The sequence below is a fragment of the Camellia sinensis genome, chromosome 2 (genome assembly GCF_055761805.1).
Source record: "Camellia sinensis isolate YWXY chromosome 2, ASM5576180v1, whole genome shotgun sequence".
NCBI lineage: Eukaryota > Viridiplantae > Streptophyta > Magnoliopsida > Ericales > Theaceae > Camellia > Camellia sinensis.
The window spans coordinates 105,692,607-105,764,695 of record NC_138962.1 but is presented as its reverse complement, the minus strand read 5'-3'; the positions used below and the strand labels follow the sequence as shown (position 1 = coordinate 105,764,695).

At 40.9% G+C, this 72,089-nt stretch overlaps 1 protein-coding gene across 1 annotated transcript; it reads right to left on the bottom strand.

The window, feature by feature from the left end:
* Positions 1 to 36,688: 36,688 nt before the first annotated feature.
* LOC145817405 (uncharacterized) lies at positions 36,689 to 65,879 on the bottom strand. The gene is made up of 7 exons (XM_082912736.1): positions 65,479 to 65,879; positions 65,065 to 65,226; positions 64,415 to 64,978; positions 50,503 to 51,168; positions 50,089 to 50,250; positions 49,439 to 50,002; positions 36,689 to 36,808 (listed from the first exon to the last, which is right to left on the bottom strand). The coding sequence occupies exons 1-7, from the start codon at positions 65,848 to 65,850 to the stop codon at positions 36,689 to 36,691; spliced, it is 2,610 nt and encodes an 869-aa protein (XP_082768862.1). The 5' UTR covers positions 65,851 to 65,879.
* Positions 65,880 to 72,089: the final 6,210 nt, after the last annotated feature.

Sequence of the window (72,089 nt, the reverse complement as noted above, 5' to 3'; positions counted from 1 at the left end):
CTCCTCCTGCATCATAATCTCCATATGAGTTGCAGCATCCACCAAACATCTATACTCTCGAATAAAGGACCCTCCAACCCTCAACTTGAGTCCACGCCTCAACTTCCGCTCAAACTCTAAGCAACGGCGTTCCTCAGATGCCACAAGTTCATGTGCGAACCTGGACAAGCTAGTAAAAGTAGCCTCAAACTCGGCCACTGACAAACCCTGTTGTTTAAGCTGGCAAAATTGTTCCCTCAGCTTCTCCCTTGCAGCTGAAGATAAAAATTTCTCCTAGAAAGCATTCACAAACACCTCCCATGCACCACCAACACTGCCCTTCTCGTACTTCCACCATTGACCCGCATCTCCCTTCAGTTGGAAGGATGCCAAGGTCACCTTTAAAGCCCCGTCCTCGATGCCAAGCATCTCGAATGTCTTCTCTATCTGTTCCAACCACTCGTCAGCCTTAAGTGGCTCCTTCGGATCCCCAACAAACTCGTCCGGATTGGACCGGAAGAATTCCCTCTTCAAGAAGGAAGGCCCTGCCTCAGCTGTGTGGGCCTGTTCCTGATTCCCAGCTCTGAGAATACCCAAAGCTCCTGCTATTTCTCAGGCCAAGGCACTCATAGCCTGCTGACCCGCTGGCTCGGCCACATGGGCCTGACCAACTCCCTCCTGCTGTGCCGGAATAACGTCCGGTAAAGGCATCTCCTGCCTACCACGCCTGCCACGCCTACCACGTCCTCGTCCTGACATCCTAATAAAGGTAACCAAGACTATTAGCACATTCACAAATGTGCCGAAGCTATAACACTCACGTCCTAATGCATGGACAACTGTAATTCACTCCACGTAAGCACATAATCACGTAAGCAATTACGAATTTCATTTCCGGATAATGACAGTCCCAAGGCATTACTAGAGTTCCGGTTAGAAACAGCATTGATCAAGTGCCTTTCCAACAAGACTCCCAGAAACCCAAGGATCCAATCAACATCTTAGAAACTACATTCCATACCCACATAGTCACATAAGCATGTTATCAATTAAACACATAGTATATGACACTACATCTAAGTCTCTATCAAGCAAGACAAACCCATTGTGATACTAATCACTTCCCACGTACTCAAAGTATTCGAACCCGGTACGCTCTGATACCAAGTTGTAACGCCCTCAAAAATATACATAATACCCATCATTCAGACATGCAGTAATATAAGAAAATCAATGCCTTTCCATTCATCAAAGTAGTTCTTACAACAGTATTACATGTTAACAACAAAAGGAAGTGCCCTACGGGCTTACAGCTTTCCAAGTCAACACTTGGTTACACAAAAGAAGAGTACTAACTCTATACAAAATAAGCCCTTGGCTTGATATACATGTAATACAAACAAAATTAATCAAAAAGTGTCTTCAACTCCCACAACTATCCAAGTTATGTCCTTGGAGGTGGCATGCTACCTGTACCTGAAAAATAATGTCCCATAAAGGGTGAGCCAACGCCCAGTAGAGATATGCTAAACACAATATGAGCAATGACTAAGACATTAGCAATTGGTAAATGTTTAACTCCCATAAATCAATTCATAAGACCATTTCCATAACATGACCACTATGTCTATGTTTCATTTCATTTTCCATTTCTTATCCAATTCCCAAATTCATACCCATGGCTCAGAACCTGGCCACACACTCTAAACGAAATAATAATTCATTTTAAACGTTTCCCAGTTCGCAATAGATAAGCATACAAGCTGTATCAACATCTTCACAGATAAGCATATGAGCTATATCAACACTTCCATAGATAAGCGTATGAGCTATTCAACACACTAACTGACAAGCATATGAGCTGTATCAGTGGAGTCCATCCCCTATCTCCTCCCAAACAACATCCGGTTTAGAGGTCCATCCCCTATCTTCCCCTAAACTGTGGAGTACATCCCATATCTCCTCCCATACACACAACGTATATACACATGGGTCATATACACAATCAATCAATACATAACGTTAATGTATTCTATCAACCGTCATACTCTATGACACATCCACTTGATTAGTTTTAGTTTTCCTAATCATCACGCATTGTCTACAACAATCAAAACTACCCTCCACCGGTAGCCCAAAGCGATTATTTCTAAACAGATAATAAAAGCTCCAACAGATAAAATATCAATGTTTTCAAGAGTGAGTGATTAATAAATCCAACTCTACCATTCTACAATATAATGAGCCAATTTCATTATTTCCAACTCAATTCCAAATAACAACAATTTTTCCAAATAATTATACCAATTAATTTATACAACCGATTAGGGTTTTCTACCCCATTTCCCAATATAGACCCAAGAGTCCAAATATCAACAACCAACAACAATATCATTATTTTGAAACCCAAAATACACATTTTAGAATCAAAATAACAAACCCCCTTTTATACATTTTGAAACCCTAGATCTCAAAACCAAACCATTTAACAAAGTGCCCAAAAATCTAGGTCAAAACCCATAAGAGTGAGTAGGTATCCCTACCTCAAAAGATGAAACCCAACGAAGGAGATGACGAAAATGAAGATGCTCCAAATCACGAATTTCTCAAATCGAAAGATAGCCCTCGACGATCAACAACCTTTTTGTAAAGGCCAAAGGTGAGGAAACAACTCCTACTAGATCAATACCCAGAGAGAAGTCAAGGTTTTAGAGAGAGAAGCTCTCAAATGACGTTTTTGAAAAGTAAGAGAGAGAGTGAGGATGTAAAAAGTGACTTGAAAATGCCCAACTGCCTTCTGATATACGACAGGTCCGCTCGAGCAGAAAACACAACGCTCGAGCATCAAAAAAACAAAGTACTGAGTTCGCTCGAGCGCAAGAAGTCCCGCTCGAGCTCCAAGACACAAGAATAAAGTACATCCGCTCGAGCATGAAAACCAGTCCGCTCGAGCGTAGATTTTCCCCTCCCAGAACTAACACCACAAAAGTACTACCCGCTCGAGCGCAGGAATTCCGCTCGAGCGTAGAAATCACACCTGCAGAAGTTTTGCAGAGCACGAAAATACTGGGAGTGTGCAAACTCCGCTCGAGCGCTAGACGACCCGCTCGAGCGGAATGACCAAAAACTTGGCGACAAGAAATTAGACCAAGGCTCAACCCACCTGCTCGAAACATGCCCAACACATCCTAAAACTCAATCAAATGGAATTAAAGGACGACAACAAGGTAGACACAACTACCAACTCCATGGAATCGAGTCCAGAATGCAACTGAACAGTAAAGGGAATACCGGAATCGCTATAATTGTCAACATGTAATACCTTTTGTAAGAATACTCTGATGATTATAATATGAAAACTCTTTTATTTATCGTGAATGTATGCTATAATGGGTTTTTTTTTTAGGGCGTTACATGTATTGATTGATTATTGTATGTGATGAAGTGCTGAAATACATTATATATGTATATTTGTTAGGGAGGAGATAGGGGACGTACTCCAGTGTGTTGGAGGAGATAGGGGATGCACTCCACACACATATGTGTTCATATACTTTAACACATTATTTATGTATCTTTGTTTGGGAGGAGATAGGGGATGTACTCTATGTGTGTTCATATACTTTAACACATTATTTATGTATCTTTGTTTGGGAGGAGATAAGGGATGTACTCCATATGTGTTCATATATTTTAACACATTGTTTGTGTATCTTCGTTTGGGAGGAGATGCGGAATTTACTCCATATGTGATTATACGCTTAAATACATTGTATATGTATCCTTGATTGAGGGATAATGAGGGATGGACTCCATAGATAACTAAGCTGGCTAGAATGTCCGGCGTGAAAGTCCCAAAACCTTATAAATTGAAGTGCATGAATAGAGTTGTTAATTGGAGTATTAATGTCACGCCCCCAAACCGCCCCTAGTAGTTTGGTGCCGTGATGGCCAGTAATCCGAGATTACCGAAGGCCGACTTACAAGAATCACACCCAATCAGAGTATAAAATACGGGGCTTACAAGTGCGGAAGCAATACATATACATATATAGAATTTAAATAGTCCGTGAGAGCCGTGCTTAAGTCCAATGAAATGACATACATTTTTACAAAGTCTTACAACTTAGATACAAAAAGGGAATGAGATACAAAACACATCTTGACCAAAAGGCTTCTCAAGCCGACATATACAAGTACACATGAAATATAGACTAAGAAGCATAATCCTCAAGATGGTACAAAATGCTAATCCAAAACACGTCGGCAATGCACCCAAAAACACATCGGCTACACGTCTAGGCCTCATTGCCTTCTTGCTCATCACCTACATATATATAGAGAGGGTGAGCTTGGATACTCAGTGAATGATATTAGAAATAAAGGTTTTGCATGATTGATATCCGAGATTTCTTTCAAAACAATACATAGCATACTTTATAATCATGGGGGGAAATCAAGTTCATTGCCGGCCTTTCAAGTTCCTTGGATGTTATTACATCTACATATTACAAGTGCGATGACATATCAAGACAAGAGTGCAGTTGCATTATAGTCCCCTGCAACTAAGGACTTTCAAGACAAGAGTGCAGTTGCATTATAGTCCCCTGCAGCTAAGGACTTTCAAGACAAGAGTGCAGTTGCATTATAGTCCCCTGCAGCTAAGGACTTTCAAGACAAGAGTGCAGTTGCATTATAGTCCCCTGCAACTAAGGACTTTCAAGACAAGAGTGCAGTTGCATTATAGTCCCCTGCAGCTAAGGACTTTCAAGACATGTCATCAAAACAAAATAGTGTTTGATATTCAAATAGGGATAGGCATCATGCTAAATCAAATACTTTTCATCAAACGAGGCGAAACGAGATTCATCAAAACAAGTATAACATAGCTTTATTAAAAATACCACTCACATAGTTTCTTCACACGTCGGGGTCGAGACAAGCCCAAGTCCTACAAACACAGGGCAAGCCTATTGAATGCACTTCAACAAGTTTCGTATGTATACAAATGATTTCGGAAAACATGCTGGGCACCAACCAGGTCTAGGCCGAGGTTCCACACCTCCTCGCCGAGGTGTGTTCCCGAGGGCCACATGCAAGGAAAAGAGGTCGGGAAACTCTGGGTTTCCCTCTGCTGATGAACACGAAGAACATGAGTGTGAAAACATGAAAAATACGAATGTTCAATCATAATCTGCCATCACAAATCTGGGATTTTCATGCTATGAGTTTGAAAACATGGACCTGGGTACCCATACTTGAAAATCACGCAAGAACAAACACAAAAACATGATTTTCTATGCAAGCTTTCGGATCAAAACAAGACCTTTTCTTGAAGAACACATGAAAACCATTTTCTCTTTCTAAAACTGAATTTCAAGACGTTGCATGGCTTACAAATCATATCTGATCATGCAATGCAATAACAAGAACATAAAGAACATCATGAGCAGATCAAGAATCTAACCTTAGAACACGAATCTAACGGTTTGATCTCAAGGAATCAAGCTTGAAGACTTACTTCTCACTCTAAAACTCCTTCTTCCTCCTAGAGTTTCTCTCTCTACAAGGCAAGGTTAAGATACCAAATGATAAGTGTTCTCACTCGGTTCTGGGCTTAATCCCTTTGCTGGGACACGTGGCGGCGACTGGTTGGGTTCACCCTGAAAAGGTGGCTGACAGACTGGACAAAGCATGGTGAAAGGGTGTTCAACAAGCAAAACGGTATGGGCTTCCTGACGAGGCAACGACATCGGCGAATAACACGGCGTATCTAACAAGCTACACGGAACGGTACTCCGGCAAGGGGTGACATCGGCTAACAAAAGGGCTTCGACAACTAAGGTGACAATGACCTCGGCTAGGAAAGACAACACTTGACTAAGCTGTGCCACATCTTGGCCTAGATGTGCCACACCTCGGTCTAGGTCGTACCACTCCAGGACGAGATCACTAGGGCGCATAGGTGACATCTCGGCTAATGCGCCAAAACAAGGATGGTGGTCAACAAAAAGGGGTTTCCAAGATACTTCTAGGCTGAGGGTGACCTCGGCTAGGAATGGTCTAGGCGCAACGTAACCTAGGCTTGGCATAACGTCGGCTAATCATAACTTAGGCAAGCACATAACACTTAGACAAATCACAAAGGTATCAAATCAAGGCATGGATCTCACTCACCTAAGCAGGACAAGTCACGAACATACACATGCAAGCTTAACATACCATAATCATACAGATGCTCATGAACATGATTAAGATGAAAAATGTGGGTTCTTACAATTAATTACATGAGTTGTAGTCTCATTTTGAATCATAGATAGTGGAAGTATTAATGAGTCGAGCTGTAATCTCACCTAAAGTGTTTGGTTAGATAATGAACCATATTGAGGAATTGAATTGGATAAATAAGGGAAGTGGATGGTGGCATGGATGTATTTGTTGTCGGGAGATGAGAAGGGTATGAATTGGTCTGCACGTGTTAATCACTTGTCGAATGATAATGTTTTAGTTATTTTTCATGTTGGGTTTAGTATATCTCTATTGGGCTTTGGCTCACCCAACTTGGGACACCATGTTCAGGTACCGGAGACGTGCCAAGTTCAAGATATTTGCTTGGGAGGTTTTAGGAGTTGAAGACTCTGCTTTATTATTTGTTTTGTTGATTATATGTAAATGTAAGCTGAGGACTTTACTTGTAAAAGAGTTAGAACTCTTCTTTCGTATAACCAAGTAACAACTTGGAAAGATGTAAGCCCGCAGGGCATTTTATCATTTTTGTAAACATTTGTGACTTGTATGAGATACTCATTTGTAATATTAACTCTGATGTAAGTATGGGAATGTGACTTATCTATCTTGTGTATCTATATAGGACAGTTTGCATGGTGGAATTGTAACGCCCTTAAAATAATAACATTAAACCAACAATTAAGGCATTCATTGACATGCAAAATATCCATATTCTTCTATTAATCAGAGATGTTCTTTACAAAAGTATTACATGTTAACAACAAAAGCAAATGCCCTACGGGCTTACAGCTTTCCAAGTTAACACTTGGTTACAACAAAGGAGTACTAACTCATTTACACTTTAAGCCCTTGGCTTGAAATTACATGCAATACATCAAAAGTAAAACAACACAAAAGTGTCCGCCTCTGGCCTCCCAAGCTATGTCCTTGGAGGTCGCATGCTACCTGTACCTGAAAATGATATTCCCATATAGGGTGAGCCACAGCCCAGTAGAAATACACTAAACCAACCATAACCAATGACTAAAAGATTAGCAATTGATAGATGGTCAACACTGATACATCCATATAAATCACATTATATGCCATACGACTTATGAGTCCAAGTTACTTTTCATTTTCTCTTTTTCAACAGATAAGCATATTAGCTCTATCATCGTCCCAACAGATATGTATAAAACTATATCCCACATTCACAGATAAGCATATAAGCTACATCCACATTTCACAAAGATAAGCATGTTAGCCCTATCTTCACTTCTCTAGACAAGCATATGAGCTATATCTACACTTCTCAAAGATAAGCGTATTAGCTCTATCTTCATTTCTCTAGACAAGCATATAAGCTGTGTCTACGGAGTTCATCCCCCATCTCCTCCCAACACTATCCGGTTTAGAGGTACATCCCCTATCTTCCCCTAAACCGCGGAGTACATCCCCCATCTCCTCCTCTACACACAATGCATATAAACACAAGGGTTCTATATACAATCAATCAATACATAAATTTAATGTATTCAATCCACCGTCATATTCTATGACACATTCAATCGATTAGTTTTAGTTTGCCTAATCATCATGCATTGTCTACAACAGTCACGACTATCCTCCACCGATAGCCCAAAGCAGTTATTTCTAAACAGAAAATAAATGTACAAATGGATATTAAATCAACATTTCAATTCGGTGAGTGATAAATAATTCAACTACACCCTTTAACCCAGTACATTTCCAATCTCAACATTTCCAATCTCTAACGATTAATTATCCTAATTAATCAAACAATGTAATTAGGTCATTTTCCATAATTTACATTTCAACCCTTAGGGTCCCATTTTCATCAATGATTCAGCATCTATCCCATTACTCTATGCCAAACATGCACTTAGGTTTATTATAAATAAAACCCCAACTTTTGTAAAATTACACAAAGGCCCCAAACCTTCACAAAATTACCAAACCGACACCAACATCTCAAAATACCAAAATTTAAAGACAAAATCCATAAAGAGGAATAGGATATCCCTACCTCAAATTCGGAGCCCCAAAGGAGATGAAGACCAAAACCAAAATGCTCCAAATCCTGAAATTTTCAGATTAAAAGGAAGCCCTCGACGATCAACACAACTTTCGTAAAGACAAAAGGTGAGCAAACAACTCCTACTAGATCAAATCTAAGAGAGAAGGGCCGGTTTTAGAGTGAGAAGCTCTGAAAATGACTTTTTGGAAAAGTAAGAGAGAGAAAAGATCTTGAAAAAGTGATCCAAAAGTCGGATCTCGGATTTATATAAAAGTCGCCCCGCTCGAGCGTCCAAACCCCCGCTCGAGCATCACTCACAGACTCCCGCTCGAGCGCCAACAATCCCGCTCGAGCGTCGGATACTCACTCCCAGAACTTTTGCAGAACTAGGTCTCCGCTCGAGCACCAACTCCCCCGCTCAAGCGTCACACACAACACTCCCGCTCGAGCGGCCAATCCCACGCTCGAGCGTCCAACACTGCACAGGAAATACTGGATGGGTGTATTCCCCGCTCGAGCGCCAAAACCCCCGCTCGAGCGGACAGGCCAAAATCTGGGCAACTAGTTTTGGTTTCTAAACTCAACCAACTTGCAACAAACCTGCCCAACACATCCTATAACTCAAATACAAAGTAAGAAAGGATGTAAACAAGATAATAATCAACTACTAACATCCACGGACACATGTCCGGATCATTGTACAACAAGGGTAAACCCGGGATCGCTATAGGAATTATGTATTATTTTGGGGGCGTTACAAAAACACCATTGATCTCCATCGTCAGAGTTGAATGTATGCATCGTTGGCAGAGGGTTTCGTTTGGTCGGTGCATTCTCATCATTTCAGATATCCATTGTTACTGTTGTTGTGTTGTTGGCTTGCCAATGCATTGTTGCTGTTTCAGATCTCCATCTTCGCCGTTGCTTCGTCGGTGCATTGTCAATATTGAAGATTTATCATTCTCACCCTTGATTCACACATTTAATTCTCACATTGATATGTTTTTTCTATCTTCTTTTAACCGATTCAACTTCCATAGCAATTTCTAGTTCGAGTTTGGCTCAACTTTGGTTGTCTGAACATAATATCATCGTAGAAAAAAAAATAAACTTGAACAAATTGAATATGTTCAAAATATTTATGTTGAATAAAATAAATACGTTCAGACTTTATATGCTGAACAATTTCAATTCATTCAGATTTATTATGTTGGACATATATTAAATTTTATATGTTGTTATTATTATTATTATTTTTGTAAGTATTGAATACATCAACTTTTTGTAAAAAAGATAAGAAAGTATACCAAAAATAAATTAAATTTAAGAAATGAAATTCTTAAGGAATTAAAATGTTCAATTTTTTATGTATGAACATTTGTAATCTGGTCAACTTTAATAATTTGAACAAAATCGTTTGGTTCGAATAAAAATAATCAAACATTATGCAAAAGTTCAACTCAGATTATCTGAACATGTAACGAACAAAGTCATATTCCCGACGATTATATGAATGAGATAAACAAAAAATTAAAAACCTAAGTATTAAATTGACATTTTCATTGTTGCATTATTCAAAATCAACAATCTCAGTGTCATCCATGGTGCGCAAATCGTCAAAACTAATTGATTTCAATATTTTTATACCCTAAATGTTCAAAACCAATTGATTTCAATGTTCTTAAACCCTAAAACCAATTGATTTCAATATTCTTAAATTTTAATGTTCTTAAACCTTAAACCAATTGATTTCAATATTCTTAAACACTAAATCTTCAAAACCAATTTATTTTGGATGTTTATATGTCTATATGTGATGATGGTGTGTAAAGAGTATTTTGAGTTTTCATATATGAAATCTTTGAATAGGTGGAATACACCCCTACGTTGTTTTTAGTGGTGTGTAAATAGAATTTTCCAATTTGAGAATATTACAATCATTTCAAATAACATACAAAAAGAAAGAAAGCAAAAGTACTCTTATGGCCTTCATTACCTTCACTAAAAGGAATTAGTGTTCAAGAACATACAGAACATGACAACGAAAATAACACTTAAATCCAATCTCAATTTAAAACCAGCATTTTTAAATCTTCCAGTCTATGTCGCAAGTCCATCTAACAACCTCTACAAAGGAAAATTGTGAAAAACATGTTTCATGGTGTCATTGACACTTTTAATAAACACATCTCCATTACGTTTGTAATTAGCATCACCACCTAAAGATCCAAGTTGGAGGTCCTTTTTTCAAGAATATGTTAGTAAAAATTATGCTCACTCCCAGTCAACATAAATTGAACAACAATTTAAACAAACAATCAAACAAAGAAACCAGACGACTGTGCTTTTGATTTAAATGCCTCAAAAGAATGAGGAGTTCTTTGGAACAAAATTACAATTGACAAAGTAAACAAAATAAACAATAGGTAATTCCAGAATGAAACCACCAAAGTTCATAAAGGTTACAAGTTACAGAGAAAACTACTCCTAAATTAAAAGAACTACTCCTAGATATAAGCTAAATTGTTGTTGTTTTGTTGATGAACTCCTTTCTGCCAAATCCTTCGCTCTTATATCTTATTTCTCTTTTCTTGGCCCACGATTGCATGACTCCTTCTTACCTGCAACTACAATTGCCACCTGCCATAGTAACTGCCTCCTCACTTCTAAGTCTTCAAACTCTACCAAGCCTTCAAATCTTCCTGTCTAACCATCTCTTTTCCATGTTGCCACATGTCCCTTTACACTTTGAGCACCACATCGACAAGGTAAAGCCTTCCATCTCGTACGTATTCCTTTCTGAAAACAACCCACTAAGTTCATGACTTAGACTGATAACTGCTCCATCACTTGAATCATTCTATGCACGTGCTCAACCTTTTCATGCCACCTGTCCCTCTAACTGATGAAGGACTTTCACTTTGACTTTGCCATGTGTCATCATTTGATTGATACACCTGTTGACAAGAATTTCACAAAAATGGGTGCAAACAATGCCCCATTATTTAAGTTAAATAAATAATAATGATTTTTAACTTAAACAAATCCATTCCCTTGGTCAGATAAATAAATACTTAATTTGAACAAATCCAAACATTGGGCCCAACATAAGCTACAAAAGCTTAAACCTTCCAACTTCACCTCACTTCAATCTTCTCTCTCTCTTTTGAAACTCCCATATCAGAACACCAAACAACTTAAAACTCTAAACAATGGCTCTTGAAATCCACGAAAGAAGATGAAACCAATGATGAACATCTTAGATTCCCCAAAACCATTAGGGAACTCACCAGCTCTCTAATGCTGGAGTTAACTTTGATTCCAGGTACCACCACTGTAGCCAAAGCAACCCTAGGACCTACGTTTATTGCCTATTTCCTAGATGACCTAACTCCATACTACCCACTTGCTAATGGAAAAACTCTATTTCTCAACCAACCAAAATTCAATTAGGTAAATTGGGACAACAACAAAAACCCTCTTAGATCATGGAGACAACTAGATTCTACTTGGCAAAGCTGGGTCGAACGAATTGAAGCCCATGACTCAGATGTATGGAAACATCTAGGCATTAGTGAGGTAATTCGTCTGTCGACCCTCAAATTTGATATGAAAAAGTGGTTAATTGTTGCTGCTGTCTTTTTCTGGTCACAATCTTGTAACTCAATGCTCCTAGGGTTTGGCATGATATCTCCAACCATCCTAGATGTAGCCTATTTAATTGAACTCCCCATTCTAGGATTAGAAATCAGTGCTTTTCTAGAACCCCCACCAATAACTTTCACCCTTAACACTGACATGAGTTACACTGAGTTTATTAAAAAATACAGAGGCAAAAGAAACACCCCAGTCGATGACCAAGAAAGAGTTGCCTTTTAATTAGTTTGGCTTTGCTAATTCATTTTTTGTGTTCCTGGCTTCAAAATTGCCAAGGAATACCTTCCATTGGCCTTATGCCTTCAAGATGGCCAAGCCATGGCTTTTGCTCCTTACTTACTTGCCACCCTCTATAAAGGCATGCTTTCTTTTGTTAATAAAAAGATATCCTCTATCTGTGGTGGACCAAATTTTCTTTGTAGAAGTGCAACTGGTGTCATATTAATTGTAAAATTGACCAGCAAGGCAATTCAAGAGCAAAAGCTATAATAAATAGTCTTAAATTGTAATTTAAAATATAAATATTCATTTATAATTATTAAATTCGAAAAATAACAAAATTTCCATCATTATTTGAAACTTACAAAAACTATGAAATTTCCTAGCATGTTTTGCAAATTCTCAAAAATATGTCCAATTTATATTTCATTAATAAAAAATTTCAATAACCAAATTTAAATACCAAAATAATTATATTTTGAAAAGTTGGGGTATCACAAAGGCAGTTATGGTGTAGGCAGTTATGCTTGTTGACATGAGTAGGATAAATGAGTGAAAAATAGAAAGAAAAGAATGGTGATGCAAGGAAGGTGAACACTCAAACACTCGAACAACCACAAATTAGATATAAAAAAAAGATACTCTCTGGTAATAATACTAATTCTTCAAAATAAAACTCATTTGCCCTAAGGCATACATGTCAATTTATACTAGAGAATACCTAAAGAAAAAAAGGTATACTACATCCTAGGTTAATTACTTGCTAACCAAGCCAAAATAAAATAAAATAAAATAATTACCAAAATAGGAAATATTTGAGTTATGCTCAAATTCAAATACTATAGTAAAAAATAAACATACTGGAAAAAAATGAAGGCAAAATCATATTCATATATACCAAGTTATAGACGAATCAATTACTTCTACAAATGCAAAATCGTGAAACTAAGGGCCTAAATGTTGGAATTTGCCCAAAATCTGTTGTTGGCCATTCAAGATTGATGGGTCCTAATCGTCATGAAGTTTTTCATGTCCTGACCAAATTTCACGCCATTTTGAGCACATGTCATCTTGTGTTTACTAGTGCCTTTTACCTTTGCCTTATTTATGAATAGACACAAGGCAAATGTAAACAAGGCAAAGACAAAGGCCAAGAGTATATTTTAGGTCACACATGATTTTGATCTATATATTTTATATTTTAATCATTTTTTTTTCAATATATGTATATAAGGGTAAATTTACTCATCTCCTTGAGGTTTGAAGAAAATACAATTAATCTTATATTTTTTATATAATTACACGGACCTCTTGTGGATACCACACATTTCGACGCACCCACACATCAAATTAGACTATCTCAAAATCAAGTGTGAACCATCGAGATCTATAATGACAACAAATCGTTTATCCCACAGTGTCGTTGGCCCACAAGTTTTGCCAAAATAGATTGATTCACATAAAAGAGCTGCCACCTACTTTTTATGGGAAGGTAGGAAACCATTTAACTCCATTTAATTTAGGCACTAATCCATTACAATCAAAGGATTTGATTAGGGAGTTTAGTAGGTACAAGAGGCGAAGGTCATTAATGTAAGCACCTCTCTTATCCAATCAAGTTCCATATTTATTTATTTATTTCTCAATACTAATATCGTCTAAGATTTTAATCAGAACCGAGGGTTTATTTCTCAATACTAATGTAAGCACCTCTCTTATCCAATGAAGTCATTATCATTTTCCATTTACCAGCTTGGATTGCTCATTGTTCGTATTCATTAAAATTTTATTCTTATATTTGCCATTCATTGATGAAGGGATCAATTTTTGTGCTAAAAATACAAGGTAGAATATCAGCTTCCAAATATTTTTGTAGCTACAAAGGAAGCTTGAATGATGCTTTAAAAAATGGCATTATGGCAGAATAGGCAAGCATCGTTTGTAACTCCATGCTATCTTTTGAGACCTTCAAGAGAGAAAAATGCGAAAACAAAAAAAACCTTAGGCTGTTGTTAGTGTTAAAAAACGTATAAAAAGTGTATTGAAATGTGTAAAAGGTATATAAAAATATGTAAAGTGTTTTGGGATTGTTTGCACCTATTTTTGCCAAACCCTGTCAACAGGTGGTTCAGTCAATAAAGGACATGTGGCCAAGTTCAGAGTAAATGGTTATCATCAGAGGACAGAGATCATCAACTAGAAGTGAAGTTTGAATTTGGGAATAACGTGGAAGGTGGAGCGGTTATTGACAATGTACCCATGGACTTAGTGGGTTGTCTTTAAAAGAAAACATGAACAGAGTGGGAGTTTTCCTCTGTCGAATGAGGGATAGAAGGACTCAGGGACACGTGTTAACTTACAAGAAATGAAGTCCAACAGGTAAAGGTAAAGGCATGATGCGGTTTGAAGGCTGGGAAGTGAGAGTGTAGTTGTGGCAATTACACAACAGCAGTTGTAGATTAAAGAGATCATGGGGTCATGGGAAAGAAGAGCTATAAAAGACCAGAAGTTGGCAAAAATAGAGGCATCAACAACAACATAACAACTTAGTTTTTAGACCTAGGAGCAGTTAAGATCATAACGTAGGAGTAGTTTTTGCTATTGTAGTCTGTAATCTGCTGAACATAGGTGATTTCAGCATGAAGTTGCTTTTGTTTGTTTAATCTACCTTGTTACCATCTGTTGATACAATAATTTGAAGTTGTTTTCTTTTTATTCAACCTACCTTGTTACCATCTGTTGATACAGAGAACTTGGTGTCCTTCTTGTTTACTTTGTTATCATTGTTTGATCCAAAGAAGTCCTTATTCTTTTGAGGCATTCGAACCAGAACCACAATTGCTTGGTTGTTCCTATTTAAGTTGTGTAGTTTAAAATTATTGCTTGGTTGCTGTCGATCCAACCCTTGCATAATTTTTACTAACAGGGATATGAGAAAAATTTATTGAGATTATAAATATTTTGGCCTTATGCGCTTCTTATTGACAGCCCTGAAGGCTATCATTAGGAGGACCCTCAAAAAAACCATATCATCTTTTATCAGATAGAGTAGCTAAATTTTACACTAATAATAAAAGGAATCATAAAGGTTGATCCTTTATTGGTGTTTTTATTTAAAAAAGCTTTTGCTTGGTTGCTAATTTCATTTTATTTGTTATTAAGCGAATTCTCTCGACTTCTGGATGTTTTGTTACTGGAAACAAGTGTACATTGCGAATGCATAGGAATCTCTTGCTTGCACCCTTGGGTGCCTTGAAAGCCAACATTGGGGCATTTCTTGGTGCAAAGGTGAACGCTCAAGGTGCTGAGTGTGAGAACGTAGGTTCAAAATTGAGAGCAACCACTTTATACAAATAATGCCGAAGGTTTGGCCTATCTGATTATCAAGTCTTCTCCTAGGACCCTCAATTAAAAGGGACCAATGTTACTATTTTTAAAAAGCCATCCTGTTAGGTTCATCCAAATATTCTATTGACAACTTTTGTTTTGTTTTCTTATTTTGATAAATAATTTTCTTTTGTTTTTCTTTTCTATTTGGGTGGTTTTTTGTTATTTATTTATTTTGGTATGTATGTTTGTGTGTGTGTGTTTAGGGAAATGGAGGGGAGGTAGGAGGTGTTGATAATAAACAGTGTTTATTGAGTTATGATTAAGAGCGAAATATTACTTCTTTGAAAACCCTTGAATGGGATTCTCTAACCTGTCAGAATATGGATGATTTGGATGGTTATGTAGGACTATCTTTACCACTTAAATGTAATATGTGAATATTGTTGCTCGTATATATTGTATGTTCCACCAAATATATTTTTAGATTTTCTTGTTTGTTTATTCTATAAGAATATAATTTGCTTCTTTGAAATTTCAACCTTTGTATTTGCAGATAATTTCTTTTCTTCAGCAGAAAATTCAGATTCTCATGTTGCGGAGAGAATACCCTCCGTATCAGAAAATGTTAAAATGTTACTAATCAGGTTTACATTTTTCTCAATGTTAAAAGACACATTTAAAACCAAAATATTTCTACTACTACTAAGATTCAATATTTAGTACATGTCAGCTGTCAATCAAAAGTGAATTTGGTTATGCTGTTTTTGTGAATCATCAAGTTCTCGAATACATTTATCCTGTTTTTAAATGATAGCATTTTCCAAGTGAATTATGTCTTAATCTGTTTGACAATGATTTGAAATGCAACTTTCTTTAACAGATTAAGTAGTTGGAATCGGATATGAAAGGTTGGGATGTTATCAGCTCATCTTTATGATGAGTTCTAAGGTAAAAATCAAACTCATCTCACTACAATCACATTTCATTTATACTATTTTGAATCTTTTATTAACTTATGAATTTGTTTCCTTAACTTGCTGGAAGTTCTTGAAGATGCTCGCGACTTTGCACAATAATATGGAGGTTTGTTATGGGAAGACTCAACAAAGAATACTCATATGCACATGTGAGAATTCTTGTGTCATCAAAGGCAATACATTATGTGTGTAATTTGCAAGAAGGGAATTGAACACTTGAAGAAATCATTTCATTTTTTACCTGATAGAGTAGCTAAGACTTTAGAGAAATAGTTATTGAAATTACAAAGTTTGGTCCTTTACTTGTGTTTTTCTTTATTTGTTTCTTCTATTTGAATATAATATGCTTCATTGAAATTTGAACCCTTGTATATGCAGATAATTTATTTTCTTGAGCAGAATGCCCAATTTCTTTTCTTCGATGCATATCCTTCTGTTGCAAAGAGAATACCCTCTTTACCAGAAATTGTTACTAATCAGGTTTACATTTTTCTCAATGTTCAGATACATTTACAAACCTAAATATTAATGCTACAATTCAGATTTAATATTTTGTATATATCAGCTCTCAATCATAAGATATATGTTATTTTTGTCAATCACCAAGTTCTTGAAGACATATATATCCTGTTTTAAATGATAGCATTTACCGAGTTATTTTATAACTTAATCTGTTTGACAATGATTTGAAATGCAATTCTCTTTAACAGATTAGGTTGTGAAAATCGGACATGATTCACCAGCTTATCTTTATGATGAATTCCCTCTGGGGTAAAAATCAAACTCATCTCCACTACAATTGCATTTCATGTATCTTACTTTCAATCTTATATCAACTTATGGATTTGTTTCCTTATCTTGCAAGAAGTTTTAGAGGATGCTTGTGACATTGAACGATGATATTCAGGTTTGTTATGGGAAGACTAAACAAAGAGTACTTATATGCGCATGTGAGAATTGAACACTTGAAAAAACATACCCTTTTTTTTCCATTAGAGGATGCAAAATTACCAGATATGAATGAGAAAAAAAATAAAGAAGCAGAAAGGTGTAACGCCCTCAAAATAATAACATTAAACCCATCAATATAGACATGCATGGATATATAAAAGTTCCACATTCTTCTATTTATCAGAGTTCCATTACCAAAAGTATTACATGTTAACGACAAAAGCAAATGCCCTAAAGGCTTACAGCTTTCCAAGTTAACACTTGGTTACAACAAAAGAGTACTAACTCATTTACACATTAAGCCCTTGGCTTGAATATACATGTAATACATCAAGAAACTAAACAACAAAAGTCTGCCCGCCTCTAGCCTCCCAAGCTACGTCCTTGGAGGTGGCATGATACCTGTACCTGAAAATGATATTCCCATATAGGGTGAGCCACAGCCCAGTAGAGATATGCTAAACACAATATGAGCAATGACTAAGACATTAGCAATTGATAAATGTTCAATTTTCATAGACCAATTCATAATCCATTTCCATTTCTTATCAATCTCACAATTTCCATCGATGGCTCAGAACCTGGCCAACCACTTATATGAGACAATGACTCATATTAAACATTTTTCATTTTTACAATAGATAAACACACTAGTTATATCAATATCTCAACAGATAAGCATACAAGCTGTATCCACATTTCGACAGATATGCATATTAGCTATATCAACACTTCCAATGACAAGCATATCAGCTGTATCAACACATTATCTGAGAAGCATATGAGCTGTATCAGTGGAGTCCATCCCCTATCTCCTCCCAAACAACATCCGGTTTAGAGGTCCATCCCCTATCTTCCCCTAAACCGTGGAGTACATCCCCTATCTCCTCCCACACACACAATGTATATACACATAGGTCATATACTCAATCAATCAATACATAACGTTAATGTATTCTATCAACAGTCACACTCTATGACAAAACCAATTGATTAGTTTCAGTTTGCCTAATCATCATGCATTGTCTACAACAATCAAAATTACCCTCCACCGATAATCCAAGCAATTATTTCTAAATAGATAATAAAAGCTTCAACAGATAAAATATCAATGTTTTCAAAAGTGAGCGATTTATAAATCCAACTCCACTATTCAACCATATAATGAGTCAATTTCATTATTTCCAACTCAATTCCATATAACCATCTTTTTCTCAAATTAATCATACCAATTAATTTATTCAACAAATTAGGGTTTTCTACCCCATTTCCCAATATTGACCCAATGGCCTATAAATCAACAATCAACAACAAAACCATTATTTTGAAACCCCAAATACATATTTTTGAATCAAAATAAGAAAGCCCCTTTTTAACATTTTCAAACCCTAACTTCCCAAAATCAACCATTTAACAAAATACCCAAATATCTAGGTCAAAACCCATAGTTGTGAGTAGGAATCCCTACCTCAAATGCTGACACCCAAAGGAGAAGTTGATGAAAACAAAGTTGCTCCAAACCACGAGTTTCTCGGATCAAAAGATAGCCCTCGACGATCACCAACTATTTTGTAAAGGCCAAAGGTGAAGGGACAACTCTTACTAGGTCAATACCTAGAGAGAAGGCAAGGTTCTAGAGAGAGAAGCTCTCAAATGGCTTTTTCAGAAAAGTAAAAGAGAGAAAGAATGAGAAAAAGTGATTTAAAACTGCCCTACAGCCAACTGATATACGACATACCCGCTCGAGCGGAAAACACAACGCTCGAGTGCCAAGAACAAAAATCTGGACACGCTCGAGCGCAAGAAGACCCGCTCGAACGCCAAGACACAAGAATAAAGCACTTCCGCTCGAGCGCAAAAACCAGTCCGCTCGAGCGTAGATTTTCCCCTCCCAGAACTTTTACCCAGAAAGCGCTACCCGCTTGAGCGCCACCGCTCAAGCGTAAAGAAACCCGCTCGAGCGTAGAAATCACACCTGCAGAAGTTTTGCAGAGACCCGAAGAAACTGGGAGTGTGCAATCCCCGCTCGAGCGCAAGAAGACCCGCTCGAGCGAACCGCCTAAAAACTGGGCAACAAGGAATTGAAACCAAGGCCTAACCAACCTGTAACAATCCTGCCCAAAACATCCTAAAACTCAATCAAGCGGAATTAAAGGACGACAACAAGATAGATACAACTACCAACTTCACGGAACCGAGTCCGGAATACAACAGAACAGTAAATGGACAACCGGGATCGCTATAAAAGGAGGGAAGAAATGTGAGAAAATATAAAAAGTTATTGTTTGGCTGTTCAAATTGCTACCCTTTTATGCTTCCAAGTAACTTTCACTTCCGTTTTGGTCCCAACTTTTATTTACATACTTGTGAACCTTGGTTTGTGATGCTTCTCTACTAGGTTTGGGGTGTTCAAATATATGAAAGTGTTTACCTTTCCAATTACTTTCCCAATAAAAATTGGGTGTAGCTGTTTGCACTCCACTCAAATACTCCTACATTCCCAAAATGACACAAAAATATATTAAAGCTCTTTAAACTTACCTAACCCATATTTTTTTGTCATTTTGGAGTATTGAAGTATTTGGGTCAATTTAGACCAAAATGACAAATTGAAAAATTAAAGCACAAAATTGATGTAATTGGAATTACAGGAATCAAATTAATACAATGGAAAAATTAAAGAGACTACTGGTATAATTTTTCCAAAAAACCAATAACATCATATACAACATTCTTTTCCCATTCAACAACTGCATGGTAGATTAAAATATATATATTCCCTCTTTTTTTTGAACTGTTAATTGTAAGTTAAAAAAGGCAAGGGGTTTTCAGGTGGTTGAGGCTCTCCTTTACAAGGCATGATACTTGCATTCCCGTTTTACTACTACACAATGTGACTTCCCTTTTCTTTACCCACTTCTATCAATTGTACAATAATAATAATAATAATAATAATAATAATAATAATAATAATAATAATAATTGTAAGTTAGAAAAGAGTTGTATAAGTGTATACAATGCTAAAAATAGGTTACTGTATATTCTGGTTTTGTGCAAAGGAAAATACATTAGTTTCAATTCTGTCCTTTGTCTTTAGTTTCTCTCACAAATTACCTTTGATATATATATATATATATATGGGTGAATTACACTAATAGTCCCCATAGTTTGGGGCTTGTGTCACTTTGGTCCCTGGCTTTTCAATTATGACATATTTGACCCTGAATTTTGAATCTTGTTCCAAATAAGGACAATTGAAGATATCATTAGATTTTTGAAGGGTAAAATTGTCAATTTGAGAAAATATAAACTAATTTGACAAAAATAAATATCAAACAAATATTTTTCAATTTTTAAAAATTATTTCTACCTACTAAAAATAAAATTATGTAAAATTGATAAATCTTTTAGACATTTATTTATTTTTTACTAAATTAACTTTTATTACGCGTTTGGATAATGATCATGGAAAATTCATTTTTAAAAATTAATCATGTAATTTTTATTAATTTTTATCAATTATACATAATTTTATCATTGGTGGATAAAAATAATTTTAAAAAAGTTAAAAATATTTTTTTGACATTTATTTTTGTCAAATTAATTTATATTTTATTAAATTGACGATTTTACTCTTGAAATTAAACAATGGTATCTTCAATTGTCCTTATTTGGAACAAGATTCAAAATTCAGGGTCAAATGTGTCTAAATTGAAAAGTCAGGGACCAAAGTGACACGAGTCCCAAACTATAGGGACTGTTAGTGTAATTTGCCCTATATATATATATATATATATATCCACTAGTGGATTCATGTTGTGACTCTTGCTCTTTTAAGGTTGATTTGTTTTGTAGTAAAATGCCTCTTCTCCTCTCTTTCCTTTAGTAGGAACTAGGGATGGTAATGGATAACCTACCTTGTGGGTATCCATGGAGACCCAACCCAAATGGATTTTTCCCTTTTTTCTTGTCCGTCGGGTTGGGTAAGTGATGTTCTTTAAAACTCCACTGGGGATGGGGTGGGGATGGGTACCCCTTAATTTCCCTATATATATATATATATTTTTTTAAGTACATCGAAAAATAATTTCTCCATGTGTTTTCACTAGGGACGGTAATGGGGGTTAATGGGGTGGATATTAATTCTCGTCCCCATTTCCCTATAATTATTTTTTCCCATTTCCCATTCCCCATAGGTACTACCCTCTCCATCTCCCAATAGGTTTGGATTTTCCCCAACCAAACTTGACCCCCTTTTTTTTTTTTTTAAAGATTCACAACCAAAGCTAAATATACATTCAATCTTATTTTATTTTATTTGGCTCAACAACGGAATGAAATACACATTAATTAACATTGTTACATTATTCTTGTCAAATTTTATGTAGATTTAGAATTTTTAAAATTTATTTAGAAAAATTCTATTCCTACAAAAAAATTCCATCTTCTTTTTTATTTTTTTTTAAATTTTTTGTATCTCTTTCTCCTCTCTATTAATTGATTTTCGATAATCTGAAGGTGAGTTGTTGCTCTTGTTTCCATCTTCTTCTTCTTTCTTTTTTTTTTCAAATTTTTATTTGCATTTATAGAATGAATTTTCTAGTTTCAATATCTCCTGCGATTGTTTTATTAGATTTCTCTCTGATTTGATGACAACCTTAAATTGAATTTCCCAATTTTCATCTTAACTAGTGATCATCTTAATTGAAATTTTGTACATTTTTGTCTTCAATTTCTATGTTTTGGTTATGATTAATTGCACGTTTTTGATCGATAGTCACAATCTTGTCACCGCTAGATTATCGCCATCGCAAATCACCATTGCTGTAGTGAGAGGATGAGAGATAATGAGAATTAGAACTCTAATTGTAAATAGAGTAGTGAAAACGTATGGAGAAATTATTTTCTGATGAGCCTAAAATAAAATAGCCTAAAATAAAATATGGGGAAATTAGTAGGTACCCATCCCTGGTAGAGATTTAAAGAACATCACTTATCCTACCCGACGAACAAGAAAAAAGGGAAAAACCCATGTATTTGAGTTGGGTCTCCATAGATACCCACAGGGTAGGTTATCCATTTCCATCCCTAGTTTTCACTACTCTGTTTACAATTAGAGTTCTAATTCTCACTCTCTCTCATCCTCTCACTACAGCAACGGTGATTTGCAATGTCGACAATCTAGCGGCGGCAAGATTGTGACTATTGATAAAAAAAACGTGCAACTAATCATAACTAAAACATGAAAATTTAAGACAAAAATGTACAAAATTTCAATTAAGGTGATCACTAGTTAAGATGAAAATTGGGAAATTCAATCTAACGTTACCATCAAATCAGAGAGAAATCCAATAAAACAATTGCAAGATATATTGAAACAAGAAAATTCATTCTATAAATGCAAATAAAAAATAAAAAAGAAGAAGAAGAAGAAGATGGAAACGAGAGTAACAACTCACCTTTAGATTATCGAAGATCAATTAACAGAGAGGAGAAGGAGATACATAAAATTAAAAAAATTAAAAAAGAAGATGGAATTTCTTTGTAGGAATAGAATTTTTCTAAATAAATTTAAAAAATTCTAAATATACATAAAATTTGACAAGAATAATGTGACACTATTAATTAATGTGTATTTGATTTTGTTGTTGAGCCAAACAAAATAAAATAAGATTGAATGTATATTTAGTTTTGGTTGTGAATCTTGAAGAAAAAAAAAAAAAATTGGTTGTGAACCTTAAAAAATAAAAAATAAAAAAAAGGGGTCAAGTTGGGTTGGGAAAAATCCAAACCCATTAAGAGATGGGGAGGGCAATACCCATGGGGAATGGAGAAAAATAATTATAGGAGAATGGGGATGGAGAATTAATATCCTTCCCATTAACCCCCCATTGCCATCCCTAGTAGGAACTGATTTTGTTTTCACCACCTTGTATTTGATCATCACACTACTAAATAACCATTCTATAAGTTCTAATCTATCTTGCTTTCTAGTTAAAATAAAATGACGGACTCTGACACTCTTTCGGTTTATTAACCATGTTTGTTATAAGAATAATATTGCCAAAAAGTGTTCTCATCAAAAAAATTAGAAAAATTAACTTATATGTATCTCATAAGTACATGAAATACGACAATACTTTTTACCAAATTAAATTCTTATTATTGATTCCAATAATTTGGCATTCCATTAATATGGAGATGAGAGATCAACAATTGTAAACACAATAACATTGCTTCAGAACTAGGGTGTAGTGATATCATCGCACCGTCCTATTCCATTTTAATGAGTTTTGCAGTCTTCCCTACAATGGTCGTCACCCTTGCATTGCAAACCAACATCACATTTTTTTTTTGCTTTCACCATGACCACCATCTTTTCATCTGTATAGACTCACAATTGTAAGAAATAGATATAGAGTGATGTGCGAAAGTGAAGACAAATAAATTGTGTGAGTGAATATTTAACCTAGAGTCTAAGCTACTAGTGTGAAGTGTGTGCCAGTAAAGTTGGTGTGTGCTTGTGTTATTATGACACGAGTGCTTGAGTAGTGTGAGAAGATAAAATGTAAAGTTATGTTTCTTTTTTTTCTTTAGTAAGTCTATGGTACCAAAAAATGTTTTTAGAAATTCACTTAGAATGATAGATCAATAATGTATATTTAAAATTATTGTGGGGCTATTTCTGCAATGAATCTTGACTATACATTTAAAATTCTAGATATTTTCTGAATGATTTTTTTGAATTTTTAGCATTGTTGTTTTATTTTTGTATTAAAAGTGATCTTGTGGACTATTGAAATTATATATGGAGGGCATAAAATTATAGGAGCTATTACAGTGTGCAACTCCGTATGCAATTTCATTATTGGCCATTAGATTACACAAATACATCCTGACTATTGAATTCTCTAATTTTGAAAAATTGGACACCGGAGGAGTGATCTCTTCCCCTGCTCCTCTCGCTCTCTTCTCTTCCGCTGATCTTGTCTCTCCCACTCGCTCTCCCTCTGCTACTCCCTCCTTTGAGTGATCTCTTCCCCTGCTCCTCTCGCTTTCTTCTCTCTCTATTGACTGCGGGTTCTAAATGCTTGTTCGGTTTAAAACCCTAATCTAACCCAGTGAGCCTCCGTTTGGTTTCTGAGAAAACGAAGGATTGTTTTTTTTGAAGAGCAATCAACAAGGTATACCTCTCTCTGATTATTTAGGAAACCCTAAATCCTCTTCTAATCTCTTCTTCCTCATTTTTTACTCTCTTTGGATATTTCTGAAATCATCCCTGTTCTAAAACTATACTCTCTGATTTTTACCGCATTTGCTGTCTCTAATGTTCTATCTGAATTTCTATTCCAGTGTCTCTTGGCTCACATTGATTCGAAATTTGTACTGAAGCAAGGCTTGGTAAGGATTTTGTTCTATTTTTCTATTTATATATCTCAATTGACATTCTTAATGAAATAATCCATTTTTACATTAATTAATATAGTATTATGTAACCATATTGTTACTTCCATGACTTGTTCTTGAGTTGTTGCAAAATATTTCATGAGAAATTTTGGCATTAAAATTATAGGGCTAATTATGTTATTTGAATTTTGATTGCATTTAAGATGTTTGTAAAAATGCCTAGTTCGTTAGCAATTTAAACAAATGTATTTTGGAACTATATTTTCATTACATTTAGATGTTGAAAACTTGTGATTGACTACTCCAAAATATATTTAGTGATATTTACATGAAGCAACTATAACTTGTGGTTGGGTCCTCCCAATTTGTAAATTAGGGCAAATAGTTATTCCATGTGTTTTTGGTAATGTTTAGTACTTGTTGTTCTAGTTGAATTAAAGAATTGAAGTATATGATTTTAATTTTAGCTAAAAAGAATTAAAGTATATGATTTTAATTTTAGCTATAAAGCAGTCGACATGACGTATAGCGATCTCGGGTTTAACCCCTTTATGTGCAGTGTTCCGGACTTATGTTCCGTAGTATTGGCTGTTGTTATATCTTGTTGTTATCCTTTAATTCCTTATTTATGAGTTATAGGATGTGTTGGGCAGGTTTGTTACAGGTTGGGTGTGATTGGGAGCAAATGGTTGTTGCCCAGATTTTGGTGTCTTCGCTCGAGCGAGAGTTGAGTTCTGTGTCTGGTGTTTCGAGCGAGAGGTCCTTCGCTCGAGCTTGCATCTGCGTCTGATTCTGGACCTGAGGGCTGTGTTTCTTGGCTCGAGCGAGCTTTCCTTCGCTCGAGCGAGCGAGGTGTATGTTTTGAGTTTCTTCGCTCGAGCGAGCATTCTGTCGCTCGAGCGTGCTTCTGGGTTGCAGACTTGAAGGTTCGCATTCTTGGCTCGAGCGAGGCTTTCTATGCTCGAGTGAGAGTTCTTTGTGTCTGGTCGCTCGAGCGACCAATCCTTCGCTCGAGCGAGCCTGTGTTATATCAGCAGACAGCAGCGAGATTACACTTCACTTTTTCATCTTCTCTTTTGTGTAAACCCTAGATCCGAGCTCTCTCTCTCTCTCTACACACCTTCTCTCTAAGGTTTCATCTCCTATTAATGTGTTCCTACCCTAAGTCCTTTGTAAGAAGGATAGAGGGCCTCGAGGGCTTGCTTTTAATCTGAAAAATCTTGGATTTGGAGCACTTTGAGTTTTAGTCATCTTCTCTTTTGAGCTTCTAATTACGAGGTAGGGATATCCTACTCCATCTTATGAGCTTTGTCTTTAAATTTTGACATTTTGATATGTTGGGGTTGTTGGGTAATTTTGGAAAAGTTAGGGTTTGTTATGTAATTTAAGAAAGAGGGGTTTTTAGATTATTAAAGCCTATGTGTTTGTGAGTTGTTGAAAATGGAATTAATGTTGTTACATTGGTGAAACCAAACCTTAGGGTTGATTTGTGAAATATGGAAAATGCCCTAATTATTATGATAAATTAATTTGTATAATTAATTTTGGGAAATGAGAAATTGAGTTGGGAATAATGAAATTGGGAAATTTTGGGATTTAATGGTGTGGTTGGATTAAATTATCACTCACCTATGAGAATGTTGATATTATATCCATTTAATGAATTTATTTTCTGTTTAGAAATAATTGCTTTGGGCTATCGGTGGAGGATAGTCTTGATTGTTGTAGATACTGCATGTTGATTGGGGAAAACCGAAACTAATCACATTGCATATGTCATCGAATATGACCGTTGGTATAATACATCAAACTTAAGTATTGATTGACCTTGTATATGATACGTGTTTATATACATTGTGTTGTGTGGGAGGAGATAGGGGATGTACTCCACGGTTTAGGCAAAGATAAGGGATGGACTCCTAAACCGGACATTGTTTGGGAGGAGATAGGGGATGTACTCCATTGATACAGCAAATATGTGTGTTTATTGAAGTATTGATATAGCAAATCTGTATATCATATATGAAGTATGGAAGTGTTAGTTTGAGATTGATACAGCAATTATGTGTAGTGTTTAATACGAGTTGTTATTAAATTATCTGGCCAGGTTCTGAGCCACATTTATGAAATGAATTGATAAGTGAAGGAAAATGGAATGTAACATGGACACAAGTGTCATGGAACTGTATTGCGATATAATTGGTTTATGAGTGTTAACCATCTATCAAATGCTACTGTTTTAGTCATTGCTTATATTTGGTTTAGTATATCTCTACTGGGCTGTGGCTCACCCTATATAGGACATCATTTTCAGGTCTAGGTGATATGTCACCTCCAAGGACATAGCTTGGAAGGTTTTGGGAGTTGAGGACTCTTTTTGTTATTTTGTTATCTTTTGTGGTATTACATGTAAATCCAGGCCAAGGGCTTAATATGATGTGAGTTAGTACTCTCTTTTGTGTAACCAAGTGTTGACTTGGAAAGTTGTAAGCCGTTGGGCATTTATTTTTGTTGTCAACATGTAATACATCTGTAAGGATTACTCTGATGAATGGAAAAGTGTTTATTTCTTTTATATCAATGCTTGTCAAGAATGTGGGGTTTTATGTATTATTTTGAGGGCGTTACATGAAGCTTGTGTTTAATAAAATGAATTTCCTCTGTTATACAATTTTAATTTTAATTTTCAATACACATGAAGCTTATGTTTAATAAAATGAATTTCCTCTGCATACTTTTTTCAAAGTGTATTGATGCTAAGATAATTCATGAATTATTGTCTTCCCTCTAAGCGTGGAGGCTTTCCTAGCAACCATAAAGATTAGTGTGAAACTTTTAGGATTGAAGTAGCGGAAAGTGTGAGAAAGGGAAAATTTTGAATTTTTTTTCCTTCTTTGTTTAGCATGATAAATGATAATGTTGGAAAATGTAAGATTGTTAAATTTAGTGTACAACCCATAGCTACATAGTAAGTTGTTTTTCAATTTCTTGCAAAATATACATAAATGTTTCTTGCAAAAAATAAAGAATTTTTTTTTCACTATTTTGTCACTTTTGATTTCTAGTACCTGTTACCGTGTGCACCTTATATCTTAACCATTGAATCTTCACAAACTAATCTAAGCCATTGAATAATTTATTGAAAAAAACTTGAAACCTTCTCAACTAGTTGTTGTCTTGACTGAAAAGCTCCTCTCTCTCTCTCTCTCTCTCTCTCTCTCTCTCGCTTTCTCCCCTCTAAGAAAGCCTTAATGTTTTTCTCCCAACGAGACTTAGACAATTTTCTCTCCCTCCTACGACACTACTCAAAGGCCTTCCCACAAAGTCAAAACTTTTCCATCTCCATTTTTTGCAACTTAATCTAGTATATATGTTGGTCCATTTTGTGAGCCTTATTTCGGTTCTGTGTTAATATATAGAAGCAGTTGAAGTCTGTGCATCTTCTTGTGTTCTTTTGGTGATATATTCTCTCTCATTATGTTATGGTCCATTTTGTGAACTCTTCTTTGCTTGTTGATTTTTTACTTCTTTTAAGTTCATTGGTTGTGGGGTGAAACCCATATGACCTATTTATTATAATTTTTACTAACCCTTCATTTTTTGCTATTTGGAAAACTCTATTCACTTTGATTTTTTTCCAATTTTGTCACGCCCCACTTTTTATTACTCGAAGTCATTACCAAATTCATTAACTTAATTCAATTTTAAGGATAACATGCGGAAATAAACTTATACATTCAATCCGTAGAAGTGATTAACAATACTCTCATTCGTATGCAAAGTAAATATTACATGAACATACTTAATAAATTGCCCTTGGGCTTACATCACTTAAGGTACAAGAAGAAGGGTGTAACCCTTTTACAACAATGGCATTCCGCCAACATAACTGAGGCCCCGTGGCCAGTAAATAAATAGATCCAAATCTTGCAACTCAACATGCTTAACACCTGAAAAAGATTCAACAACGTGGGATGAACATATAGTCCAGTAGGGAACTCAACATGGTCCTCAACAATAACAACTTACAGATAGCTATGATCATGAACACTCATTCTCATACTAGAATAGTAATGTGACAGCTTATACAAAATATATATGTATGAACTTTCTCGAAAACGACCATTTCATTCAACGCTACAAGTAGTTTGTCTTTCCTTTTTCCTTTCATTAACCCCCATTCCCAGTCTTTCATAACATTGACAAATACTTAAGTAGTAATCACACTAAGCCCGATACTCTCTTCCATTTCCTATACATACTCAGATGTACCTTTTCAAACATGTTTATCTATAAAACATTCGTTCTCCTCCACACTTTCCAAAAGACAAAAATGACATTTTGGTTCGTTTCCATTACTATCATAACTATACATGCATATCTTTGTAAAAAAAATATAAATTTACAACCCACCAACATGTATACAATCAACCAATGGAGTAACTCAGTCCTTCGAACTGTAACCAATCAAATCCATGATATTTTCAGTTACAACGAAACAACAACAATCCCATTTCGCTCTACTAGCTATGTGCGTAGTAAGCCAACAATACACCCCACTCAACAACAAAACAACAAGCCAGTTTACCAGGCGCTAGCTGGAGGGGTATGGTACCTTCGATTATTAGCGCAGACAGTTCTCCAGGCGCTAGCTGGAAGGTAACGGTACCTTTGATTCTAAGCGCGGTCAGTTCTCCAGTCGCCAGCTGGAAGGGTATGATACCTTTGATTCTCAGCGCGGGGCATAACACCAACAATTACAGCACATCAAGGCATAACCAACATGTATAATGCATATATATAAACTATCAAGACACCAGCAATGTGTTAAAGCATATAAACACATGACTATCTCCTTCCGAGCAAATATACATTTATATAATGTATCTAGCACTTCATTACATACAATGTTCAATTAATCAATGGTAAAATGCATACCCGACAATTCTACACAACCGTGTCATCCTCCACCGATGACCAAGGACAAAATCTCTATATGCATATAGTTAGTACATCTACTAAAAGACTCAAATATCATGAATCACAAATCCAATAACAATATTAACATGGTAGTTAAAGATACAACTTCTACAAGTGTGTTCAACACTTAAGATACAACAATCCACTTCTCAAGCTTATTTCGAAAACACTTCCCTCATTTTCACAAAAACGATTCCATTTCCTTTTTGTTATCACAAAACCAACTCTACTAATCTTGCTTTCATAAAATCAACTCCAAAGCCATGGTTAATCCCTTATGCATTAACACCCTTACCACACTCATTTTGACAAAAGAGATTTACACACAATGGTCAACAAACCCCCATTATAATTTACCCAACCAAAATATAATTTAGGGCTTTTCTTCTATTAACTACAACATGCTAATTTATATTATAATTAGCCAAGACAACAATCAATGAAGCCAAAACCATTCTCCACACAACCAACCCTAGGTTTATTTCATGATTTTCAAACAAATCCAACATGATACAATTTTCATGCAATACAAAAATTACCACATGTCTATCTATAGACGGAGTATTGAAAAAGAACAAGGAGAATCCCTACCTCAAATGGAGAACTCAAAAGGAGAAGATGACCCGAAATCAAAGTGCTCCAAATCCCAAATTTCTTGGATCACAACGAAGCCCTCGACGATCAACACACTTCTTACAAAGGCCCAATGTGAGGAAAACACTCTAGCTAGATCAATCCTAAGAGAGAAGTTAGGTTTTAGAGTGAGGTGCTCTCCAATGGCTTTTTCGGAAAAGTAAGAGAGAGAAAGGAAATCAAAAAGTGAACAAAAAGGTCGGATCTCGGCTTTATATAAAAGTCGCCCCGCTCGAGCGTCGAACTCCCCGCTCGAGCGTCACTCACAGACTCCCGATCGAGCGCCAAAACCCCCGCTCGAGCGGCGGATACAACCATCCAGAAGTTTTGCAGAACAGGTCCCCGCTCGAGCGTCCAACTCCCCGCTTGAGCGGAGAGGCCAAAAACTGGGCAAAGATTCTAAGTTTTAAAACACAACCAACTTATTCCTAACAAGTCCAACCCAACCCAAAACTCTAAGATAAAGAGTAAGGGATAGAAAAGAGGATAAGACAACAACAAATTTACGGGACCAAGCCCGGATTACAGTTCAATAACAACAGGGAATACCGGGACCGCTATAAATTTTGTCTCTCATTCTTCGGATTATCTCAGATTATCTCAGAATTTTGAACATTGGGCTAGTGAAACTACAACTTATGGGGTTTTTTTTCCAAACTTGGTAACGATTTTAAACTATTTTTCTCTCTAGTGTTTAAGATATTTGATTGGATTTACATTGTTCCAAACTGTTCTAAACGATTTTTTGATCATAGTTACGATAATCCAAAGAATGAGAGATTGTTCGAAACTATTCCAAATTGGATTTTAAACGATATTTTTCAAACCGTTCTTTGAATTTTGATTGCATTTAAGATGTTTGTAAAAATGCATTAGCTTGTTTTTTTTTTTTTTTTGGTTCAACAAAAATAAACTTTAGTGAAGTGCATTTGGAGAGGAATTTGAATGTGCTGCCCTTTTTACTTACTAGAAAGAAGATAAGCAAATATTTTTGGTAAATTTGTGTTAAGCATGAGATCTTTCAAATTATTTTGGGTACAAAAAATGGTTAAAATCTAGCTCACTGAAATAGATCAAATATATCTTGGGTATCCAATGATCAAATATATCTTACTGTGTAACGCCCTCAAATAATAACATTAAACCCATCAATAGAGACATGCATTAATATAAAAAAACTCCACCAATTCTTCTATTCATCAGAGTTCCATTACAAAAAGTATTACATGTTAACGACAAAAGCAAATGCCCTACGGGCTTACAGCTTTCCAAGTTAACACTTGGTTACAATAAAAGAGTACTAACTCATTTACACATTAAGCCCTTGGCTTGAATTTACATATAATACATCAAAAAGGAAATAAGACAACAAAAGTGTGTCCGCCTCTAGCCTCCCAAGCTATGTCCTTGGAGGTGGCATGCTACCTGTACCTGAAAATGATATTCCCATATAGGGTGAGCCACCGCCCAGTAGAAATACATTAAACCAAATATGAACAATGACTAAAAGATTAGCAGTTGATAGATGGCTAACACTTATACTTTCTCTTATCACACCTTACAGTTTCATGACATACAAGTCCATGTTACAATTCATTTTCCAGTTCCTTTCAATTCTCATTTTATAACCATGGCTCAGAACCTGGCCAAGCAACTCATTCGAGACAGTAACTTATATCAAGTACTTCCCCATTTCATAATAGATAAGCATACTAGCTATATCACATAACAACCAATAAGCATACAAGCTATATCACATACCAACAGATAAGCATACAAGCTATATCATCACTTCCACAGATATGCATATGAGCACTATCGCACTTCCAATGACAAGCATATGAGCTCTGTCAATACATTACTAGATAAGCATATGAGCTCTATCTACGGAGTCCATCCCCTATCTCCTCCCAACACATCCGGTTTAGAGGTCCATCCCCTATCTTCCCCTAAACCGCGGAGTACATCCCCTATCTCCTCCAACACAACACAATGCATATAAACAATAATTATACACATCATCACACAACACATAAATTTAACGTGTTCTTTCAATCATCATACTCAATGACTCATTCCAGTGATTAGTTTCCGTTTGCCTAATCATCATGCATTGTCTACAACAATCACGACTATCCTCCACCAATAGCCCAAAGCAGTTATTTCTATATAGAAAATAAATGCAACAAATGGATATAAAATCAACATTTCCAATTCAGTTCCTCATTTCTCACAATTAATTTTACAAATTAATTAACCAATGTAATTAGGGCATTTTCCATAATTAACATTACAACCCTTAGGTTCCATTTCCATTAATGTTTTAGCATTAATTTCACTTTTTCCATGCCAAACATGCATCTAGGCTTCATATAGTTAAAACCCCAACTTTCGTAAATTTATGTAAAAGTCCCAAACTTTCACAAAATTACCAAACCAACCCCAACATCTCAAAATACTAAAATTTAAAGACAAAGCTCATAAAGAGGAATAGGATATCCCTACCTCAAATCCGGAGCCCCAAGGGAGAAGATGACAAAACCCAACGTGCTCCAAATCCCAAAATTTTCAGATTAAAAAGTAGCCCTCGACGATCAACAACTCTTTTGTAAAGGCCAAAGGTGAGCCAATCACTCCTACTAGATCAATACCTAGAGAGAAGGTAGAGTCCTAGAGTGAGAAGCTCAATAATGGGGTTTTTGGAAAAGTAAGAGAGAGAAGAGAAAGTGAGAAAGTGAAAAAGTGATTTGAAAAGTCAAAACTCGGAACTTAAACCCAGTCGCCCCGCTCGAGCGTCCAAACCCCCGCTCGAGCGGCACTCACAAACTCCCGCTCGAGCTACCAAACTCCCGCTCGAGCGCCGGATGCACTCTCCCAGCATCTCGACACAACAGGTCCCCGCTCGAGCGCTCGAAGCCCCGCTCGAGCGTCACTCACAACCTCCCACTCGAGCGGCCAATCCCCCGCTCGAGCGTCCAACACTGCATAGGAAATACTGGATGGGTGTATTCCCCGTTCGAGCGCCAAAACCCCAGCTCGAGCGGACAGTCAACAACAGGATCCCCGCTCGAGCGTCAAACTCCCCGCTCGAGCGGACAGGCCAAAATCTGGGCAACTAGTTTTGGTTTCCAAACTCAACCAACCTATAACAAACCTGCCCAACACATCCTATAACTCAAATACAAAGTAAGAAAGGATGTAAACAAGATAATGATCAACTACCAACATCCACGGACACATGTCCGGATCACTATACAACAAGGGTAAACCCGGGATCGCTATATACTGAATTTTTTTTAATTTTAGCTCATTCAAAACCTGGCACGTTGATGGGTTGGGGAAAACATTGTGCTTCACATTAATTTTTTATTGCTACATTCATTTCTACAGATCAATGTTTATGTGAAATGTAATAACTTTGAAATCTTTTTCATTCTTCTTTTGTAACCAATCATTGGATATATGCAAGTAATGCATGCATGGATTAGGTTCCTTCTGAGTTTTCTTTTTAACTGTAATGGTTTTCAATTATTTTCGTTAAAAAAAAAAAAATCTGAAAATGGTATTACTTGAGGTATTTGTTCAATAATTTCATTGTCAAGGATTTGGATTATTTGATTTGCTTGAATTTGATGATTTTACTATAAACATTGTTGTGTTGAAAATATTTTTGCGAGCGCTTTATGTTGCGTGTTCTTTTGTGTGAACATACTTGCATACTCATTAGGCACACGGCCATATTGAGTGTTTTTTTTTCCCTTGGTTAACAACGCTTACCTAGTGACACAAACTATGATCACCCATTAGGCATACAACCCTAATAGAACACGCAGTTCACATCATGAAATCAGGCATAAGTGGGAAATTCTTTTAGTAGTTTAGTTTGTTTAAAGACTTTAGAGATGCAATAATATCTACTATAATCTGGGTTTTGCAGGGTTTACAAGTGCAAATTTACATGGGGGAGACTTTGGATCTTTCATTTTCAATTATCAAATGCACACATTTAAACATAATTGTTATACAGAATTTGTCACAAAAACAATGCGAAAACAACATGCTTGAGCAATCATATCATTTAGAATAAATTTTATGTATGAATTTTATATTTAGATGGCATTACTCGTTTTATTTTCCAACAGTGCCCTTTTGAAAACCTTATCAACAAAAACAGCTCTGCAATTAGTAGTGTTGATAGTGTTTTGTTTATTTCTTGGTCTAAAACCAAAAATAACGCAAAAATACAAAGACAGTTGTAGCGTTTTGAAAAGCACGCCTAAGCGCGCCTAAGCTCAAGGCGAGGCGAGGCGCAGCTCTATGCCTCATGCATAGCGAGGCAAGGCTACATAGAGGAGGCGCAGCTGAGGCGATGAGGCGTGCGCTTTTTTTTGAGGCTCGAGGCGTGTGCTTTTGGCGCTTTGCGTTTCTTCTACTGCTACAGCCCATCTGGTTTTGGTGTGAATACCCACATGGAATAAATTCTCATTTACAATATAAAATGATCAAAACGTGGGTCAAAAGAGCAACCAAAAAAAAAATCCTAATGAAGAAGAAGAAGACAACAACGAAGGTTCGACTCTTGTTCTCATCTCTTCTGGTACGACTCTTCCTCTTCTCTCTCTAGTGGGAAAAAACCCTCATCGTCTTCTCTCTTGCTTTTGTCTCGCTCATAATCACTCTCTCTCTCTCTCTCTCTCTCTCTCTCTCTTGCTCGCTTTTGTCTCTCCCTCTTTATCTTCTTGATTCATATATATATGTATAATATATATTATATAATACCTATTTTATAATATATAATATATAATATACTTATAGCTAATATATAAACTATAATTGACTCATATATATAATATTATATAATGCCTAGAATACCTACTGTATAATATATAATATACTTATAGATAATATATAAAATATAATATATACTTATACATAGTAATAAAAAAAAATAAACACATGTATGTAAAATAAAATAAAAAAATTAATTGAAACACATTATTTAAAATATATAATAAATAAATAAAATAATATATATATATTAAAAAAATTAATTGTTTTTTTTTCTTCCTCTCTTCTCTTCTTATTTAAAAAATTAATAATATACATATTAAATATTTGCTTATGTTGAAAATTGTGCTATGTTAATATTTTGCTTAACTTCTATAACTTGTGCCTCGCTTTGGTGAGGCGCGCGCCTTGCCTCACACCTCGGCGCTTAGACTCTAGGTGACCTTGGCACCTCGATGCACCTAGAGCTTTTTAAAACACTGGTCAGAAAAAATATAACAATTCTTTGAAGATGGTGTGCGGAATTTCCTAAGTACTCATACTAATATTGACTATAAATATGTCATTGTTCTAGTTCATTTGTATTAATTTATTAAAATGTAGAAAGTTTAGGAGAAAAAACAAAATCTCACCAATGTTACAATTTCAGAAAATAGATATTTGAAATTTTACCTTCAAGTTCCTATAGAGTGTTAATCCGACAAAATTTGGAATTTGGGTTGGCTGTAGACGATTGGATCTTTCCATTAAACATTGTGAGATGTAAAATTGATATGAGAATAGTATTTAAGGTAATTATTGATGACTTTAGAATATAATTACAATTTTATTTGTTTTTCCAATTTCTTTTATTTTTCACCAAAAGAGGAGATTATCAAAGCCAAGAGGAAGTGCGGTGTAATTAGTGGCAAAGTAAGGGAAATCGAAGCCAATAGCATTATAGACATGCTAAAGTTACACATTGCAACATTTTTTTTTTTTTGGTGACACAAGTTTTCTACCCCCTTCTTCTTTGTTGAGTTTCCTAGTTAGTGGAATTTGTTTCCTTTTTCCCTTTGTTGGAGGTGCATTTAATGGAAAATTTGTAAATGTTGAAATGCATCCATGAATTTTGTAAATGTTTAAATTAGTGTTCATCTTCATTCAGGGGTTCCTGTGCATCATGAGCCCCATGTCTCAGTTCAATGTAGTTGCTTGAGTCCCCTATTCTCTCCAGTATAAAAGTTAGGTATTTTTCTTTTCTTTATCTGCTTTGAATCTCTGACAAGTACTATTAATTTCAGTATCTCTTGAGGAATCGAATCTGGTGTGCAGTGTCACGCCCCACTTTTTATTACTCGAAACCATTACCAAATTCATTAATTTAATTCAATTTCAGAGATAACATGCGGAAAAACTCTTTACTTCAACGAGTAGAAATAAATAACAAATTCTCTCATCCGAATGCAAATTAAATACAACATGAGCATACTAAATAACTGCCCGTGGGCTTACATCATTAAAGGTGAAAGAAAGGGATTAACCCTTTTACAACAATGGCGTTCCACCCACAAATGAAAGGCCTCGAGGCGAACAGGTAAAGAAGATCCATGACCTTGAAATATTTATCGGTGTTCACCTGAAAAAGAATTAACAATGTGGGATGAACATAAAGTCCAGTAGGGATCTCAACATGATCCTAAACAATAACAACTTACAGATAGCTATGATCATGAATGTTCAATCTCATACTAGAATAGTAATGTGGCAGTTTACACAAAATATACATATATATGAACTTTTCTCAAAATCAGCCATTTCACTCAATACTGTAAGCGATTCACCTTTCTTTTCTTTTCGTTACCCCTTTTTCCCAAACCTTCATGACAATAACAATTCTAGAAAACAATTTCACCAAGCCCATTACTTTTTATCCCATTTTTCGTACTTACCATAGATTTGCCTTTTTCAAAACATGTTCACAAATACCCAATTTCCTTTACACTTTCCAAAATCTCAAAATAGTATTTATGTCTGTTCCCAACACATTCATACCTATATATGCATACCTTTAGTAAAAAGGGAAACAACAAATCATCAACAAGTATGTGATCAACAAATGAGGCAACTCGGCCTTTCAAAACTGTAACCATCGTAACCCATAACATACTCAGATACACTGAGACAATGACGATAAAAAGCTCTGCTCTACCTGCCATAAGCACGGTAAGTTAAGGATACACCTTTCGACAAATGACATGCCAAGTTCTTCAGACACAAGCTGAAAGGTACTGGTACCTCTACCAAGTTCTCCAGACACAAGCTGGAAGGTACTGGTACCTCTGCCAAGTTCTCCAGGCGCTAGCTGGAAGGTACCGGTACCCCTCATTCTAAGCGCGGTATATAACACCAACCATTACAACGCGACAAAGCACAACCAACAAGTGTAATACATACACAAACTATTCAATAATGTTCAACCAACACAAGTGTAATGCATACACAACAATTCAACACAACAATGTCATCCTCCACTAATGACCAAGGACAAAACCTCTAGATGCATGTATTCAACATACTTATTAAAATGACTCAACTCTCATGAGATCTTAAACCCAACAACGACACTAGTACGATAGTTAAAGGTAAAACCCCCAAATGTGTGTATTCAACACTCATGATATAATAGTTCAACTCTCATATTTATTTTTCGAGACTCGCATAGAGTTATCAATTCATTTTCCATTTTCAAGATCAACTTCCATAATTTTCCAGGTCAACATATTCCACCACTTATTCCAACCCACTTTTCCCATTTCACAAAACCAATTCATTCTTTTCATTTCACAAAACCAATTCCACAGATAATAAAGCCATAACCCATCTCAGTTCAATACGTTCATTTCAAAATAACCCCAATGCCATAGTTAATCCCTTAGCTATTAACTCATTTACACAACCCATATTAACAATAGTAATTTACAAACATTGTTCAACCATCCTCCCTTTTAATTTACCAAATCAAAATATAATTTAGGGCTTTCTCTTCTTTCAACAATATCTTGCTACATTACTCCCCAATTAGCCCAAACAACAATCAATGATAACAAACTCATTCTCAAACAACCAACCCTAGGTTCCCTTTCATGATTTTCAAAGAAATCTAACATGAATATGATTTTCATGCAATATAAATTTACCACATGTCTATTTATGAATGAGGTATTGAAAAAGAGCAAGGAAATCCCTACCTCAAATAGAGAAACCCAAAGGAGAAGAAGAGAAGAACTTGAAAGTGCTTCAAACCCAAACTTTTTCATATCAAAACGTAGCCCCCGCGATGCTCAACCTTTCTTACAAAGAGACTAGGGTAGAAGGTCTCTAGGACAAGATGTATTTGTAGAGAGAGAGAGAGAGTTTAGAGAGAGGAGCTGCCGATCTAGGGTTTTGAGGAAGAAAGAGGATAAAAAATGGAGAAGAAGACCCTTGCTGCGAACTGATATACGAGAGGCTCGCTCGAGCGAAGGAGTGGTCGCTCGAGCGACCAGACACAACAAAAACCTCGCTCGACCGAACAAGGCGAAGCTTCAGGTCTGCAACCCAGAAGCACGCTTGAGTGCAAGAGTGCTCACTCGAGCGAAGAAACCTAAAACATACAGCTCGCTGACTCGAGCAAAGGAAATCTCGCTCGAGCCAAGAAACACAACCTTCAGGTCAAAAGAGACGCAGACGGATGCTCGAGCGCAAGAGTTCTCGCTCGAGCCAAGAGACACAAACTCAAAGCTCGCTCGAGCGATAAAAGCCTCGCTCGAGCGAAGACACCAAAAACTGGGCAGCAACACTTTGTTTCTAATCACAACCAACCTGTTACAAACCTGCCCAACACATCCCAAAACTCAAATATAAGAAATTAAAGGATCGAAACAAGATACAGATATTAGCACACAACTCGGAACTCGAGTCCGGAATACCACAAAGGACGGGGAAAAACCCGGATCACTATATGGAGATTCCTTTTACGCTTGTTTGGTTGCTTAGAAAATGGGGAAAAAAATGAAAAGAGAAACAAAATTTTGATTTACTTGTGTAACATGAACCAAAGGTTATCAAAGTGAATTGCAAAAAATTCACCATATGAATAAGATTTGTGAAAAAGTTACATTCTGCTGTGGTGGCTGAATCGATTACCGACTTGATTGTGATAGAATCACAAAAATAAAAAACACAATAATCAACATTTAAAAGTTTTAAATTTAGCAAACAATTCTGTTACGCTACCTTAATGTGTCCAATCTCAACCCTAATCCCAAGTAAGCAAACAATTCTAAGCAATATTGTTGATGTTTCCCAACCTCATTTTGTTCTTTAATAATCATGAATGGGTTAATTTATTCTCATTTATCAATTTCCTAACATCTCTTTGTTTTATTGTTTATTGTTTATTGGGGGATAACATCTTTTTTTACCCTTTGTTTTTCTTTTGGCTCTTTGTTTTCAAATCAGGTATGTATGGATATTAACGACAGGACTTTTAGTTTTAAATATTCTAAGACTTTTACAATCAGGTATGTATGGATATTAACGACAGGACATTTACAATTTGTATATTCTAAGACTTTTAGTTTTTGTGCGAAATCCACGACCCCGAGGCCCTCAGAATCTTCACTAATGAGAGCAAGGGTTGTCTTTCGGAAGTCTGAACGAGAGCAGAACTGTCCCTTAGGAGTTTGAAAGTAGCATACACCCTACTTCATCAAGAAAATCCCTCTAGAAGGCAACCGAGTCTACCAAGCTTGCACCAATAGAAGTAAAGATTGTCTCTCAGAAGTCCGAGCAGAAGCAAGTCTATCCCTCAGAAGTTCAAGCGGAAACAAGGCTCTCCCTCAAAAGTCCGAGCGAAAACATGGTTGTCCCTTGGAAGTCCGAGTGGATGCGCATTTCTACTTCGGAAGCTAATGGAAGCAAAGGCTATCCCTCGGGAGTTCAAGTAGGAGTCCACTCTACTTTGAAAAGAAAGATCCTCAGAGCTCGTATTGATGAAAGCAAGGGCTATTCTTCGGACCCGCACTGATGAGAGCAAGAGCTGTCCCTCGGAAGTCCAAACGGAAGCAAGGTTGTCCCTTAAGAGTTTGAATAGTAGTGTAGACACCCCATTTTTGACCGTCCTCAAGACTCGGACGTCACCGCTTGAACACTCGGTGATTATCCTTGTTTGTGTTTGTTTGGAGTTCCCGGAGGTTTTGGCTCTCGCGCCCTACCTCAGAATCTCCGAACTTGACCGTTCAGTGTCCGGTTTTGCACCGAACACTTGTGTTTTGCCTTGGAAGGGCAGGGTAGGGCTTGTAGACCATCCCCACCCATCACCGGCAGTGGCTAGAGGCCACCGGCTGGTTTTTGCTGCCACCGGCAAAATAGTTTGCCGGTCGGCACTATTTGTTGCCGGTCAGCACTTTTTTGTGCCGGTCGGCACTTTGTTTGGCCAAGATGGCATTTTTTGCCGGCCGATTGCTGTTCATCTGCTTTTGCAGATATTTTAGGACAGCTGTATAACTTTTTCTCCCCTCCATACACGTGTATGGAGGGATCTCCCTCTTGCAAAGCTTGTTGAATAAGCTTTACAAGAGGCTTATAGAGAGGGCTCTCTCTAAGGCTTAGAGAGAGAGGCTTAGACATTTTTGAGAGAGAAAAGACAGAGGAGAGCTCTGGTTTTCTAGGGTTAGGGTTAGATACACTCAATCTATCTCTCTTTCCCTCCCATTTTGCACACTAGGTGTTTTGTGCCTTACTATTGCACACAAACACCTAGTGTTTCACCTTCCTCTTAAGATTAGAGTTCTAAGGGGTTGTTCTTGAGCTTCTTGACTGATTTGGAGCCAAAGGAGGCCATTGGAGCATCCTTGTTGAAGAGGACTACAAGGGTAAGAAACTTACACCTTTATTCCCCATTCTTGCATCAATTTTATACCTATCTTAGAGCTGTTTTTGTGATTATTGTATAACATAAAAAAGTTCTATTTTTAAGCCCTCTTTATTGTTTATTAAGAGTGTTTTGTTGTTTGAGGGGTGTTGACCACCCTTAAGCCCCAAAAGGCCTCATTTTGAGCCATTTTGTGCTAGCTCCGGGATTTTGGTGTTGAGGTCTCTTCACCACTGAAATCTTGAGGGATTTCAGTGGTAAAGATGATGCTTTGAAGTCCCAAGAAGGAGAGGGCCACCCCCTCTCCTTGTTGTCCTTGAAAAGGGCACATTTTGGCCTCTTAAAGAAGCCTATGCTTGAGTGTGTGTTGAGCATATTTGGTTTGTTTTTCATGCTTATATATCCATGATATAACATGATTTAAAGTTGGTTTTGGAACCTTATGCATGTTTAGCATAGTTGCCTTGTAATGCCATATTTGTGCCTTAACATGTCTAGGTTGTTAGCCTTTGTTGGAGCATGTTTTAGGCTTGTATTTGTGAAGGTTATATGCTTATTTTGCCATGTTTTAGATCTGTCCATAGTCGTTTGGGTCGATTTTAGCATGCATTATAAGGCTCCTTTGCATTTGGGCTTGTTGGCCTTGAGTATGTGCATGTGTAGCATGCCATCTTTGCATTGTTTTGGTGATTTGGGATCATTCTATATGTCATTTCAGTCCCATTTCCATGCTTGTTTGATTGCCTCGCATGCCTCTTTAATGCTTTGAAAGCATGTGTTGCAATGCTCCATGTTTTGGCCATGGTGCATGCCTTTGAATTTGGGCCACTTAGATGCTATCTAAGGAGTCCTTTGGCCTTGTTATGAGCTAAAAATCTATTTTTAGTTGTTTAATGCATGCCATGTTTGGTCATGATAAGTGTAGTTCAATGCCTTATCAACTTGCCTTGAACACTTGGACTTTTTGTTGCATGCTTGACTTGATTTATAATTTGATTTGGCATCATTTTATAACATGATTTTAAGGCTCATGTTGCATGCTAATTTGTCCATGTTTCCTTCTTTCAAGTGTGCTTGAATGTTGTTTGATTCATGCTTAAGTGTTGGTCCTTATGAGCATGTGTGTGTGCATGCCATTTAGCTCTCACTCTTTAGCACTTTTGGCTACTGTTTTAGGCCTATTTTAGAGTCGCCTAATTCATGTTTAAGTCCATCTTTGCATCCATTTGCATTGCCATATGCATGCTTGTATGCTTGCATGAGTTGATTGCCATGCCATGTTGCACTCCTAGCTTGTATGCCTAGGTTGCATTGCATTTCGCATGCATGCCTTGTTCCTTGAATTGGTGATAGGAATTGGGCCTTATTTGTTTGATTGGTGTGCATACATTTGAAATCAAAGATGCATACTCGGTTCTTTGGGCCATCATGCATGGAAATGCGTGATTGGTGGTCCGAGAATCGAGGCACATGTCCCTTTGAGTCATTACAATGATAAGAGACATGGTTGGTGCATACATGCCTTGAAATGTGCTGCCATGCTTTGCCTTGTCCTCTGTTGCTGTGGGTTGCAGGTTCTGCAGGAATACTCTGCCGACCGGCAGTGTAAGGTGCCGGCCGGCAATCTTTTGTCTGCCGACAGCTTCAATTTTGTGCCGGTGGCAACATCTCAGTGCCGGTGGAAATTTCATCCAGCCGGTGGTGTCTCCCAGCATCCAAGGATGTAGTCCTGAGGTTTTGACAACCTCCAGAGGAGGAAAGGGAGGAAAACAGAGGCAGCTTGCGCATGGTGGCGCGTTTCCCGAGACGCTTTCCTGCTTTAATTAATTTAATTTAATTTGTTAATTAAATTAGTTAATTTGTAATATTAATTAGCTTGCGTAGTTAGTTAATTTGTAATATTTATTTGGTCCCTCCGAGCGAGGGCAAATCTGTAATAAGTGTGTGTGGGTGTGTGAATGTCTTCCAATCCCCACTTCTTTCTTCCCTTTTACTTACCTGCTTTGATGGTTAGTATTAGGTCACGTCTAATTTAGCATACCTTATGCTATGCATGTGTGCATCCATGCATTTGTATTACATGCATTAGGCTCGGTACATCACGCTAATTGCATCAATACTTCAATTTTCAAACTGAATACGTGATAATTGTGCATTTTCACATGACATGTTTAGGATAGCCGAGCCTATCTTAGCGACATTTTGTATGCGATGCATTAGTCACTTCACATGGACTTGGATCATGCATGATTACTAACAAGTTCTTTGTTTTGGCGCGGAGTACCATGTAAGTATTTCCGCTTTAGCATATCGCATGAGTGTGAATGTTGCCATAACAGCATGCTTAACATGTGGCTAGATGCTTATGTGTTAAACTGTTTTGAATGCCTGTGGGTGAAGGCCGGATTGTTTAAGTTGGAAAAACTCGTTGAAATCCGTATTTTAGCCTACTTGCGAGTAGCAAATTCCAAAGCATTTTCAAACCAAACGGATATGCAATGTTTATTTCCAAATTAGGCAATCTAGTCTATACTTGTTTGCTGTGCGCATAACATAGTAATTCTAGGCTAATAACCGGAATAAGAACACATAAAGTTTTCAAAATCAGATATCACGGTTAGTAGAGGCCGGTCTTCGGACCGGGCGAAAGGGGGTGCTCATAGCTGACCTTCCCCGATCGTACCCAAGCTCCCGAGCCGAGACAACTCCGGTGATGACGGACAGGTGGCCTTCGGCACCGAGTCAGGGTTTCCTAAATTTCCCCATTTTAAAAATATTTAGGTGGCGACTCTGTATCTGGCAAAGCAGTCCATGTTTGGCACTACTTTCTCAAAAATCTGTTTCTCAAAACGATTTGCCAGATTTGGACTCTTTGGTTCAGATTAAGAACCGTGACACAAATCGAGAGTCCGAACTGTAGCACGAGGCCCCTCCCCGGGCGCTGTTACAGTTTCTGGCGACTCTGCTGGGGAGTTTTAGAGAGTTTGACTCGAACTCGTGATATCCTGTTTTTGATCTCATTTATATGTTTTTTTGCATTGCATGTGCATTGGTGCGCCTAGGAACACAGTGTTTGCCATCTGCCATTCCTGAACGGTTTGCCGGAGGCTTGTCTTGTCAAGGCATGTCCATAAGGCTGACCGGCTATGGGCTCTGACAGTATGGGAACACAAACCCCGGTTTACCGGGGCACCCTTTTTTTGACCATTCGACCTAGTGCATATTCGGAATCCATAGTGACCATTCCAAGCTAGGACAGGTTGCTTACCCGATTATAGGTTGTTTGAAACCGCTGCGTGCGTAGTGAAATCCTAGTTCCTGACAAAATAGGACAGGGAAACCCTACCCCAACATAGGGGTGTTTTGGCTCTCTCTTACTTGCTATGTGCTTTTAGAGTGTATCTCTACAGGAATGTACATACCAGTTTGCAAGTTTGGGGCATCAGGCCTAAGGGCATTGGTATCAGAATTTGAGAATCAGTTATCCGCGGGTATCAGATTCAGTATTTTGGGGAACAGAAATCTGGGAACAGTGATCAGCAGTAGGGAACAGTTGTTCGGCTACACCCGTGTTTGATCAGTTTGGGCTGAAGTGCTGTCTGTTTTTCTTTCAGTCCAGAGAGTTGCAGAGTTGATACAGAACAGCCAGTGTCTCCCCTTTGCTGAGGCAAGATTTATGGCGACACAAAGTTCAGAAGAAATTGTGGTTATGACAGCCGCACCGGAGCAGGGAACCACTCCGCAGAATGAAGCCAGCATCAGTATGTCATATCCACCCAGGTCGCCCGTTGTGCACCCGGTTTGGGCTCCCCAGTTATACCAGGCTCGTGAGCCCACCACCTTCGAATTGATGGGGATGATAGGCGATCTCCAAAGGTCTGTGGCAGACCTCGCCTATGGAATGTCGGCTTCACCACCAGCGGCACCGTATGCCGGGAATTTTGTACCACAGGAGCCCCCGCTACTGGGGCGGATTGTGATAGAGCTCAGCCAGCCAGAGATGGCTTCTGGCTATAGCCACGATATGTCAGCACTAACCCCGACCCTCGATCAGGCTGAGGCCAAAGGAAAGGACAAGGCAAAGGTAGATGCCGACCCTATTGAACAACTGCTGTGGGCAGTCGAGGCTCTGAAGGCCAGAGGGATGAACAAGCAACAAACATCCGCAATAGTGACCAAAGCTATAGATGATGCTTTCCCCGCTCCAACCAAAGGCAGTTCAAGCCAGGCAGAAAACCGGGATGGGCCCCGTCATGCCCAAACAGTTCCTGTTGTTCCCAACCCTGCACCGGGAAAGGTTCAAAAAGCCAAGGCAGCGCCAGCTGATCCTTTCGCCAGCGCGTCTGGCAAGAATCCTCAAACTGCAAAGTACCTACCTCGAGGGCGCAGAGTCTTTCACGACCTCCACATGCCTTTGTCTAGGGCATTGTTGATATTGGCGAAGAATGGGCATCTTAAGCCTTTGGAGCCCCGACCGCTCCCGAAGAATCTCCCCGCCACCCATGATGCTACCTTGTACTGCGCATACCATCAACAGTCCGGTCACAGCACCGATGGATGTTCCCGCCTTCGCCATGAAGTGCAGGATTTGATTGATAATAAGGTTATCCAACCACCTACCTCAGGCAAGCCCGTCACCACTCAGTTGTTGGATTTCGAGGGCTCAGATACTGCGAGTATGTAAAGTGAACCGCCTGCGGGCAACATTTGGTTTTTTTTTTGATGAAGCGTTTGGCACGCATTTTTGAGCATCGGTGAAACCGAGTTTTGTAAATTCTGGCTTGGATATCGAGTCGGTCTTTTGTTTTGAGTCTGTCTCTTTGTCTTGAGTCAGTCTTTTTTTGCTTAAGGGTCTGTCTTGTTGTATCGAGTCAGTCCCCGTTGTATATAATACCCGGTGATTCAGGGGTTGTTGTCCCGAACACCGTCTTGTTTTATTATTATCTGTTTTTGTTTTGAGTCTGTTCCTGCCGAGGGGCCAGTTACACCAACAGAGCCGATTGAAATAGCTGTTGCTATCTCAACTTCATGCTTGCTTTCAGCATAAGGACCAGAGAATTTGATTGGGCTGACAGTACATCTCGCCTGCTCTCCTGCGCGCCAAACTCATAGCATTAACCTAAGTTTTCAAAAAAAAACTTTTTGAACACTGCGGTGATGAAAACGAAGAGGAAGGAATTCCTTGGGTTTTGTAAAATTTTGATCATTTTGAGAGAAAGAGAGGCGTGCTAAGCCTTTTTATGAATGAAATCATGCTTGTCGGCGTGAGTACTGAGAAGGACCCTGGCCTGATCCAGATTGGTTCCACACTATCTTCGGCACGAGCGATTCGTCGCTTTCTTAAAAACTTTCAAAAACAAATATTTTACGCGACCTTGTGAAGACCTGTGTGGAATCGTTCTTGAGATCGCGCAGCTTAGGATCGCTCTCAGCCTTAAGATTCAACCCGCTCCGACTTTGAACCCATTCAGACTGTTCAAAAAGTTCAACGGACAAACGCCATGAAAGGCCCGTGTGGCCAGTTTTGAGGTAGCCTTCGATCAAGAAGCATCAAGGCCGAATCAGAAGGAGTAGATCTCGCCGGAAGAAGCTCGTAGAGTAACCCTGATGGGTTCTCCGCAAATCAGTGCAACAGCCGTTCTCTTAGACACGGAGAGGCTTCCAGTTCAGGAACCATTTGGCATGGACTTGCTACACTTTTACCCTTTGAGAGGCTCGCTGGGTCGAAAACCCAGAAGGGCGACCCAGGCAAAAGTTAGAGCAAGAGAAAAATACAAAAAAGAAGAAAAGAAAAGAAAAGACAAAAGATACCAAAAAGAAAAGAAAAAGAAAAATGCAAAAGAAATGAAGAAGAAATAGAAAATGAAAAGAAGCTCGCAAGGTCGAAAACCCGCATTGGGCGCCTTGGCAAAAATAAGAGCCAAACAAAGTGAAGGTTAAAATACCCGAGTGGACCTTAACCGGAACTACGTAAGGCTTGATTCCCATGTTTGGGATACGTAGGCAACTTCATCATGAAGTCCAGCCCCCAACGCTTTCATAAGCGTCTCAGTCCATGCAATGGTTTCAATTTCGTTCCAAAGTCCAGTGGCCAACACCCTTCAAGGTGACTGTGTCCATATATTGTGACCGTCTTCGTCATCGCTGTGTCTGAGAGTTCGACCACCGCCAATGAAGACTGTCTGCGGACTGCTGCGGCACCATCCCAAACAAGGGGCAACTTTCCGTTGCCACGAGCCGCTGTGAGCCGCCTTTCAAACTAGGGGCAACTTTCCGTTGCCTCCCACCCTCCTTCAAACCAGGGGCAATTTTCCATTGCCTCCGATCCGAGGTCGCGCATCTCGAAGAGTAAGCTCCATGCTTGTCGAGCATCAGCTGTTTGAAAAATAGTTTTTGAAAATTTTTACTGAGGTTGACTATTTTCTCGAAAACTATTTCATTTTTCCAAAACCGGACCATTGTCTTGGACCTAAAAGGAAAATTTTCAGTGCTTGCTGCCTGACTTGCATGCTTTTCAAATCAAAAATTGAACAAGTACGTCAATCCGACTCTCATTTTGATCAAAACTGTTTTAGTAGAAAGCAAAAACAAAAAATGGTTAAAATGATGAACTAGGGGCACAGTTGAGCCAGGCGTTCTGTCTCTCCCCCGTCATCGACGTACTTGCCAGAAGAGCACTCTGCCTGCCCGAAGAATAGCCGTGAGCTAACGGTGTCGAGCATAAACCCGCACCTTTCCATTTATCCATCAATCACCCCGGGGAGGGATGAAAAATGAGAGAATGAAGAATAGAGAGGTGTAAGTTGAGAGAAAAGCGAGGAAAAGGGTTTCGAGAGAAAATCCGAGCTTGAGAATTGAGTGATGTGAGAATCACAAATAAGAAGGGGTGGGAAACAATACCCAGATTGAACTGGCTCCTCGTGGTCCGAGGTCCCCCATCTTTGGTTACGCGTCTGTGTGTCGTGTCTCTTTCATTTGACGGTCTCGTCTTATGTTTTTAGTCTTTCCCGAGCGTGTCTCGTTGTGTTTAGGTCGTGTACCTATATTTGAGTCCTTTCCGCTCTGTTCAGTGGTAGGCTCGATATCCCGGTTTGAAAAACCCTCATTCGATTTCAAAAATCGCTTATGCTCAGAATGCTGTGCCATTCTCTACATTGGAACGTGTTCCGACTCCAACCGGTTCCATCTTTGAGGTCCGTCCTGATTAGATTGGGCTGTCTTGTTTGAGAATTGCAGTGTGCAGAATGAACTGAATGCTGTGTTTTGGGCTGTATGCAGATCAATCCCCAACAGAGTAAGGGCTGTGTGTCTAAGAATCAGGCAGTGGGTTGCTTGGGTTGTTTCGGTTGTTAGCTGTTTAAGTTATCTGATTATTACAGTGCAAGTGTTCAATTTTCAGACAACCAATCAATTCCATTTACATTGAGGTGTAACATGATGAGATGCGATGCAATGCATGAAATGTGTAAATGTAAACACTTTTTCAGATAAAAAGTCTGTTTCATTTACTTAGCTTTTCAAATGTACAAGTTTTGGAAACAAAATCTGCCTGCGGCAGTACAAGGTAATCTATCTACCAACAAAAAGAAAAGTACAAGGAAAGAAAGAAAAGATAGCAAAAATCTGCATCTATGTCCAGCGACTCCAAGGGCTGTCAGTCTGTCCTGGTCCTCTTCCTGGACGAAGGTCCAGGAGCATCGTCAGCGTCGTCATCAGAGCCCGAGCTAGAACCGTCTGCGGTCTCCTCCTCCGATGACCCTGCCTCCGCCTCTGACTCCTCGTCGTCGTCATCATCCGGGACTGGAGCTCGCGAGCTACTCCCGACGTGAGTACGCCCTCCCCTGGTACGGGGAAATATCCTGCCCTCCTCATCTCTCCCCCGAGCAGGGATAGAAGGTCTAGCTGGAGCACCTCCTGCCATGGGAATCTGGAAAGGAGGCTGAAAAGTACACAAAAAGGGAAATGCATCAGTATGCCGTGAGCAGTTTATCAGTGCAGAATGCAGTGTGTGAGTACAGTGTATGAATGCTGTGAGCAGTTTATCAGTGCAGAGTGCAGTGTATGCAGTGTTCAGATACTGTGAGATCAGTGTATCAGGTGTTGTGCCGTGCATCAGATTATGTAAAGCAGTGAATGAATGGTTTGAGGCCAGTGTCAGAAGGACATACCGGTATGCTATAGACGGCTAGGAGGTCAAATGTCCGCTGGAGCATCCCCATCATCGAGGCATTCATCGCCAACGACTGACGGGTGTACTCAGAAGAGGCCTGCAAAAGTATCAGATGCATCAATATTCTGTGGAATATCAAGTAAACTGAATTGAATAACTGTACAAAATGCAGTAGAACATACCGGCGGTAAGTCGGGGACATCAGTGAACTCATGCCCAGCTGGTGGAGGGGCGAAGGGGATCTGATAGGTCGCCCCACCCTGCCCCTGGAAAGTCAGTACAGCAGGCAGGGCAGGCCAGCCAGCTCCTCGTCCTCCCCGCGCTCCGCCCCTGCCACGGACTCGGGCCCTCCTCGAAGATCCAGCCCCTGCTCCTGCTCCGGCCCCAGCCGCCGATGCTACAGGCCTGGCCCCCTCTGCTCGACGACCGCTCAAAGGTCGCATCAGGTACGTCCGCACGTACTCCTGATAGTCGCCGGTGCCTCGAAAGCCGGCCTCCTCCCAGCCGATGGAGTAATCATCCAGCTGCTCAGGGGTCAGCCCCTCGGTCTCCCTCATCTCTGCAGGAGGGTGAGCCGGGACTATCTGCTCAGGTAACCCGCGGGTCTGGCGTAGAAAACGCTCCCCCAGGTACCAAGCCCGACAGACCGGGCCCTCTAGCAGAATCCGGAAACGCGAGGTCTCCTCAGCACCAGGGAACCGACCCCGCATCGCCGACGGCAAGGAAGCCCATGGCCGCCATGTGATCTGAAAGTAACAGACAGTTTGTTATCTACTGTTATTGAAACATGCAGTGGGAAAGCGAAGCTAAACGAACTGAAAGTAAAGCATACCTCTGTGGGGGTGATGGTGTCGAAGTATCGGCGGAAGAAGCCGAATGTCTCCCGAGGTCGCCGGGTGCATCCCCCGTCAAAGCGACTCGAGAAAGGAACAGCCGGAGGAGGCTCCGCAACTGGCACAGGTGCAAGCCTAGGGAAGTAGGCATAAACCCACAACTGCAAAACAGATGTCAGTATGACCTTCAGATAAAGCAGGGTATACAGAATAAAGCAGAAATGGCAGAGCCGTGTGTTGTGCAGTGTATTGTGTGCAGTGTACAGTGTGAGCAGTGTACAGTCAGTGTAAAACAGAATGTATGTGTGTGCCGTGTGTACAGTATACAGTGAGTGTAAAGCAGACCGCAGTGTGTGCAGTATACAGAGTACAGAAAGTACGAGACAGAAATGAAAAGTGGAGAAGAAATGTACCTCCCAAGCTCGCCAGTAACCTCCGAGCAGCTGGCCGCTGCCGCGAGAAGCCGAGCTCATATATCCGTACAAGGTGGCCAGAGCAGCGCCGCCCCAATCGAAGTGCAGAATATCTCGGACGTCCACCAGTGCACTGAGAAGGCAGAGAGGCACGGTGTTCGCCCGGTCGGCGAAGATAGTAGTCCCGAAAAGGAACATGAGGAAGCCCCGAGCATATCTCTCCACGTCCTCCTCGGTCATCTGAGTCTCCTCCCCCAATGCGGGCAGGACCCTGAACTGTGCCTCGAACCAGGAATAGCGGACGAAGCCTGGGCGAGCTAGCGGAGGGGCCTCCCCCAGTAAATGAACCTGAGCGGCGGTCCACTCATCCATCGCTATGTCGAAGGGGATCGGATCACCCCCTACCCCGATGCCTGTGAGCATCGAGAAGTCATAAGGGGTCATCGTCATATCCCCTGCGGCAGAAAAGTGGAAAGAATCGGTGGTGTCCCACCACCTCTCCGCCAGAGCAGCAAGAAGAGGTCTGCAGGTGGACAACCTAGAGAGCCCTCGGCAGAAGGTGCCGAAGCCCGCTCGGTCCACGATGCGCTGGACCGCATCAGGGAGCTCGTCATACCACTCCCGCGCACCAGTATTCCCATACCCGCGAATGGTATGGGAACCCTCCTGTAAACAGAAAACAACAATTGCAGGACAACATTCAAAATGCGATTTTGAAAAGACAAATATGGCATGTATGCAAGTTTGTCAGATTCAGGCAGATACCGGGTGCCGGTGTGCTTATAGAAAATACGTGTGCTGTGTCAGCGTGTTTGGGCGTTTCAGAACAGATGTGGCATGTGTGCAAATCGAACAGATTCAGACAAATACTGGGTACCAGTGTGTGTGCAGTAGAATACAGTGTGTGCCGTGTGTTTGGGTGATTCAGGACTAGTGCAGTGTGTGTGCATGTGTCAGTCTCAAGCAGATATCAGTTGTATGTATGTTTACAGTCAACTACGGTCTACGGCATATCAGGTTTCAGCAATTAAAGAATACAGCTAACTATGGCAGTTTTGTATCCTACATTGCAGAAAGTAAAGCAGAAGATGAAGAGTTACCTCGGGAGTGCCGAATGAAAGGTGGGAGGTAGGCTCACGCAGCAGTAGCTCAGGGGCCGCGTACCTCTCGAAACTCCGGAACTGACGCAGGCCGTCTGGGGGCAGAACGTGAATCGCCGGCCGGTAGGTCGCCGGATCGAACGGGCGCTCGCTCAGTGGTAGGAGCTCGACCCCGGGGTCCATCTCGTGGTCCGGGGGAGTCCCGACACGTGGAATGTCGTCCGCCATGTAGAGAGTGGTGTGAAAATGGCCGGAAAAGGAAAACCGAGCCGGAATACGAAGAGTCAACTGAAAAGTCAACTCCCGAGAGGGTCGGAAATGGCCGGGAAGGCCGGAATGTGAAAGGACACGGAAATGAAGAGGAAAGTGAGGGGAACAAACCTCGAGAAGGCGAGAACGCCGAACGAGGCGCCGAAACGAGAATGTGATCGGTGGAAAGTGTCCGAAACGCGAAGAGAAACGCGAATCCGACGACGAAACGGGCGTAGAACGCGAAGAAACGGGCGAAAAATGAGACAGAAGCACTCTAGAGAGAGAGGGCAAGAATTTTCGGCGGTGGAAAAGTGAAGAATAGGGTTTTCAAGCCCTATTTTATAATGCCCGAAGTGAAAAGACAAAACTGCCCCGATTCAGCAACTGTTTGCCGGTCGGCAATGTTTTGTGCCGGCCGGCACTTTTTTGTGCCGATAGAATTATTTTTGTGCCGACGGCCAGCCGGTGGCCTCCCATTACTGCCGGTGGGGTTCCCACAGCCTTGGTTAGGCCATATGAGAAGTTTGTGGTCTTCATAGCTCAAGAAAGTGCAAGAAAGTGCATCTCCGATGTTCAACCGGCCTCCGTTTTGACTTCGGGCCGTGTCTCCAGTGCGTGGCACTCGAATTCGTGCAAGGTGTATCCTTTTTGTATCCTTTTGAATTCAAAAGTTGCCCCATGTGTGTTGCACGAACTCATCACACTACTTCGGTGCATTACATCGCGCTGTCACGCGCCACACATTTGCATTGTTATGCACGTGTTACATGCGTTGCAACACGCACCCCTTTGCATTGTCGTGCACATTTCTCATGCATCATCATTGCATTTCCATTCCATGCATTGTCATGCATTCCGGAATACGTGCGTTGTTGCGCATTTAAGCCCATTTACACTCCGTGTGGCATGCACGTCACACTTGGCATCGCACTATTTTGTGCATTGCATTTGTTCGCGCTATCTTGCGCACCTTACTTGCACTTGTTAGTGCATTGTATTTTGTTCGCGCTATCTTGCGCACCTTACTTGCACTTGTTAGTGCATTGTATTTTGTTCGCGCTATCTTGCGCACCTTACTTGCACTTGTTAGTGCATTGTATTTTGTTCGCGCTATCTTGCGCACCTTACTTGCACTTGTTAGTGCATTGTATTTTGTTCGCGCTGTTCTGCGCATTGCACTGTCTTGTGCATTTCAAACCTCGCGCTGTTCTGCGCATCGCACTGTTCTGTGCATTTCAAAATTGTTCGCGCTGTTTTGCGCATCTCATTGCATTTTGCATGCATTCCATCGCACTGTCTTGTGCACTCGCGTTGCCTAACGCATTGCGCTATTTTGCGCATCATACCGTCGTGCAATACCGACGGTCTGGCGAGACCTTAAACACGCACGGTCTGGCGAGACCTTAAACACGCACGGTCTGGCGAGACCTTAAACACGCACGGTCTAGGAGACCTTAAATCCTTTGGAGGTGCGAAACCTTCAGCGCATTGTCACGCGTCTTGTAAATACCCCCGTGGTCTGGCGAGACCTTAAACACGCATGGTCTGGCGAGACCTTAAACACGCATGATCTGGTGAGACCTTAAACACGTACGGTCTAGGAGACCTTAAATCCTTGGAAGGTGCAAGACCTTTATTGCATTGGTGTGCACACTATTGCTTTGTACATATCTTAAGCCGCGTGTTGTCGCGCATCTCATGCAACATGCATTTCATGCATCATTTGCATTTCAAAAAAAAACAACAAAAAAACATGCATTGTCATGCATACATTTTGCATCCCGGTCTAGGAGACCTTAAATCCTCTGAAGGTGCAATTCCTTCGGTGTTTGTCGTGCCCGAACGACTTTCGGTGGTCTGGTAAAGCCACCTGTCTATGCTTGCGATGAGTTCCTAGAAGACCAACGGGGACGGTGGAAACTAGAGTTCGAACGGCTTATGCCTAGAACGCAAAGGTTCGGGAGTTCCGAGACTAAAGTCTGGTTTAAATACCCAGAGGTTTACCCTCGGCTTGAAATCTGTATGGAAGCCCCATAGGTTGAGGCGGCATGTCTACGCCTCAGTTCTGGATACTGAACCAACCTAGTATATCACCCTGTTGGTAAGATAGGGAAAGTTGCAATCATAGTCATTGCATCATAGTGCATTGTCATGCATTTGCATTGTAGTTTGCATGCATTCATTGCATCACCTTCCGCCTTTGGCTTGCGCCTTTCCAGGTTGAGCTTGGTCTGGTATGTGTCCTTACTTTTCATGTTAGAACACAGTTCTTGTGTATCGCGCCGATTCCACGTTGATATGTTGGTTGAGGGTTGCGGCACCTTTTCTGTGTTACACATGGCTCGTATGTGTGCATGCCTTTCCTAGGCAAGATTTGGTTTGGCTTGTATGCCATATCCATTGTATCCATTCCATTGCATATTTGTAAATATTGCATTGTTATTGCATGCATTCATTGCATCACCTTCCGCCTAATGGCTTGCGCCTTTCCAGGTTGAGCTTGGTCTGGTATGTGCCCTTACTTTTCATGTTAGAACACAGTTCTGTATGTGTATCGCGCCGATTCCACGTTGATATGTTGGTTGAGGGTTGCGGCACCTTTTCTGTGTTACACATGGCTTGTATGTATGCATGCCTTTCCTAGGCAAGATTTGGTTTGGCCTGCGTGCCATATCCACCCATTACATTGTAGTGTAATTTTTGCATCCGGCATTAGGATCGTAGTCCTTTCTCCAGCGGGTTGTTTCCCCACTTGTGTCATTCCACCCAATACTTGTTCTTGCGTCTGTCTACAATACTCATAGTTCAGTTGACCGTTCTATGGTAGACAGACTTGTTACCTCCATCAATCTATTTGACATAGGTGTGGTTTCGAACCGCTCGTGATTGGATCACGATTCAATTGCTTTGCATGTAGCTTGCATTGTTTCAATTACATTGCATCTGCATTTGCATTGTTTATACATTGTTTTGTATATATTGCATTTCGTTTTTCATCCATTTTGCATTGTCATGCATGTTGCTAACAATATTGTACCTGTTAAGTTTGTTTTCTTTTCAGGCACGATATTGTATGTACGGTTCATTTGAAGCTGGTGCAACCAGACGAGCCGCGCAGGTATTGTATCTCCCGAGTGAGACGTATTGAGAATTCCATAATTCTCTTACATCCTTTCTGCATTGTAGTGTAGTTTGGTATGCTAGCTTAAAATTGTTGCATGTTCGCTTCATTACAGCTTTCTTTGCATGATCATAAGTTATGCTCGGCTCTGTGCATTGTCGTGCATTTTGCCCCTGCCTTCGGGCGCATATCTTATTTGTATTGCATGTTTGTCTAAGTCTTCGGCCTTGTCAAAAATGGGTCGTCTCTAGGCTTTGACATTCACTCCCGTCATTGTTATGACTTTCGAGTTCTGTCAAAGAGGGGCAACTGTAGACACCCCATTTTTGACCGTCCTCAAGACTCGGACGTCACCGCTTGAACACTCGGTGATTATCCTTGTTTGTGTTTGTTTGGAGTTCCCGGAGGTTTTGGCTCTCGCGCCCTACCTCAGAATCTCCGAACTTGACCGTTCAGTGTCCGGTTTTGCACCGAACACTTGTGTTTTGCCTTGGAAGGGCAGGGTAGGGCTTGTAGACCATCCCCACCCATCACCGGCAGTGGCTAGAGGCCACCGGCTGGTTTTTGCTGCCACCGGCAAAATAGTTTGCCGGTCGGCACTATTTGTTGCCGGTCAGCACTTTTTTGTGCCGGTCGGCACTTTGTTTGGCCAAGATGGCATTTTTTGCCGGCCGATTGCTGTTCATCTGCTTTTGCAGATATTTTAGGACAGCTGTATAACTTTTTCTCCCCTCCATACACGTGTATGGAGGGATCTCCCTCTTGCAAAGCTTGTTGAATAAGCTTTACAAGAGGCTTATAGAGAGGGCTCTCTCTAAGGCTTAGAGAGAGAGGCTTAGACATTTTTGAGAGAGAAAAGACAGAGGAGAGCTCTGGTTTTCTAGGGTTAGGGTTAGATACACTCAATCTATCTCTCTTTCCCTCCCATTTTGCACACTAGGTGTTTTGTGCCTTACTATTGCACACAAACACCTAGTGTTTCACCTTCCTCTTAAGATTAGAGTTCTAAGGGGTTGTTCTTGAGCTTCTTGACTGATTTGGAGCCAAAGGAGGCCATTGGAGCATCCTTGTTGAAGAGGACTACAAGGGTAAGAAACTTACACCTTTATTCCCCATTCTTGCATCAATTTTATACCTATCTTAGAGCTGTTTTTGTGATTATTGTATAACATAAAAAAGTTCTATTTTTAAGCCCTCTTTATTGTTTATTAAGAGTGTTTTGTTGTTTGAGGGGTGTTGACCACCCTTAAGCCCCAAAAGGCCTCATTTTGAGCCATTTTGTGCTAGCTCCGGGATTTTGGTGTTGAGGTCTCTTCACCACTGAAATCTTGAGGGATTTCAGTGGTAAAGATGATGCTTTGAAGTCCCAAGAAGGAGAGGGCCACCCCCTCTCCTTGTTGTCCTTGAAAAGGGCACATTTTGGCCTCTTAAAGAAGCCTATGCTTGAGTGTGTGTTGAGCATATTTGGTTTGTTTTTCATGCTTATATATCCATGATATAACATGATTTAAAGTTGGTTTTGGAACCTTATGCATGTTTAGCATAGTTGCCTTGTAATGCCATATTTGTGCCTTAACATGTCTAGGTTGTTAGCCTTTGTTGGAGCATGTTTTAGGCTTGTATTTGTGAAGGTTATATGCTTATTTTGCCATGTTTTAGATCTGTCCATAGTCGTTTGGGTCGATTTTAGCATGCATTATAAGGCTCCTTTGCATTTGGGCTTGTTGGCCTTGAGTATGTGCATGTGTAGCATGCCATCTTTGCATTGTTTTGGTGATTTGGGATCATTCTATATGTCATTTCAGTCCCATTTCCATGCTTGTTTGATTGCCTCGCATGCCTCTTTAATGCTTTGAAAGCATGTGTTGCAATGCTCCATGTTTTGGCCATGGTGCATGCCTTTGAATTTGGGCCACTTAGATGCTATCTAAGGAGTCCTTTGGCCTTGTTATGAGCTAAAAATCTATTTTTAGTTGTTTAATGCATGCCATGTTTGGTCATGATAAGTGTAGTTCAATGCCTTATCAACTTGCCTTGAACACTTGGACTTTTTGTTGCATGCTTGACTTGATTTATAATTTGATTTGGCATCATTTTATAACATGATTTTAAGGCTCATGTTGCATGCTAATTTGTCCATGTTTCCTTCTTTCAAGTGTGCTTGAATGTTGTTTGATTCATGCTTAAGTGTTGGTCCTTATGAGCATGTGTGTGTGCATGCCATTTAGCTCTCACTCTTTAGCACTTTTGGCTACTGTTTTAGGCCTATTTTAGAGTCGCCTAATTCATGTTTAAGTCCATCTTTGCATCCATTTGCATTGCCATATGCATGCTTGTATGCTTGCATGAGTTGATTGCCATGCCATGTTGCACTCCTAGCTTGTATGCCTAGGTTGCATTGCATTTCGCATGCATGCCTTGTTCCTTGAATTGGTGATAGGAATTGGGCCTTATTTGTTTGATTGGTGTGCATACATTTGAAATCAAAGATGCATACTCGGTTCTTTGGGCCATCATGCATGGAAATGCGTGATTGGTGGTCCGAGAATCGAGGCACATGTCCCTTTGAGTCATTACAATGATAAGAGACATGGTTGGTGCATACATGCCTTGAAATGTGCTGCCATGCTTTGCCTTGTCCTCTGTTGCTGTGGGTTGCAGGTTCTGCAGGAATACTCTGCCGACCGGCAGTGTAAGGTGCCGGCCGGCAATCTTTTGTCTGCCGACAGCTTCAATTTTGTGCCGGTGGCAACATCTCAGTGCCGGTGGAAATTTCATCCAGCCGGTGGTGTCTCCCAGCATCCAAGGATGTAGTCCTGAGGTTTTGACAACCTCCAGAGGAGGAAAGGGAGGAAAACAGAGGCAGCTTGCGCATGGTGGCGCGTTTCCCGAGACGCTTTCCTGCTTTAATTAATTTAATTTAATTTGTTAATTAAATTAGTTAATTTGTAATATTAATTAGCTTGCGTAGTTAGTTAATTTGTAATATTTATTTGGTCCCTCCGAGCGAGGGCAAATCTGTAATAAGTGTGTGTGGGTGTGTGAATGTCTTCCAATCCCCACTTCTTTCTTCCCTTTTACTTACCTGCTTTGATGGTTAGTATTAGGTCACGTCTAATTTAGCATACCTTATGCTATGCATGTGTGCATCCATGCATTTGTATTACATGCATTAGGCTCGGTACATCACGCTAATTGCATCAATACTTCAATTTTCAAACTGAATACGTGATAATTGTGCATTTTCACATGACATGTTTAGGATAGCCGAGCCTATCTTAGCGACATTTTGTATGCGATGCATTAGTCACTTCACATGGACTTGGATCATGCATGATTACTAACAAGTTCTTTGTTTTGGCGCGGAGTACCATGTAAGTATTTCCGCTTTAGCATATCGCATGAGTGTGAATGTTGCCATAACAGCATGCTTAACATGTGGCTAGATGCTTATGTGTTAAACTGTTTTGAATGCCTGTGGGTGAAGGCCGGATTGTTTAAGTTGGAAAAACTCGTTGAAATCCGTATTTTAGCCTACTTGCGAGTAGCAAATTCCAAAGCATTTTCAAACCAAACGGATATGCAATGTTTATTTCCAAATTAGGCAATCTAGTCTATACTTGTTTGCTGTGCGCATAACATAGTAATTCTAGGCTAATAACCGGAATAAGAACACATAAAGTTTTCAAAATCAGATATCACGGTTAGTAGAGGCCGGTCTTCGGACCGGGCGAAAGGGGGTGCTCATAGCTGACCTTCCCCGATCGTACCCAAGCTCCCGAGCCGAGACAACTCCGGTGATGACGGACAGGTGGCCTTCGGCACCGAGTCAGGGTTTCCTAAATTTCCCCATTTTAAAAATATTTAGGTGGCGACTCTGTATCTGGCAAAGCAGTCCATGTTTGGCACTACTTTCTCAAAAATCTGTTTCTCAAAACGATTTGCCAGATTTGGACTCTTTGGTTCAGATTAAGAACCGTGACACAAATCGAGAGTCCGAACTGTAGCACGAGGCCCCTCCCCGGGCGCTGTTACAGTTTCTGGCGACTCTGCTGGGGAGTTTTAGAGAGTTTGACTCGAACTCGTGATATCCTGTTTTTGATCTCATTTATATGTTTTTTTGCATTGCATGTGCATTGGTGCGCCTAGGAACACAGTGTTTGCCATCTGCCATTCCTGACCGGTTTGCCGGAGGCTTGTCTTGTCAAGGCATGTCCATAAGGCTGACCGGCTATGGGCTCTGACAGTATGGGAACACAAACCCCGGTTTACCGGGGCACCCTTTTTTTGACCATTCGACCTAGTGCATATTCGGAATCCATAGTGACCATTCCAAGCTAGGACAGGTTGCTTACCCGATTATAGGTTGTTTGAAACCGCTGCGTGCGTAGTGAAATCCTAGTTCCTGACAAAATAGGACAGGGAAACCCTACCCCAACATAGGGGTGTTTTGGCTCTCTCTTACTTGCTATGTGCTTTTAGAGTGTATCTCTACAGGAATGTACATACCAGTTTGCAAGTTTGGGGCATCAGGCCTAAGGGCATTGGTATCAGAATTTGAGAATCAGTTATCCGCGGGTATCAGATTCAGTATTTTGGGGAACAGAAATCTGGGAACAGTGATCAGCAGTAGGGAACAGTTGTTCGGCTACACCCGTGTTTGATCAGTTTGGGCTGAAGTGCTGTCTGTTTTTCTTTCAGTCCAGAGAGTTGCAGAGTTGATACAGAACAGCCAGTGTCTCCCCTTTGCTGAGGCAAGATTTATGGCGACACAATGTTCAGAAGAAATTGTGGTTATGACAGCCGCACCGGAGCAGGGAACCACTCCGCAGAATGAAGCCAGCATCAGTATGTCATATCCGCCCAGGTCGCCCGTTGTGCACCCGGTTTGGGCTCCCCAGTTATACCAGGCTCGTGATCCCACCACCTTCGAATTGATGGGGATGATAGGCGATCTCCAAAGGTCTGTGGCAGACCTCGCCTATGGAATGTCGGCTTCACCACCAGCGGCACCGTATGCCGGGAATTTTGTACCACAGGAGCCCCCGCTACTGGGGCGGATTGTGATAGAGCTCAGCCAGCCAGAGATGGCTTCTGGCTATAGCCACGATATGTCAGCACTAACCCCGACCCTCGATCAGGCTGAGGCCAAAGGAAAGGACAAGGCAAAGGTAGATGCCGACCCTATTGAACAACTGCTGTGGGCAGTCGAGGCTCTGAAGGCCAGAGGGATGAACAAGCAACAAACATCCGCAATAGTGACCAAAGCTATAGATGATGCTTTCCCCGCTCCAACCAAAGGCAGTTCAAGCCAGGCAGAAAACCGGGATGGGCCCCGTCATGCCCAAACAGTTCCTGTTGTTCCCAACCCTGCACCGGGAAAGGTTCAAAAAGCCAAGGCAGCGCCAGCTGATCCTTTCGCCAGCGCGTCTGGCAAGAATCCTCAAACTGCAAAGTACCTACCTCGAGGGCGCAGAGTCTTTCACGACCTCCACATGCCTTTGTCTAGGGCATTGTTGATATTGGCGAAGAATGGGCATCTTAAGCCTTTGGAGCCCCGACCGCTCCCGAAGAATCTCCCCGCCACCCATGATGCTACCTTGTACTGCGCATACCATCAACAGTCCGGTCACAGCACCGATGGATGTTCCCGCCTTCGCCATGAAGTGCAGGATTTGATTGATAATAAGGTTATCCTACCACCTACCTCAGGCAAGCCCGTCACCACTCAGTTGTTGGATTTCGAGGGCTCAGATACTGCGAGTATGTAAAGTGAACCGCCTGCGGGCAACATTTGGTTTTTTTTTTGATGAAGCGTTTGGCACGCATTTTTGAGCATCGGTGAAACCGAGTTTTGTAAATTCTGGCTTGGATATCGAGTCGGTCTTTTGTTTTGAGTCTGTCTCTTTGTCTTGAGTCAGTCTTTTTTTGCTTAAGGGTCTGTCTTGTTGTATCGAGTCAGTCCCCGTTGTATATAATACCCGGTGATTCAGGGGTTGTTGTCCCGAACACCGTCTTGTTTTATTATTATCTGTTTTTGTTTTGAGTCTGTTCCTGCCGAGGGGCCAGTTACACCAACAGAGCCGATTGAAATAGCTGTTGCTATCTCAACTTCATGCTTGCTTTCAGCATAAGGACCAGAGAATTTGATTGGGCTGACAGTACATCTCGCCTGCTCTCCTGCGCGCCAAACTCATAGCATTAACCTAAGTTTTCAAAAAAAAACTTTTTGAACACTGCGGTGATGAAAACGAAGAGGAAGGAATTCCTTGGGTTTTGTAAAATTTTGATCATTTTGAGAGAAAGAGAGGCGTGCTAAGCCTTTTTATGAATGAAATCATGCTTGTCGGCGTGAGTACTGAGAAGGACCCTGGCCTGATCCAGATTGGTTCCACACTATCTTCGGCACGAGCGATTCGTCGCTTTCTTAAAAACTTTCAAAAACAAATATTTTACGCGACCTTGTGAAGACCTGTGTGGAATCGTTCTTGAGATCGCGCAGCTTAGGATCGCTCTCAGCCTTAAGATTCAACCCGCTCCGACTTTGAACCCATTCAGACTGTTCAAAAAGTTCAACGGACAAACGCCATGAAAGGCCCGTGTGGCCAGTTTTGAGGTAGCCTTCGATCAAGAAGCATCAAGGCCGAATCAAAAGGAGTAGATCTCGCCGGAAGAAGCTCGTAGAGTAACCCTGATGGGTTCTCCGCAAATCAGTGCAACAGCCGTTCTCTTAGACACGGAGAGGCTTCCAGTTCAGGAACCATTTGGCATGGACTTGCTACACTTTTACCCTTTGAGAGGCTCGCTGGGTCGAAAACCCAGAAGGGCGACCCAGGCAAAAGTTAGAGCAAGAGAAAAATACAAAAAAGAAGAAAAGAAAAGAAAAGACAAAAGATACCAAAAAGAAAAGAAAAAGAAAAATGCAAAAGAAATGAAGAAGAAATAGAAAATGAAAAGAAGCTCGCAAGGTCGAAAACCCGCATTGGGCGCCTTGGCAAAAATAAGAGCCAAACAAAGTGAAGGTTAAAATACCCGAGTGGACCTTAACCGGAACTACGTAAGGCTTGATTCCCATGTTTGGGATACGTAGGCAACTTCATCATGAAGTCCAGCCCCCAACGCTTTCATAAGCGTCTCAGTCCATGCAATGGTTTCAATTTCGTTCCAAAGTCCAGTGGCCAACACCCTTCAAGGTGACTGTGTCCATATATTGTGACCGTCTTCGTCATCGCTGTGTCTGAGAGTTCGACCACCGCCAATGAAGACTGTCTGCGGACTGCTGCGGCACCATCCCAAACAAGGGGCAACTTTCCGTTGCCACGAGCCGCTGTGAGCCGCCTTTCAAACTAGGGGCAACTTTCCGTTGCCTCCCACCCTCCTTCAAACCAGGGGCAATTTTCCATTGCCTCCGATCCGAGGTCGCGCATCTCGAAGAGTAAGCTCCATGCTTGTCGAGCATCAGCTGTTTGAAAAATAGTTTTTGAAAATTTTTACTGAGGTTGACTATTTTCTCGAAAACTATTTCATTTTTCCAAAACCGGACCATTGTCTTGGACCTAAAAGGAAAATTTTCAGTGCTTGCTGCCTGACTTGCATGCTTTTCAAATCAAAAATTGAACAAGTACGTCAATCCGACTCTCATTTTGATCAAAACTGTTTTAGTAGAAAGCAAAAACAAAAAATGGTTAAAATGATGAACTAGGGGCACAGTTGAGCCAGGCGTTCTGTCTCTCCCCCGTCATCGACGTACTTGCCAGAAGAGCACTCTGCCTGCTCGAAGAATAGCCGTGAGCTAACGGTGTCGAGCATAAACCCGCACCTTTCCATTTATCCATCAATCACCCCGGGGAGGGATGAAAAATGAGAGAATGAAGAATAGAGAGGTGTAAGTTGAGAGAAAAGCGAGGAAAAGGGTTTCGAGAGAAAATCCGAGCTTGAGAATTGAGTGATGTGAGAATCACAAATAAGAAGGGGTGGGAAACAATACCCAGATTGAACTGGCTCCTCGTGGTCCGAGGTCCCCCATCTTTGGTTACGCGTCTGTGTGTCGTGTCTCTTTCATTTGACGGTCTCGTCTTTTGTTTTTAGTCTTTCCCGAGCGTGTCTCGTTGTGTTTAGGTCGTGTACCTATATTTGAGTCCTTTCCGCTCTGTTCAGTGGTAGGCTCGATATCCCGGTTTGAAAAACCCTCATTCGATTTCAAAAATCGCTTATGCTCAGAATGCTGTGCCATTCTCTACATTGGAACGTGTTCCGACTCCAACCGGTTCCATCTTTGAGGTCCGTCCTGATTAGATTGGGCTGTCTTGTTTGAGAATTGCAGTGTGCAGAATGAACTGAATGCTGTGTTTTGGGCTGTATGCAGATCAATCCCCAACAGAGTAAGGGCTGTGTGTCTAAGAATCAGGCAGTGGGTTGCTTGGGTTGTTTCGGTTGTTAGCTGTTTAAGTTATCTGATTATTACAGTGCAAGTGTTCAATTTTCAGACAACCAATCAATTCCATTTACATTGAGGTGTAACATGATGAGATGCGATGCAATGCATGAAATGTGTAAATGTAAACACTTTTTCAGATAAAAAGTCTGTTTCATTTACTTAGCTTTTCAAATGTACAAGTTTTGGAAACAAAATCTGCCTGCGGCAGTACAAGGTAATCTATCTACCAACAAAAAGAAAAGTACAAGGAAAGAAAGAAAAGATAGCAAAAATCTGCATCTATGTCCAGCGACTCCAAGGGCTGTCAGTCCGTCCTGGTCCTCTTCCTGGACGAAGGTCCAGGAGCATCGTCAGCGTCGTCATCAGAGCCCGAGCTAGAACCGTCTGCGGTCTCCTCCTCCGATGACCCTGCCTCCGCCTCTGACTCCTCGTCGTCGTCATCATCCGGGACTGGAGCTCGCGAGCTACTCCCGACGTGAGTACGCCCTCCCCTGGTACGGGGAAATATCCTGCCCTCCTCATCTCTCGCCCGAGCAGGGATAGAAGGTCTAGCTGGAGCACCTCCTGCCATGGGAATCTGGAAAGGAGGCTGAAAAGTACACAAAAAGGGAAATGCATCAGTATGCCGTGAGCAGTTTATCAGTGCAGAATGCAGTGTGTGAGTACAGTGTATGAATGCTGTGAGCAGTTTATCAGTGCAGAGTGCAGTGTATGCAGTGTTCAGATACTGTGAGATCAGTGTATCAGGTGTTGTGCCGTGCATCAGATTATGTAAAGCAGTGAATGAATGGTTTGAGGCCAGTGTCAGAAGGACATACCGGTATGCTATAGACGGCTAGGAGGTCAAATGTCCGCTGGAGCATCCCCATCATCGAGGCATTCATCGCCAACGACTGACGGGTGTACTCAGAAGAGGCCTGCAAAAGTATCAGATGCATCAATATTCTGTGGAATATCAAGTAAACTGAATTGAATAACTGTACAAAATGCAGTAGAACATACCGGCGGTAAGTCGGGGACATCAGTGAACTCATGCCCAGCTGGTGGAGGGGCGAAGGGGATCTGATAGGTCGCCCCACCCTGCCCCTGGAAAGTCAGTACAGCAGGCAGGGCAGGCCAGCCAGCTCCTCGTCCTCCCCGCGCTCCGCCCCTGCCACGGACTCGGGCCCTCCTCGAAGATCCAGCCCCTGCTCCTGCTCCGGCCCCAGCCGCCGATGCTACAGGCCTGGCCCCCTCTGCTCGACGACCGCTCAAAGGTCGCATCAGGTACGTCCGCACGTACTCCTGATAGTCGCCGGTGCCTCGAAAGCCGGCCTCCTCCCAGCCGATGGAGTAATCATCCAGCTGCTCAGGGGTCAGCCCCTCGGTCTCCCTCATCTCTGCAGGAGGGTGAGCCGGGACTATCTGCTCAGGTAACCCGCGGGTCTGGCGTAGAAAACGCTCCCCCAGGTACCAAGCCCGACAGACCGGGCCCTCTAGCAGAATCCGGAAACGCGAGGTCTCCTCAGCACCAGGGAACCGACCCCGCATCGCCGACGGCAAGGAAGCCCATGGCCGCCATGTGATCTGAAAGTAACAGACAGTTTGTTATCTACTGTTATTGAAACATGCAGTGGGAAAGCGAAGCTAAACGAACTGAAAGTAAAGCATACCTCTGTGGGGGTGATGGTGTCGAAGTATCGGCGGAAGAAGCCGAATGTCTCCCGAGGTCGCCGGGTGCATCCCCCGTCAAAGCGACTCGAGAAAGGAACAGCCGGAGGAGGCTCCGCAACTGGCACAGGTGCAAGCCTAGGGAAGTAGGCATAAACCCACAACTGCAAAACAGATGTCAGTATGACCTTCAGATAAAGCAGGGTATACAGAATAAAGCAGAAATGGCAGAGCCGTGTGTTGTGCAGTGTATTGTGTGCAGTGTACAGTGTGAGCAGTGTACAGTCAGTGTAAAACAGAATGTATGTGTGTGCCGTGTGTACAGTATACAGTGAGTGTAAAGCAGACCGCAGTGTGTGCAGTATACAGAGTACAGAAAGTACGAGACAGAAATGAAAAGTGGAGAAGAAATGTACCTCCCAAGCTCGCCAGTAACCTCCGAGCAGCTGGCCGCTGCCGCGAGAAGCCGAGCTCATATATCCGTACAAGGTGGCCAGAGCAGCGCCGCCCCAATCGAAGTGCAGAATATCTCGGACGTCCACCAGTGCACTGAGAAGGCAGAGAGGCACGGTGTTCGCCCGGTCGGCGAAGATAGTAGTCCCGAAAAGGAACATGAGGAAGCCCCGAGCATATCTCTCCACGTCCTCCTCGGTCATCTGAGTCTCCTCCCCCAATGCGGGCAGGACCCTGAACTGTGCCTCGAACCAGGAATAGCGGACGAAGCCTGGGCGAGCTAGCGGAGGGGCCTCCCCCAGTAAATGAACCTGAGCGGCGGTCCACTCATCCATCGCTATGTCGAAGGGGATCGGATCACCCCCTACCCCGGTGCCTGTGAGCATCGAGAAGTCATAAGGGGTCATCGTCATATCCCCTGCGGCAGAAAAGTGGAAAGAATCGGTGGTGTCCCACCACCTCTCCGCCAGAGCAGCAAGAAGAGGTCTGCAGGTGGACAACCTAGAGAGCCCTCGGCAGAAGGTGCCGAAGCCCGCTCGGTCCACGATGCGCTGGACCGCATCAGGGAGCTCGTCATACCACTCCCGCGCACCAGTATTCCCATACCCGCGAATGGTATGGGAACCCTCCTGTAAACAGAAAACAACAATTGCAGGACAACATTCAAAATGCGATTTTGAAAAGACAAATATGGCATGTATGCAAGTTTGTCAGATTCAGGTAGATACCGGGTGCCGGTGTGCTTATAGAAAATACGTGTGCTGTGTCAGCGTGTTTGGGCGTTTCAGAACAGATGTGGCATGTGTGCAAATCGAACAGATTCAGACAAATACTGGGTACCAGTGTGTGTGCAGTAGAATACAGTGTGTGCCGTGTGTTTGGGTGATTCAGGACTAGTGCAGTGTGTGTGCATGTGTCAGTCTCAAGCAGATATCAGTTGTATGTATGTTTACAGTCAACTACGGTCTACGGCATATCAGGTTTCAGCAATTAAAGAATACAGCTAACTATGGCAGTTTTGTATCCTACATTGCAGAAAGTAAAGCAGAAGATGAAGAGTTACCTCGGGAGTGCCGAATGAAAGGTGGGAGGTAGGCTCACGCAGCAGTAGCTCAGGGGCCGCGTACCTCTCGAAACTCCGGAACTGACGCAGGCCGTCTGGGGGCAGAACGTGAATCGCCGGCCGGTAGGTCGCCGGATCGAACGGGCGCTCGCTCAGTGGTAGGAGCTCGACCCCGGGGTCCATCTCGTGGTCCGGGGGAGTCCCGACACGTGGAATGTCGTCCGCCATGTAGAGAGTGGTGTGAAAATGGCCGGAAAAGGAAAACCGAGCCGGAATACGAAGAGTCAACTGAAAAGTCAACTCCCGAGAGGGTCGGAAATGGCCGGGAAGGCCGGAATGTGAAAGGACACGGAAATGAAGAGGAAAGTGAGGGGAACAAACCCCGAGAAGGCGAGAACGCCGAACGAGGCGCCGAAACGAGAATGTGATCGGTGGAAAGTGTCCGAAACGCGAAGAGAAACGCGAATCCGACGACGAAACGGGCGTAGAACGCGAAGAAACGGGCGAAAAATGAGACAGAAGCACTCTAGAGAGAGAGGGCAAGAATTTTCGGCGGTGGAAAAGTGAAGAATAGGGTTTTCAAGCCCTATTTTATAATGCCCGAAGTGAAAAGACAAAACTGCCCCGATTCAGCAACTGTTTGCCGGTCGGCAATGTTTTGTGCCGGCCGGCACTTTTTTGTGCCGATAGAATTATTTTTGTGCCGACGGCCAGCCGGTGGCCTCCCATTACTGCCGGTGGGGTTCCCACAGCCTTGGTTAGGCCATATGAGAAGTTTGTGGTCTTCATAGCTCAAGAAAGTGCAAGAAAGTGCATCTCCGATGTTCAACCGGCCTCCGTTTTGACTTCGGGCCGTGTCTCCAGTGCGTGGCACTCGAATTCGTGCAAGGTGTATCCTTTTTGTATCCTTTTGAATTCAAAAGTTGCCCCATGTGTGTTGCACGAACTCATCACACTACTTCGGTGCATTACATCGCGCTGTCACGCGCCACACATTTGCATTGTTATGCACGTGTTACATGCGTTGCAACACGCACCCCTTTGCATTGTCGTGCACATTTCTCATGCATCATCATTGCATTTCCATTCCATGCATTGTCATGCATTCCGGAATACGTGCGTTGTTGCGCATTTAAGCCCATTTACACTCCGTGTGGCATGCACGTCACACTTGGCATCGCACTATTTTGTGCATTGCATTTGTTCGCGCTATCTTGCGCACCTTACTTGCACTTGTTAGTGCATTGTATTTTGTTCGCGCTATCTTGCGCACCTTACTTGCACTTGTTAGTGCATTGTATTTTGTTCGCGCTATCTTGCGCACCTTACTTGCACTTGTTAGTGCATTGTATTTTGTTCGCGCTATCTTGCGCACCTTACTTGCACTTGTTAGTGCATTGTATTTTGTTCGCGCTGTTCTGCGCATTGCACTGTCTTGTGCATTTCAAACCTCGCGCTGTTCTGCGCATCGCACTGTTCTGTGCATTTCAAAATTGTTCGCGCTGTTTTGCGCATCTCATTGCATTTTGCATGCATTCCATCGCACTGTCTTGTGCACTCGCGTTGCCTAACGCATTGCGCTATTTTGCGCATCATACCGTCGTGCAATACCGACGGTCTGGCGAGACCTTAAACACGCACGGTCTGGCGAGACCTTAAACACGCACGGTCTGGCGAGACCTTAAACACGCACGGTCTAGGAGACCTTAAATCCTTTGGAGGTGCGAAACCTTCAGCGCATTGTCACGCGTCTTGTAAATACCCCCGTGGTCTGGCGAGACCTTAAACACGCATGGTCTGGCGAGACCTTAAACACGCATGATCTGGTGAGACCTTAAACACGTACGGTCTAGGAGACCTTAAATCCTTGGAAGGTGCAAGACCTTTATTGCATTGGTGTGCACACTATTGCTTTGTACATATCTTAAGCCGCGTGTTGTCGCGCATCTCATGCAACATGCATTTCATGCATCATTTGCATTTCAAAAAAAAACAACAAAAAAACATGCATTGTCATGCATACATTTTGCATCCCGGTCTAGGAGACCTTAAATCCTCTGAAGGTGCAATTCCTTCGGTGTTTGTCGTGCCCGAACGACTTTCGGTGGTCTGGTAAAGCCACCTGTCTATGCTTGCGATGAGTTCCTAGAAGACCAACGGGGACGGTGGAAACTAGAGTTCGAACGGCTTATGCCTAGAACGCAAAGGTTCGGGAGTTCCGAGACTAAAGTCTGGTTTAAATACCCAGAGGTTTACCCTCGGCTTGAAATCTGTATGGAAGCCCCATAGGTTGAGGCGGCATGTCTACGCCTCAGTTCTGGATACTGAACCAACCTAGTATATCACCCTGTTGGTAAGATAGGGAAAGTTGCAATCATAGTCATTGCATCATAGTGCATTGTCATGCATTTGCATTGTAGTTTGCATGCATTCATTGCATCACCTTCCGCCTTTGGCTTGCGCCTTTCCAGGTTGAGCTTGGTCTGGTATGTGTCCTTACTTTTCATGTTAGAACACAGTTCTTGTGTATCGCGCCGATTCCACGTTGATATGTTGGTTGAGGGTTGCGGCACCTTTTCTGTGTTACACATGGCTCGTATGTGTGCATGCCTTTCCTAGGCAAGATTTGGTTTGGCTTGTATGCCATATCCATTGTATCCATTCCATTGCATATTTGTAAATATTGCATTGTTATTGCATGCATTCATTGCATCACCTTCCGCCTAATGGCTTGCGCCTTTCCAGGTTGAGCTTGGTCTGGTATGTGCCCTTACTTTTCATGTTAGAACACAGTTCTGTATGTGTATCGCGCCGATTCCACGTTGATATGTTGGTTGAGGGTTGCGGCACCTTTTCTGTGTTACACATGGCTTGTATGTATGCATGCCTTTCCTAGGCAAGATTTGGTTTGGCCTGCGTGCCATATCCACCCATTACATTGTAGTGTAATTTTTGCATCCGGCATTAGGATCGTAGTCCTTTCTCCAGCGGGTTGTTTCCCCACTTGTGTCATTCCACCCAATACTTGTTCTTGCGTCTGTCTACAATACTCATAGTTCAGTTGACCGTTCTATGGTAGACAGACTTGTTACCTCCATCAATCTATTTGACATAGGTGTGGTTTCGAACCGCTCGTGATTGGATCACGATTCAATTGCTTTGCATGTAGCTTGCATTGTTTCAATTACATTGCATCTGCATTTGCATTGTTTATACATTGTTTTGTATATATTGCATTTCGTTTTTCATCCATTTTGCATTGTCATGCATGTTGCTAACAATATTGTACCTGTTAAGTTTGTTTTCTTTTCAGGCACGATATTGTATGTACGGTTCATTTGAAGCTGGTGCAACCAGACGAGCCGCGCAGGTATTGTATCTCCCGAGTGAGACGTATTGAGAATTCCATAATTCTCTTACATCCTTTCTGCATTGTAGTGTAGTTTGGTATGCTAGCTTAAAATTGTTGCATGTTCGCTTCATTACAGCTTTCTTTGCATGATCATAAGTTATGCTCGGCTCTGTGCATTGTCGTGCATTTTGCCCCTGCCTTCGGGCGCATATCTTATTTGTATTGCATGTTTGTCTAAGTCTTCGGCCTTGTCAAAAATGGGTCGTCTCTAGGCTTTGACATTCACTCCCGTCATTGTTATGACTTTCGAGTTCTGTCAAAGAGGGGCAACTGTAGACACCCCATTTTTGACCGTCCTCAAGACTCGGACGTCACCGCTTGAACACTCGGTGATTATCCTTGTTTGTGTTTGTTTGGAGTTCCCGGAGGTTTTGGCTCTCGCGCCCTACCTCAGAATCTCCGAACTTGACCGTTCAGTGTCCGGTTTTGCACCGAACACTTGTGTTTTGCCTTGGAAGGGCAGGGTAGGGCTTGTAGACCATCCCCACCCATCACCGGCAGTGGCTAGAGGCCACCGGCTGGTTTTTGCTGCCACCGGCAAAATAGTTTGCCGGTCGGCACTATTTGTTGCCGGTCAGCACTTTTTTGTGCCGGTCGGCACTTTGTTTGGCCAAGATGGCATTTTTTGCCGGCCGATTGCTGTTCATCTGCTTTTGCAGATATTTTAGGACAGCTGTATAACTTTTTCTCCCCTCCATACACGTGTATGGAGGGATCTCCCTCTTGCAAAGCTTGTTGAATAAGCTTTACAAGAGGCTTATAGAGAGGGCTCTCTCTAAGGCTTAGAGAGAGAGGCTTAGACATTTTTGAGAGAGAAAAGACAGAGGAGAGCTCTGGTTTTCTAGGGTTAGGGTTAGATACACTCAATCTATCTCTCTTTCCCTCCCATTTTGCACACTAGGTGTTTTGTGCCTTACTATTGCACACAAACACCTAGTGTTTCACCTTCCTCTTAAGATTAGAGTTCTAAGGGGTTGTTCTTGAGCTTCTTGACTGATTTGGAGCCAAAGGAGGCCATTGGAGCATCCTTGTTGAAGAGGACTACATGGGTAAGAAACTTACACCTTTATTCCCCATTCTTGCATCAATTTTATACCTATCTTAGAGCTGTTTTTGTGATTATTGTATAACATAAAAAAGTTCTATTTTTAAGCCCTCTTTATTGTTTATTAAGAGTGTTTTGTTGTTTGAGGGGTGTTGACCACCCTTAAGCCCCAAAAGGCCTCATTTTGAGCCATTTTGTGCTAGCTCCGGGATTTTGGTGTTGAGGTCTCTTCACCACTGAAATCTTGAGGGATTTCAGTGGTAAAGATGATGCTTTGAAGTCCCAAGAAGGAGAGGGCCACCCCCTCTCCTTGTTGTCCTTGAAAAGGGCACATTTTGGCCTCTTAAAGAAGCCTATGCTTGAGTGTGTGTTGAGCATATTTGGTTTGTTTTTCATGCTTATATATCCATGATATAACATGATTTAAAGTTGGTTTTGGAACCTTATGCATGTTTAGCATAGTTGCCTTGTAATGCCATATTTGTGCCTTAACATGTCTAGGTTGTTAGCCTTTGTTGGAGCATGTTTTAGGCTTGTATTTGTGAAGGTTATATGCTTATTTTGCCATGTTTTAGATCTGTCCATAGTCGTTTGGGTCGATTTTAGCATGCATTATAAGGCTCCTTTGCATTTGGGCTTGTTGGCCTTGAGTATGTGCATGTGTAGCATGCCATCTTTGCATTGTTTTGGTGATTTGGGATCATTCTATATGTCATTTCAGTCCCATTTCCATGCTTGTTTGATTGCCTCGCATGCCTCTTTAATGCTTTGAAAGCATGTGTTGCAATGCTCCATGTTTTGGCCATGGTGCATGCCTTTGAATTTGGGCCACTTAGATGCTATCTAAGGAGTCCTTTGGCCTTGTTATGAGCTAAAAATCTATTTTTAGTTGTTTAATGCATGCCATGTTTGGTCATGATAAGTGTAGTTCAATGCCTTATCAACTTGCCTTGAACACTTGGACTTTTTGTTGCATGCTTGACTTGATTTATAATTTGATTTGGCATCATTTTATAACATGATTTTAAGGCTCATGTTGCATGCTAATTTGTCC

What these genes read in the sequence shown, in the direction of transcription:
- LOC145817405 (XM_082912736.1), bottom strand. Translation starts at nt 65,850, where the DNA reads ATGGATGAGTGGACCGCCGCTCAGGTTCATTTACTGGGGGAGGCCCCT. An exon ending in GTTACTGGCGAGCTTGGGAG is followed by an intron (nt 65,227 to 65,478) that starts GTACATTTCTTC and finishes TCTGTTTTGCAG; the next exon opens with TTGTGGGTTTATGCCTACTT. An exon ending in ACACCATCACCCCCACAGAG is followed by an intron (nt 64,979 to 65,064) that starts GTATGCTTTACT and finishes TGTTACTTTCAG; the next exon opens with ATCACATGGCGGCCATGGGC.